We start from the raw sequence: 72,089 nt of genomic DNA on the forward strand, positions 1-72,089 counted from the left end.
GCATCATTAACTTTCTTCTTCCATTGGAATTTCGACTTCTTCCTCTCATCCTTCCGGCTATAATGATCAACCATAAAACATGGTTCATGCAAACGGGGAGCTCTCATGGTCTTGTCAAGATTGGAAGTTATGCTCTTATCTCCCACCTCTAGAGTGAGCTCTCCATGCTTCACATCTATCACCGCACCCGCGGTGTGCAAGAAAGGTCTACCTAGAATGATTGGAATATTGGAGTCTTCTTCCATGTCAACAATGACAAAGTCCACCGGGATGAAAAATTTCCCAACTCTTACGGGAACATCTTCCCATATCCCTAATGGTGTCTTCGTCGATCTATCGGCCATTTGGAGTGTGATGTTGGTACATTTAAGCTCTCCCATCCCTAACCTTTTACTCACTGAATACGGCATAACACTCACACTAGCCCCTAGATCACATAGGGCTTTGTTGATCGTTGTGTCGCCAATGGTACACGGTATTGAGAAGCTTCCCGGATCTTTAAGTTTCGGAGGTGAACTCCCTTGAAGGATTGCACTACTCACCTTAGTGAAGGCGATAGTTTCAAGCTTCCGGAATGACTTCTTTTTCGTAAGGATGTCTTTCATGTACTTTGCATAGGCCGGCACGTGATTGATTAATTCCGTAAAAGGAATCGAGACTTCCAAATTCTTCACAATTTCCATAAATTTTCCAAGTTGGTCATCAAATTTGGGCTTGGCTTGACGACTTGGAAAAGGAAGTCTAATCACAATGGGTTCCTTCTCCTTGGCCTTGTCTTCATTTTTCTTTGAAACTTCTTCTTTTGATGGTTCTCCATCCTTGGAGTTTTGCACAACTTCTTCTTTGTCACTAGCTTCCCAACTTCATCCTCAACTTGCTTCTTCGGTGCTTCATACCTCGTACCACTCCTCAAGTGAATGGCACTAACCGTTTTATGTCTCGGGGGATTACTTTGAGGTGGTAATTGCCCATTTTGTCTTTGTGAGCTTGAAGATGCTAGTTGAGTCAATTGGGTTTCCAACATTTTGGTGGGGCTAGAATGTTGTTGATGGTGATTTCCTTTGCTTGACTATCCTTTTGCATTTGAGTGAAAAACTCTTGTTGATTCTTTTGCATTTGAAGGACCGCTTTTTGAACATCAAAACCTTGGTCATTTTGGTGATTGTATGGAGTTTGATTTTGGTAACCTTGGTTTTGATTGTAAAAGGGTCTTTGATTTTGGTTTCTCATGGGAGGTGGGGTGTATGTTGGTTGAGGGTTTTGAACATTTTGGCTTTTGTATGAGAGATTTGGGTGGAATTTGGTGTTTTCATTGTAATAATTTGAATAAGGGGTACCACTCTTGTATGCTTGAAAAGCATTCACTTGTTCATTTGTTCCCCTACATTCACTTTGGTCATGTCCCAAAGTTCCACAATTCTCACATATCCCACTTGGGATTGATGAAGATGCCGTCATGGCATTGACATGATGCTTTGGTGATTTTGAGGCTTCTTCAAGTCTAGCCATAGCTTTTTCAAACTTCAAATTGATGGTATCAATGTGAGCACTAAGTTTAGCACCCAATTGAGTAATAGAGTCCACTTCATGCTTTCCTCCTCTAGTTGCCTTGCAAGGTCTACTATATTGTGAATTGTGGACCGCCATTTCCTCAATCTTGTTCCAAGTTTGATTATCGTCAACTTTGGTGAACATACCATTTGATCCCATGTTGAGAATGTTTCTTGAGTCTTCATAAAGACCATTCCAAAATTGTTGTACCAAGAACCACTCGCTAAGTCCATGATGAGGACATGAGCGACAAATTCCCTTGAATCGCTCCAAAGCTTCATACAAGGATTCTTCATCTCTTTGCTTAAAGCCCGTAATTTGAGCTCTTAGCATGTTAGTCTTTTCCGGTGGGTAGAACTTTTTGTAGAAAGCTAGAGCCAACTTCTTCCAAGAGTCAATTCCGAGAGTAGCCTTATCAAGGCCTTTCAACCATTGGTTTGTGGTGCCAATGAGAGAAAATGGAAATAAGACCCATCGAATTTGGTCTTGAGTTACACCGGTTTGTGAAATCGCATCACAATAGTCACAAAAAGTCTCCATGTGAGAGTCAGGGTCTTCACTAGGCATCCCCCCAAATTTGCTTCTTTCGACTAATTGGATAAATGCGGATTTGGCAATGAAATTTCCGGTTAAGTGTTGTGGTGTGGGAGTACCATTGGGTAGGTTCTCCTCGGTTGGTACGGAATGTGATGAAAATTTAGGCATTGTGGGTTGATTTTGTGTTGGATTTTGTGTTGGGTTCTCCTCACCTTCTCTTGCAAAAGGGGTTGATGAACTCAATAGTGTTCGGTTGAATATCTACAACCTCACCAATACCTCTCAAAGTTCTTCTAGCAAGTCTTCTATTGTTTGTCAAAGTCCTTTCAATTTCGTGATCAAAGGGTAACAAGTTACCTTGTGATCTTCTAGACATGCAAAATATCAAACAACTCGAAAATAATTAGAACAAACCTTGAGGAGTTTTACTTCCCCAAGGCAAAGAAAGACACAACTAATAACAATCTAAGAAAATCTAAATCAAGTTAACACCGTTCCCGGCAACGGCGCCATTTTTGGTCGTGACCTCTTGAGAGGTATAGTTTTCGGTACTTGTCGTTAGGAGCACCTAGACCAAAACACTATTTATAACTTCACAAACAACTCTACAATTAGTAAAGAGGCAAGTAAAGGTCGGATCCCAAGGGACGGGTATTGAAGTGAGATTTTCAAATGCAACTAGCGGTGTCTAGGGGTGTCACAATTTGGGGTTGAATAGAAGATCACTAAACTAAATAGAAATGAAAGTAAACAAGCAAGATGATTAAAAAGGGGTGTAAACAATTGATAAAAGGCACTAGGGTGTCATGGGGTCATAGGGGATTCATGGGAATTGATCATACAAACATATTCTCAAATTATAAGCAAGCAATTATTGTTGTGATGGATCGAGTTGGTTTATATCTTACAATCCTAGGAAAGTTTGGGTCCCGGAGCCGAATCGATTAGATTGTACAACACCTACAAGTCGACTTAATGTTCCCTACTCAACTATATGCATGGTCTAATGAGACTTGAGTTGGTTTATGTCTTACAAGTCTCATTGAAAAGATAGGTGATGGGTAAAAAATGCAAGGATTCATAGGCTCGCATTTCATCAAACATAACATGTGCATAAGTTGAGATCACAACAAGCAAGCAAATAAACTATGAAAGCATATTAATTTAAGCATGAATCATCCCCCATGTTGGTTTCCCCTAATTACCCATTAACCCTAGTTAAGGAAACTACTCACTCATTATCATGTTGAACATGCTAGCAAGGTTGTCAATCATACCAACAAAGTAAAACATGATGAATAAATGAAGATGATTAACAATAATTGAAAAAGGATTAAGAGAATTATACCTACTAATGATTCCAATAATAAAGCAAAGAATAATAGAAGTACTTGATGATTGATTGGAAGGTTGTCAATCTCCCAATAATAACCCAAATAATCTTCAATTACCCAAAACAAAAGATGAACAAAAGAGAGATTAAGGAAATGAGATTTGTATTAAGACTTGATTATGAGTTGATTACAAGATTAAAGAGAGATTATAATGATATAAACTACACTAGAGATTGATAAGAAGAACATGATAACCTAATTATACTAATGGGGTATTTATAGTGGGGATTAGGTACACAAATTAGGGTTTACTAAGGGCTTAAATGACGATTAAGTCCTTGAGGAATCGCTCCTCTCAGAAAAATATGCGAGTCTCCTTTTTGCTAGTCTTTCTCGAGGTATGCGCATCCTTGATAGAACAAGTAGAAAACGAAATAGCTGTCACACAATCCGAGCGTCCAAGGCACGGGACGAGCGGATTGTCTTCCTGTTGGACGAGCGGATTCGTGGGGTGGACGGGCGGATTGTGGTGGTTTTGGACGAGCGTCCTTCTGAGGAAGACGCTCGGATTGCTGGTCTTGGACGGGCGTCCAGTAGGCAATCCGCTCGGATTCTTGATCAGCTTCTTCCCTTCTTCTTTTCTTCCTTCTTCTTCATACAATCCTTGGGGATTTCATTGGAGATGCAAGGATATTTTCTCATCATTGCCCAACTACTATAATATGTACAAAGGCCTTCTAGTCTTGTCTTCTCTTTGATGCTTGGTCATTGAATTCAATCAATTTAGCTCCATTTTGCCATGAAAATGCAAGGTTTGCACTCCTTTCCTACCAAGGGATCAAAACCTCAAAGAATATGCAAAACAAAGGACTAAAGACAATAAATGACCCAAATATGCACTAAAAAGCATGGGAACAAGGCTAATTCGGGGACTAAATATGCTCAAATAATGGTCACATCAATAATGAGGCAGAATTCTCGTCTCCCGTGCATATTTGGAAGCTTGTTGACATTCTTGGATGGACTAGTATGAAAAGGAGGCAAGAATGATGACCAAGTATGTAGGAATAAATAGTATATATAGAAGGATCATAGGCTTAAAAGCAAGGATGACGAGAAGGAAGCCAGTACAAGAAGAAATTGCTCGTAACCCAAACTAAGAGTTTCTTGTTTGGCTCTGAAAGTATGCTAAATGAAATGGCATCGAAAAATAAAGTGGTCTAGGCTTTTAAATCACTCCAATAGGAATCCGGATTAGGAAATGACGTCCGTTTTACAATCCGAGCTCAAATAGACAAACTGACCGCCAATCCGCGCGTCCCGAGACTCAAGACGAGCGTACCAGACTCAAGACAAGCGTGCAGGACTCAAGACGAGCGGATTGTTAGACATTAAGAAAGCGAAGCACTCTGCCCAGTGATCCGAGCGTCTTGCTCCCAAGACGGGCGTCTCAGAACGCCATGATCCGAGCGTCTTGCTCCCAAGACGGGCGTCTCAGAATGCCATGATCCGAGCGTCTTGCTCCCAAGATGAGCGGATTAGGGAGCTATGATCTGGGCGTCCCGATGCCAATCCGACAGATTCCTTGACAGACTGGCCGTGCTCCAAGCTGATCCGAGCGGGTCGTGGTAGGACTAGCAACGTGATATGCGCATTTCCTTCGGGACTTGCATTTCCCTACTCAACACTTAGCAATGCTATTTACTAATCTACCCTTGATTAACCTAATGATGTGCCACTATATATACTCCATTTGTAATAATCAAGAGATTAAGCCCTCTTAGTAGGAAGTTCTCTTAGATTAGAAAAACCTTCCTTAGTTTAGATTAGGAGTAGATTAGAGTAGATTAATCTCAATCATTCCACAAAATTACACATTAATCTTTCCTTAATTATTGTTCAAGCTTTATTATTATTGGGTAATTGAAGATTATTGGGTTATTATTGGAGAATTGACAACTCTTCATCAATAAATCAAGTTCTCTTCTATTATTCTTTCCTTTTCATTTATTCATCTTAAGTTTGGTATAATTTTTTTCTCCCTACTCTTTATTATTTATTTCCTCATTCTCTTATCATGTTTATACTTGTTGTGATGATTGACACCATTAATGACATGTTTCCTATGATAATGAGTGAGTAGTTTCTTAACTAGGATTAGTGGAGAATTAGGGGAAACAAACATGAGGATTAATCTATGCTTAATCTAATATGTTTTCATAATTAATTTGCTTGCTTGTTGTGATTTCAACCTATGCACATGTTATGTTTGATGAAATGCGAGCCTATGAATCCTTACATTTTTTTACCCATCACCTATCTATTCAATGAGGCTTGTAAGCATATAAACCAACTCGAGCCTCATTAGACCATGCATAGAGTTGAATAGGAAGGATTAAGTCGACTTGTAGGTGTTATACAATTTAATCGATTCGGCTCCGGGACCCAAACCTTCTTAGGGATTGTAAGATATACACTAACTCGACCCCATCACAATAATAAGTGCTTGCATCTAATTGAGAACATGTTTGTATGATCTACTCCCATGAATCCTCTATGATCCCATGACATCCTAGTGTCTCTAATCAATTGCTTACATCTTTTAATTCATTGCTTGCTTTACTTTATTGCTTTCACAACTATAAACCCAAATCAATTGTGACACTAGCATAAATTGAGATAGATAGACTTAGAACCCAAAGCACACCGTCCCGTGGATCGACCTCGACTTAACCGCTAACTAGTTATTTGTTGAGAAATATAAATGTGTTGGATTGAGAGCCCCAACGACACTCTCCATCAGAAGACCATTCTTATGTACAGTTGGGGCCATTATTGATGTCAAACAAGGGCGTTTGACTCTTGCAGTGGGGGATGATGCCATCACTTTCAGTTTGTCTGGTACACTTGCTAGACCAATGATAGAGGATACTTGTTATTCAGTTGATATCGTTGATGAGTCTGTTTATGAGTTCTTGTCGGATTCCTTGATTAAGGATCCACTGGAAGCTTTGATGCTGTTAGATGAGTGTGCAGATAACCCAGGGAACAATGACGTTGTGTTGGATTTGCTTGAAGCTGCAATAGATGAGCGTGAACTCACCAACGCTGAAGGAGAGAGGGTAGAATAATTGGTAAATACTCCTAGCGCTATGGAGGTAAAGGTACCTAAGCGTAAGCCTCTTCCTTCTCATCTTAAATATGCATTCTTAGATGAAATTGTACAGTATCCAGTCATTGTTAGTGCCAAATTGGATGATAAGCAGCTGACCGCTTTGTTAGCTGTTCTTAAGAACAACAGGAAAGCAATGGGTTATTCTTTAGATGATATAAAGGGCATCAGCCCTGATATTTGTATGCATAGGATTCAGTTAGAGAAAGATCACAAACCTTACAGACAGGGTCAGCGCAGACTGAACCAGAAGATGCAGGATGTTGTGATGGCTGAGGTAATGAAGCTACTCGATGCAGGTATTATCTACTCTGTTGGTCATTCTAAATGGGTGAGTCCTGTTCAGGTGGTTCCTAAGAAAGGACGAACTACTGTGGTTAAGAATGACAAAAATGAATTGATACCTACTAGAGTTGTAACTGGTTGGCAGATGTGCATAGACTATAGACAGCTGAATGCCGCCACAATGAAAGATTATTTTCCCCTTCCTTTCATTGATCAAATGGTAGAAAGGTTAGCCTCTCATAAGTTTTTCTGTTATTTAGATGGATACTCAGGGTTCTTTCAGATCCTTATTCATCCGGATGATCAGGAAAAGACTACTTTCACTTGTCCTCGGGGTGTTTTTGCTTATCGTAGAATGCCTTTTGGTTTATGTAATGCTCCTGCCACCTTTCAAAGGTGCATGATGGGGATATTTTCTGAGTATATAGAGTCTATTATGGAGGTCTTTATGGACAATTTTAGCGTCTATGGAAGTGATTTTGATAATTGTCTGTCTAACCTTGATAAAGTGTTGCAGCGCTGCATTAAGGTTAATCTCGTGCTTAACTGGGAGAAGTGCCATTTCATGGTCAACGAGGGAGTTGTCTTAGGGCACTTAGTTTGTGATAGGGGCATCGAGGTGGATAAAGCAAAGGTGCAAGTGATTCAGCAACTGCCTCCTCCTGTTAACGTTAAAGGACTGAGGAGTTTCCTTGGTCATGCTGGTTTTTATCGCCGGTTCATCAAGGAGTTTTCAAAAATTGCTAAACCACTTACACAATTGTTACTTAAGGATGCCCCCTTTGTTTTTACTGATGAGTGTCTTTCCGCTTTCAACAGGTTGAAGTAGGCCTTGATTTCAGCACCGATTATCCAGCCTCCCAACTGGGAGTTGCCTTTTTAGATTATGTATGATGCTAGTGATTATGCACTAGGAGTGGTGTTAGGCCAGCGGAAAGACAAAGCGTTGAACACAATTTACTATGCGAGCCGAACTCTGGATGAGGCTCAAGTGAAGTATATTACTACTGAGAAGGAGCTATTAGCTGTGTTTTATACGCTGCAGAAATTCCGCTCTTACTTGATAGGGTCAGAAGTTAATGTTTTTAATGACCATGCAGTGCTGAGACACATTCTTGCTAAGAAGGAGGCTAAGTCACGTTTGTTGAGATGGATACTCCTTCTCCATGAATTCGATCTGACGATCAAAGATAAGACGGGCGCAGAGAATGTGGTAGCTGATCACTTGTCGCGGTTACCGCAGCAGGAGGGAGAGGATCCTTTACCTATTAATGATTCCTTCCATGATGATTCCTTATTTGCAGTTTTTGCTAACACTAACCATGATCCATGGTATGCTAATTTGGCTAACTACGTTGTCACTTGCTAGATGCCACCCGACTTGTCTTATCAGCAAAGGAAGCGATTTCTTCATGACGCAAAACGTTATTTTTGGGATGATCCTTATTTATTTAAGGAGTGTGCAGACGGTCTCTACAGACGGTGTGTTCCGCAATGGGAGACCAAAGCAACCCTAAAAGGCTGTCATTCTTCCTCTTATGGTGGTCACCACGGTCCGTCGCGAATCGTGGCTAAGGTAATTCAATTTGGTTTTTTCTGGCCTACTTTGTTTGTAGATGCTAAAGTGTTCGTTGCAGCTTGTGATGCTCACCAGCGCTCGGGAAATATTTCTAAGATACATGAGATGCCACAAAATGGTATTCTAGAGGTCGAGGTATTTGATGTCTGGGGCATTGATTTCAAAGGACCATTCCCGTCTAGTAAAGGTAACAGGTATATTTTGGTAGCTGTAGACTATGTGTCTAAATGGGTGGAAGCTATTGCTTCCCCTAACTCTGATGCCAAGACCGTGATTAAAATGTTTAAAAAGATTATTTTTCCCCGATTTGGTGTCCCCAGGGTCATCATTAGTGATGGGGGGATGCATTTTAAAGAAAAGAAACTTACAGCTATTCTGTCTAAAGTCGGTGTCCAACATCGTCGCGGTTTGGGGTATCATCCCCAAACTAGCGGGCAGGTTAAGGTCTCTAATAGGGAAATAAAAGAGATTTTAGCTAAAGTTGTCTCTAAATCACGGAAAGATTGGAATCTTAATTTAGATGACACATTATGGGTATATCGGACTGCCTCTAAAACACCGATTGGTGCATCACCATATCGGTTGGTTTATGGGAAGTCCTGTTATTTACCTGTTGAACTAGAGTATAAGGCTTGGTGGGCCATTCGTGAATTAAATTATAATCCTAAATTGTGTGGTGAGAATCGTTTGTTGCAGCTAGATGAGCTGGAGGAGTTTAGGCTAAATGCCTACGATAGCTCGCGCATTTACAAAGAGAAAACGAAGAGATGGCACGACAAAAGGATCATACCTCGAGAATTCCAAGTCGGGCAGAAGGTTTTGTTGTTTAATGCCCGACTACGCTTGTTCCCTGGTCAGCTGAAGTCCAGGTGGAGTAGCCCTTATACAGTGACTGTTGTCACCAAATTTGGGTCCGTTGAATTAGAGAATTCTGAGGGCGAAAGATTTAAATTGAATGGCTAATTTGTGAAGCATTACTATGATGCAAATGACGTGGTTGGCAAGGTCGAAGTTCTCTACTTCGATAATCCAGATGAGTCAGATAATTGAATTCAAAAGGTCGTGCGAGACCTCTTAAACCTGCGCTAACCGGGAGGCAACCCGGCTTGTAATTTGTTGTACTTTTGTGCAAACTTTTAGTCACTTTGGTGTGCTTTAGTTGTAAGTTTTCTGAACTATAGACTGAACTTTGAGCTTATTTTGTTAGTTCTGTAGGTTATCTGTTACGTTTTTGCAGGAACCTCACGTGGACTCCTCGATTGAGCATTGCTGGCTTTTGATCGAGTGGTTTAGCTACTCATTTCACTCGATCGAGTAATTCTTCCTCTCGATCGATTACCCTGCATTTTCCACCTCTCGATCGAGTACATACTGCTCTCGATCGAGCACTTCTGATGCCCTAGTTTACTCGATCAGACACTTCACCCTTCCGATCGAGCTCTTTTGCTTTGACTCGCGTGCTGCGATGTTACGGGGCTATTTGCGACCTCCAATGTTGCTGGTCGGTTTGGGGAGGTCCCCACTTCACGATTATCTTGTAAGTTTTCCGAGCTTACCCTCTTCTTTTCTCTTGAATTTGCATTTCCTTTCCCTATTTTTGGTACAATGAGGGCATTGTACGGTTTGGTTTGGGGAGGGTATGCGTCCATATCTGGGTCTGCATTTTGTTTTATTGCATTTCAGTTTGCACGTTTATTTTCGTATGCATCGTTTATTTTAATTACAAAAAATCCTATAAAAAAATTCAAAAAATTAATAAAACTCAAAATTTCACGTTTACTTTTGCTTCTAGGTCGAGTCGGAACATTGGAACTTTTATGCTACTTTGAGTCTTTTACCCTTGCCTTGCATATTCTTAACATTTTTTTGGCATGGTAATGTGCATAATCTACGAGTTTTTTATTTAAACTTACCTGAACGAATAAACTTGACTCTCTTATTGGCAAGCTACATATACATTCTGAGATTTAGAGCTTGATAAACTGGTGACATTCATGACCGGTTTCATATAGGATGTGAGTAGTACTCTCTATAAGACATGTAACATCAATTTGCACGGGCATGACATTCTTTTCTCGGTACCTATATGCATTCGGTTTCCGGTGGTGACACACGTGCAGAGGCAACTTACAACCCTTCTTTCATTACTACCCATTAACTTCACGTTAGCCAAATTTGCCTTTTGACTCCCTAACTACATCCAAATTTAGCCTGCCTTGTCAAGCTAGTTGAGTGGTTTTCGTGGGTATGTTGTTATCCATGTCAGATTTGGTTCGCTTCGAAAGATCTGAAGTTGGTAGTGAATAAAAAAGAAGAAAAGTGAAAAGAAAAAGAAATGAAAAAAAAAAGAAATTCGAAAGAATGAAAAAGGAAAGAAAAAGAAAAGAATCGTATGGAAAAAGGATCGTTGGATAATACTCTCATGTTTATCATTATTTCTTATGGGGAGTCTTTTGTTGATGTGAGTGATGTTTTGCCATAATGGCAAGGTTTTGCGTTTGGTATTGAGTAGTGAAGCGGAATGTGATGATTGTTTGGTTTTGGTTGTACTAGTTTTACTTTACCTCCACTTATCCAAATTCTTTTTGCCCCTTCTTACCCAATTGCCTCACCTCACATTATATGTAAGTCCTCGGCGTATGTATTGGTCCTGATTGGTTGGAATACATATGTACGGTCGGTAGAAATCGGTTTCATGTCAGCTGTATGCATGTTCTTATAGGTCGAGTTAGGTGAGTGTCTTTACTTCTTTCTATCTCGTACTTTTATACTCACCTTGTGCTTAATTTGTGTGATGAGCGACCCATGAGGGTCCGATATATATGAGTCTTGCAAGGTCGGCGGTTCAGTACTTTAAAACATTGATTTAACTCATTTGCATATAACCTTCTGCTACTCTGCTATTTGTTGCATTAAAGTGGCTTGGGTGGACAATTTGTAGTTGATAAGTTGGTCATGTTCCATTAGTTGCCTTTAGTTGCTTTTATTTGTTTGCTTGGGGACAAGCAAAGGTTTGGTTTCGGGAGGTTTGATGCGTGTGTTTTATATAAGGGTTTTACCCTATATTTATATGCATTTATATATTATTTATGTGGTATCTAGTTACAAATTTCCCCCGAATTGTCTACTTTGGTCTATCTTGTATTATTTGCAGGTATGAGCCGGAGAGGAGCATAACCGAGCCTGAACCTGTCCCATTTGCATGCATTTTGGAGAAAGAAGAATCAGAGCTTAGAATCTGTCACTTAAAGATGCGTGAAGGTGATTACGGAAGATGCTTTGAGTGCACCTACGCTGATATGGTGTTGTTGCTCTCGATCGACCAGATTGGTTGCCTAAACCATTCGATCGAACTCCTATGGTTGAAGAAAGAACTTGATCGAGTACTTAGCTTACTCGATCGAGATGGGTATATTTCGAGTTCCTCGATCGAGCACCTAGTTGTCTCGATCGAGATGTTTGCCATCTATTGTCTTCGATCGAGTAGTTTCATTCTACTCGATCGAGAGGCTTAGTTAATTACGCAATCTTTGAGTATCTTTTGGATATTTTTAATTTGTAACTTAGAATAAATAGAAGAGGATAGAAAACGACATCATCTCTTCTTCTCCTCTCCCTTATTCTCTCTTAAAACACTACTCTTGAAACCTAATTACTCGATTGCTACACTCTTGTATTCGATATTTCTAATCTTTATTTCGATTAATTATTATTGCAATTTTATTCTTGTTTTCATCCCTTCTATTGATTTCTCTTTCTCTTGTCTCTTTGTTAATTAATACGTTCAATTTATTTGTTGTGCTATTTATTATTTCTTCAATATCTATCATGCATAGCTAATTCTTTTTTGCTAGGACATAGGGGAGCCATGGTAATTAGGGATTTATGAATAGGTGATTAAGGTTTGGTGAAAATTAGTTTTGTGTTGTTAATCATTGTATTTAATAGCGATTAGTCGCTTGAATCGACGCATTTAGTTAATTGAATTGGTACACCTTGACCTAGATCGAGAGATTGGAAGGGGTAAGACCTGCAATGAACATTAGGGCATGCTAGTGAGGGTGAAACCTAAGCTAGTAATGTTTTAGGGTGAATAGCGGACTGAGAGGACCTTTTCATTACCCTGTAGACCGAATTTTTGCTAACCTGTGACCCTAGATTGGACTCCTAGAAAACCATGGTGAACCGACTATCCTAGTTATTTCTCTTTATTTGCCAATTTCTCTAAAGTTTAATCCTTGTCTCTTCTCTGCTCTCTTTCTTTATAACTTCGTAGTTTAGAACTAAAACGATCAAAATCCCAAGAAACGGTAACTTAGACAGACTTAGTTTAGCATACATTTTCCCATTTCCCTATGGATTCGATACCCCACTGCCTCTACTACATTTTATAGGGACCAGTTGGTTTTATTTTTGATAGGGTTGCGACAGCCGTGTCATTACTTGGTCGTTAGATGCGATCCATTTAGCTCCAAATTGCTCCATATATGCAAGGTTAGAGTTCCTCTCCTACCAAGGACACAAATCCTCAAAGAATATGCAAAGTGGGAAGCTAAAGATAAGAAACGACCCTAATATATGCAAGTAAGTATAGGAACGAGGCTAGTTCGGGGACTAAAAGTGTGCAAATATGAGTCACATCAAATATCCCCAAACCGAACCTTTGCTCGTCCCGAGTAAAGAGGTGACTAAAACTATGACCTTTATTAATACTACTAGCCGATGTGAGACAATTTGCGGGTCTCACTCCGCCCTTTCAACTCACAACAAGACATCTATGAGGTAAGATGCCTTCTTGCAAGGGAAGGCGGGGCTTGCCATAATGGCGATGCATCCAAGCATTAAGTACGCAAAAACAAGTAAAGGATACATAAACAAAAAGAATAGCCACTTTCCTAATCTAAGTGGCGGAAATCATCTAAAAGGGAAGCAATCTAAGGGTACACATTCTATAGTAGATATTATTTCTACAAGTTACTAAGTCTAAAAGGATACCAACAAATCACCTCCAAGTTGTGTTAAACTTGGGTACTTTTGTCCACAATCACTAAATGCTTTCGTCAAGAGTAGACTCCCTATGGTATTAGAAACACTGTAGGCGGAATTCCCCCTCTTGCCTAGACAAGAAGAACGGTCGTCCCCTTCCCACCATGCAACAAAAATGAGATCAATGGGTAAAAGGGATCAATATGTTTTGAGTTTCACAATTGTAGTTTGCTTTTGATTTGTTTTTCCCCCCAATTTCTTGTGGCATTTGTCATTTAAGAATATTTCTTGCCATCTTTGATGTTTGGCATTTTGATACTTGACAATTCTTTTCAATTTTGCATTCTTTTGAACATTTTTAAAGTAACTCCATTTTGTAGCAAGGGTGCTTTTATTGAAGCATAGGAGTCTATTTTTGCTCCTCTTTTCATTGATGCAATTTTTGCACACTTTTTTTTTACTTTCATTTTGGTACTTGAACTCAAATTGGAGATTTTTATGCCCATTCCCTTTTTGCTGGCAAAACATGATGATAGAAAAGAAAGAACGGTTGCATGGCTTCAAAGGTCACCTTGGAAAAAACGTTAGCCAAGGAGTTATCCCACCACAAGGTACTCTTGACTAGGCCTTAGTCCATGGGTCAAAAGATACTAGTATGATACATCCTAGGGTGTCTTGAGGGTATTCTAGCAAACAAAGTCTCAAGGAGAAAAATTATATACAAGGGCTCTATATACACTTGCCAAGCTTCCCAACTAGACATTTTCACAAAATTTTTCCTAATATGCAACTACATGCCATGATGCAACTATCATATATACAACCTAATGCATATGCTTCTATCACTAGTATGCCACATAATCTAAATTAAACTCCTATAATCACATAGGTTTGTACCGCATCAAACAAAAAGAAGCCACGTTGTCATTAACATATAAGAGAAAAAAGGAGATTTGGAAATATCATACCATGCGGTCTTCATATTCCTCATGCCTCAACTGTGGCGTAGTCGGTCCCATGTGATAGGATTGAACAACAAACAAACAAACATATATATATATATATATATATATATATATAGTGAGCATCCCATGAGTCTAGCATCTTAGATGAGTCTAGCATATCAATAAGGACCATTGGATCAACAAGATCTAACAGTCCTCATTAATCCACGTCACTCCCAAAAGTCTGTCAAGTTTATAAAAACTACACGCTGCCTATTGCATGTTTCATTGTTGTGTTAAATTTTCTCTCTCTAAAAACTTTATCTTTCTCTCTCTCTCTATAATAAATCCAATCATTAATTATTCAACAAGAAAAACAGAAGCATCAAATCCGTCGCAGTGAATATTCAAACTTTTCTCAACTTTCAAAATCAACAAAAAATTTCACTAAATTCAAACGAATATCTTCAAAAAAATGTAATCAAGATTTTATTACATCTGATTCTCGAATAATGAAGAGGTATGAATCGATCTCCCTTTTTCGCTATTTTTTTTAAAAAAATTTTTTTGTTGTGATAGATGTTATCGCATGTTGTTGTTGTTATTCTTATTGTAGTTGTTCTTGTTTTATCATGATTGATATGAAGAAATTGTTAATTGATTTCTAATTAATTTAGGTTTTCGTTCTCAATAAAAAATTAGGGTTAATGTTTTGATTAAACTGAATAATTGAATTTTCGTCAAAAAATTATGTCCGATTTGTATGTGTTCAGTCTAGTGTTTTTATTGATTGTTCATACTATTAATGTCGATTTGATGTGTCTTACTATTTGTGCGAAAAAGTTAGGGTTAGACCTAGTGAAATTTAGTAATAATGTTCGCCTTATTTTATGCTTTCTGAAATTGCGATCGATTTCTGTATTAATGTGCGATTTTACGTCGATTCTATGTGTTCATAGTGTTCGTAACAAGGCCAGGGTTATTATGACATTGTGAAATGTATAACTGGACTTGATTTCAAGAAAATTGGGATAAATTTGGGGATTAAATTTTCATACGATATTTGACGCATGTTACAGTATCATTGTTACAGTAACATTGTTACAGTAACATTGACACTGTAACATTGTTACTGTAACATTGATACTGTAACATTATTACTATACAAGATAATGCAGTTATTATTGAGCAAAGGTCAATATTTTTTTAATCGAACTTGCAATATTATTATAACATTATATATTGGATGTTGTAACATCATAAAATAATATTGTGTGCTTTTGTCCAATTAAATTTAATGGTATAGCATTGTTATAAACTCAAAAGAGTGATGTTAAACACTAATAATGGTCAAATGTTGTTTTAAATTTCAGGAAATTCGAAGAAGAAAGTTTGATTAAGCAACACAAAAAGTCGAGTTGCGCAAAAAGATGGTACATACAAACAAAGAGTAAGACACCGACATGAAGATATACGTGAAGATGACAACGTTATTGAAGTTGAAATGCTAGTACAGACTTTTAACGTTGTTGTGAGATTTTGGCGTGGGATTATGATGTAAACTTTAACATTGGTGTTTTGTGGTATTATGTAACAGGTTAACCTTACCTTTTGCCATTGAAATGAATTCAAGTTGAAACTTAAATATTGTTCTGAAGATTACTTTCATGAATCAATTATGTTACAATAACAGAAATATTGTAGTAGCGTCACTGTAATGATGTTACAGTAATACTAATACAATAATAATTAAAGACTAATCTCTACCTTCACATTTTTAAATTAATTTATACACTCTGTTATATACTAAATGAACAAGATAATTATTACTCTATCGTTGTTCTCGTGTTACTGTAACATTGATCTCCCTTTGATGAAGTAAATTAAAAGATGTTACAGTAACATTATCACTTTAAAGTAGCAGGATGAGGATTAGTTGTATAAGTGTTAATGTACCGAACTAAATAATATTTCTCTTAATATTGTCCAATGTTACCTTGATAAATAAGTTATGCAACAACAGAAATGTTACTATAATAATAATCTGCCTTGCTTATGAAAAATAAATACATGAATGAAAGTCGTTATTGTATTACAAACAAAACATTAAAAGCTCGTAAACTCCATTATGTTGAACCTCTTTGTAGCGTCGATGTAAACTTTTGAATGGTCTGCAAAAATCTGCTTATGAAAAGAAGAAAAGATCACTCGAAAGTGTTCGGAGGTCTTGATCATTAACAGAGGATGACCGATGATTATGAGCCTCATCGAATTCACTAATTTTACAGCCCCTTCTTCAGTATAAATATGATATAGCAGTCAATCCTTGGTAAATTGATTCACCTCTGAGCATGAAAAACATTGACAACGATTAATATAAAACTATATTGCTATTATTATGAAAGACTCGTATTAGAGTAACAATGTTATTGTTACTGTAAATATTGAAAAACAAGTTATGTTTTCTTGTTATGGAGACCTAGTATTCTTTGTAACAATGTGACAATAAAATATCAACATCGTATGACATTGATGAAATAAAAAGAAAATCGCCAAACAAAAAAAAAACTCAGATGCAAAGGAGTAACAAAATTATCTGTACACATATTCTTACGATCCATACAACTAATGAACATAAAATCTGATGAAAAAAAAACGTATCGTAAAAATTATTACTGTAACATTGTTACTGTAACACTGTTAAATTATTAGTGTAACATTGTTAGTGTTACATTATTACCGCATGCTATACTGGAGTTATTATTGAGGAATCGCAGTTACGTTGAACTGAACTTGAAATATTATTACAATAACATTATTCTTTGTAACATTGTTACTTTGCACATTGCTCTCTCATTTGAGCTAATAGCCTTTAAACTAACAATTGGGTTATAAGGGAACTGAAACAAGAATATAATACATACAAAACAAGAATACTTGGAGAAAACATGATAAACATTGACACAATGCCAACTACATTATGTCATGTAGTAACAATAATACAGTAACAATAATACAGTAACAATGTTACAGTAACATTGTTACTGTAACAATACATTGTTACAGTAACATGTGCCGAGAATTTTACAAAAGCTAATTTAATCGTCTCAGTTTATCCCCAATTTTCATGAAAGCAAATCAAGTTATGAATTTCACAATATCATAACCCTAAATTTTTGACAAATAATATAAATACATAAGATCGACAACAAACAGTATAAAAATGATATTATAACACGATTCAACAACTCATAAAATTGCACTATGAACACAAGCGACATGCAAATTAAACATAATTTTTTGACGAAAAATCAATTACTCAGTTTGAGCAAAATATTAACCTTATTTTTTTTTTGTTGAAAACGAAAACCTAAATTAAACAGAAATTAATTAACAAGAACAACAACAAGAACATGCGATAACATCAATCACAACTAAAATTTAAAGATTAACATGAATACAAAAACTAATTAGGCGCATCAAATCTGAGAATCTCGCATAACAACAGTAGACAAAAGAAATACCTCAAAAGTATGCGTTAGAAATTGTAAATTAATATCATTTGAGTAAGAAATTCGATTGAAGGTATGTCATCGAAATATGCGATTTTCATTGAAAGATCTAAGATTGGAGATTGATTAAGTTGTTTAAATTATTGAAGTGATTCAATCTTGTATTGATAGAATCATGAATTGCTTAAATTGATTATATCGACATTCAAAGTTGAACATCAATTTAAAAAACAAAATTCAATAATAAAATCGATTTGTTGCAATTAAATAAGAATTTGGAAAGTAAAAACAACTAACCTTGAGATCGATTGAAGATGACCGATCGAAATATGCGAAAGCAGAGTCTAATTAAAGTGTTTTGATTGATTGAATCTTAAATTGCAAAAAATTGTGGATGAATTGCAAAACGCATTTGATTTATTTGGAAATCGCTTAATTGGGGATAAATTTAGGGTTTAGAGAAGTTTGTGGTTATAGTGAGAGGCAAGAGAGAGAAAGTGATATTCAGTTATGACGGCTGAACATTGAAAATATGAGGTTTTTATATGTCAATCAATGATTAATCCCAACCCTTGATTTGTGTTAGATCTAATGGTTGAGATTAAAATGCTAGACTCACCTAAGGTTCCTAGACTCACTTGATGCAATTTCTATATATATATATATATATATATATATATATATATATATATATATATATATATATATATATATATATATATATATATATATATATATATATATATATACAATTCTACACTACAAATAAAGAACATGTTTTTGGGATTTTTTGAAATTTTTGAAATTTTTATCATTTTTTGAAATAAGTGTTAGAATTACCGATCCCCACACTTAGAATAGACATTGTCCACAATGGACAAAACAATAGGGAATTATGAAAATGAATGATATGATATGATGCATAATCCTATACTAAATGCAAACTATATGAGACATATTTACATGTGATGAGTATATACAAGTGATGCAAACTAAGCTAAGCTATATGACGCATGCTTTCTATTGTTCGGAGAGCTAATTTAGTTTAACTCGGATTCCTTTTTAGTGAACTTCCCCAAACCGGATAAAACACTAATACTAGTGCAAAAAGACGGAAGTTCATTCACACGGCATGAAATGCAATGCATGAATGAAATTTGTCATTTTGGATTCTTTGTAGTGGGAGCAAAAAAGATAGACACCTCAATGTTGCCGAGGTGATAGTCCTTTCAATGATGCTAGGACTCAAAAACTCATAACTACCAAGAGTCCAAAAAAACTCTCTAGATGCTCTAAAATAAATGTTATATAAGCTATACAATTCATGACAATTATGTAAACAAGAGATAAAAACAACAAAGCAAAAGGAGGGGTAGGCGACTCACAATGGAATAGGTTGAAATGCTAGCATAAGCCATCAACTCTGCACTTGTGTCGTCCTCCTTCATGCTTTGTTCAACCATCAATCCTCAATCATATCATCATCACTTACCTGTGTGGAGCCGGAGGATTCACCGTCATCTTCTTCTTCATTTGAACTAGAACCTTGCTCTTCATCATGATCATGGGTAGACCCACTACCTTCTCCATCATCAATGACCTCCTCAAATTCCCCAGTTTCCCGGGCATCCCCTTCTTTACACTACTACAGAAATCATGAAGGACATCGGACTTCTAGACACATGGACATCGGATTATAGGCCGATGTAGAGTTCAGTCCCGTCCATATGGGGTGTAATGGACATGGGACTTTAAACCGATGTCCATTAATATATGCACATCGGATTTTTAAATATATCCGATGTCCATATGAGTAATGAACATCAGATTTTAACATTAATCCGATGTCCATATGTGTAATGTACATCAGATTTTTATAGAAAGCCCATGTCCTTTGAAGCTAGAATTACATCGAACTTTTATAAATCCATTTGTCCTTTATATTGTTTTTTTTTTAAAAAAAAAAAAAATTTGAAAAGAGCAGCCAATTCATATTGCATTACACCAATTTGAATGCCAAAACATTAATACAAAACATGCCAACTGCCATTCAACCAAAATGATCGATTTCAATTAATAAAAACCGATCCCAATCAACATACAACGCAACCGTCTCCGTCATCCGAATTCAACAACTAATGAACAACAACAAAGGGCATAACAAATCCCAGCCAACATAACATATGGTCTTGCAGATCATGTAATCAGTTTTTCAAAATGCAACTACCTAATACATTACTACGCTAGCTAGCTATCTACGGCTAGATATTGAGAAAATAGTTCGCCCACAAGTCCCGAACCTCATCTAATTCTTCTTGTGAATATGGCGTGGTGTCTTGAAAAACCTGTAATGCATATTAATGACAATGGGGCGATCGGACATGGCCTCACAAGGGCGACTTCATATAAGCTAATAATTAAGGGAAGAGGTGCGGCGGCTAGCTCATTGAATTGGCGGGTTCGCCCACAATGCGTATAGGCAGCAGGTCAAAGTAGGATAATTACTTGAAAAAATACCGAGTTTTGCTATAATGTCGAAACTGACCTCATTGATAGCTTTTGTTGGATTAGAACGCGTGACGATTTCCAGCATGTACCTCATGACGTAGTACCCGCATTCTACAACACCTTGTTGACGAGCACACTAAAACAACAACTCGACAAGAATTAAACCAATAACATGACTTTGTCAATTAAAAGTGATTGATGATCAGACATTGAATTTGTCGTCATAATAAGCAACAACTTACATTATGTTGCAGCCATTGCGGTGCTTGAGAACGCATTCTTTCCCCCACCATTGTAGCCGTATACTCTTACCGATCTAAATATAAACATGGTTTCAAATAAATGATTGTCAGCCAATAATAGTTGCCATTTTTAATGTTCTAATCAGTTGAACATTTATTTATGTGCATATCAATAAATGAACTATTAAGATGAACTTACGCATTAATTAAAGATCTCAACTTTGACGCAGACCGACTTTCCTAGTGAGTCGAACCAATGCACTTGATTATGATCAGCAACGTCAGTCACAACGAGCATCCAATGATCACTGTAAATAATTTGTAACTTATTTACATGATAATCAATAATAAATGGTGACAGTTTTGTTTATTTAAAGAGGGTTAAAATCTGCTTACTATTTTCAGAGTTCATCACTTCACCTAATTACTTAACTCTCTACTCCTTAATCAATCGACAACATTCCAAAAAGATTTCAATCCGCCTACATAAATCTTCACACGTGTTACAAAATGTCGTATTACAACACAATTATAACTAATAAACTAACCTCATCATCTCTTGTCATTCTCTTAAATTCAAGAGCGACTTTAGCCAAGATATCCATCACCTCATCTATTTGCTCCTCTGAATATGTTTTTGGTGCATTAACCATGAAATAAGTGACAACAAAAAAGAGTATTAAAATTCCGTCTGTGAGAAAAAAAATTCAAATGATAATAAAGGGTTAAAACAAAAAAACATTTGGGATGATAATCTTACTATATTGGATCGCGAGCCCCGGCATGCGGCAATTGCAAATACAATAACCACATCAACCGCCTGTACAAGACCATGTACAAGACCAAGATTAACAATCACATTTAGTTCGACCAAATCTATATTCAAAGATAAACATTATGCAAACCATAATACACTAAGTGCCAATATCCATATATACTGTTTTAGTAAATGACGCACCACCGTCAAGCATAAAATGAAGTACTAAAATTATATAATTGCTAACTTACATATTGGCATATCCAGCATTGTTCGCCTTATCGATCCTTACAACATAGAGTGCACATGCCTCGTCACCAACCTTGACCGGTGCGGAGATTTGAATACAAAGATGCTTTGAATCGCATTAACGCAAACGTCATCGTATCATTGTATTCTATGAAGTATAAAATCTAGAACATTTTGTTAGGTACGATGTACGGTGGCACTAGAAAATAAAGTTAGATTTGACAAAAACATCTAAGTGTGTTTCTTACCGACAACTTTGATCTATTTCTAACCCATATACATATTGAAGATGCCATTCACTTGCAGCTCCACTTGAAAGTCACCAATGCAACGAAGTAACCAATAAATTATTCAACAGCAATTCATGATACTAAACTAGTATAAAACAATTTGATATAAATAATACTCCTAGTAGACATGAGTGTGAAGTAAACTTACCTAGTTCGTTGAATACTTGTATCATGTATGTCACGTTGTCAGTTACAAAAATGAAAGTTTTCCCTTTGCAAGTATGAATCTATATATATTCACTTGATTATTGAATCAAGTCTGGTTTATATGTCCCAAGTAGCACAATCAGTGGACCCTAAACTAATAGATATAATCCATAAACCATTTGATCATTTAAAAAGAGTACCTTGAAAATCGTGGAATTAGCCATCGTTTGTCAAATGATTGTATAGATACTACCTAATATTGGTAGTCTGAACATTTATATAGTTTTAGAGGTAAGAGAGCTCAAAAGCAATCAATTAAGGGATAGAATTCGTGAGTTTAGCCAAGACAAACAATCTGGCCGTCTCATATATACCTAAACAATGACTTTCACGCGTCTACCGATCTTGCTAGCCTAGCCAACAACAGAAGTTCACAGGCAACAATGGTCAAGCCCCTCCCGATATAACTAAGATCTCCACTACATACTCATTAAAACCAGGTGAAACAAGGGAAATTTATACCTTCCTCATCCAAACAATCACTTATGTAACTAATTCAACCCCCCACCAAACGGTTTAACAATGATATCTAATTGATATATACTTCCTATATAGAGGAATTAAAAGGCAAATGAATGCAAAGCCATCAACTTTCAGGCTTCCATCTACAGTTTGAACATAAAAAATGCATACATAACTATTTACCAAAACGCAAAGAATAAATCACAAAATTTGGAAACCATTCAAGCAGACATAGGAGTCGTGTTGCTATTGCTCAAACTATAATGTTATATTATGTTATTGCCCAAAGTATAGAGTAAGACCGTCTTAGATGTTCACGAAATTCACACACTACCTCAGACATTTACAGATTCAAAGTAGAACAAAAGACACAAATCAATTTCAGACTGCTAAAGAAATCAAAATTTTATAGCGTTTTCCTTATTTCTGGGTTAATTTTAATTTAAATTTAATTTAATCCTGGTATAATTACTCACTTTCAATTCAAATACACAAATCAATTTTAGATGGCTAAATAAATCAAATTCAATACTCAAGTAAAGGAAGTGGTTACCACAAGAATAGCGCCTTGAAGTCGTCGAGTGGTAGTTATGCAATCAGAAGATCGTGCACCGAGTGGTGACGATATGTTGGTGCTGCGGTGTGCCTGGCGTTAGAGCGTAGGCGACGTTAGGGTTTTGGTAATCAGGTTGGTGAATTTTGTTAGTTTGAATGAGGGGTTGAGGTGAGGGGTTGCTGGGTTTTTACTTTAGTAGAGAGAAAGAGGACGATTCATTATGAGGTGAGGGGTTGTTTGGGTTTGGGTTTGGGTTTGTCTAAAAAAAAGAATGATATGGAGTAAGTATAATAGATTGACTCAGTATGCTACTGAAAATAATTTGGGGCGGGGGAATTGTTTTCATTTTGCGCCCAAATTGAGGATTATATGGACATGGGTTGTAATTTAATCCGATGTCCATTATAATGGACATGGGTTGAAAATAACAACCGATGTCCATATAATATAATTACATCAGACTTTTATAAAAATCCGATGTGCAAACTTATTACATCTGTTTTTTCAAAAATCCGATGTCCATCCACTGATGTCCTTGATGAATTCTGTAGTAGTGTTATCTCTAAAAGCTTGAGGAAAGAACACTTTCCTATCCGCCCAATCCGGCAAAGAACTCGTGGGATCAAGGAATTTTGCTTAGCAAGCTGGTAAAGGGGCGGATATTGGACATAATAAGCATTCGCCCGATCATTGTAGGCTTCTTTATGGATATGTTTCATGAATTGCACCATGTAATCATTGCCCGTCACAACACTAGGATCACTTGTTGTGAACTCTTTGTAGGCAAAGGGGTAAGGAGGTACCATGAGGGAGAAGGTTTCTTCATTTGGACATTGTTGTTGTTGTTTGATGGTACTCTTGGCATTTGTTGAGACAGGGAGAAGGTAGTTGCTCCGGTGAGCGGAAATGCGGCAAATATTACTTGGCAAGAAAATTGTGTCGGCATCCTTGATAATCCATTCATAACCTTGGCGGAGTTCGCATGTTTTACCCAATGTAATTTGTGAATCAATGAGTGCATATCAAGGAGATTGCTTCCTTTAACCGGCTTATATGCATTGTCTTTGTTAAATTGTGAGTTAAAGTGCTTTGCCAACCTTGTTATCAAGCCTACATCAACAATAAAGGCCGCGCCATCCTTCCCATTTTCAATGTCCAACCATCTTTTGATCAATAAATGAAGAATATTGTAGTCTTTGTCGGACTTCACATTGACATTCATGAAGGATTCAAGGTAGACAAGATCTAGCTCGGTCAACTGATTAGCTTCTTTTTGGGCTATCAAGGTATTAGCCACAAACTTATGCCAATACCTAATACCCGTATGATGAATGTATAAGGCATGGCATTCCCGGAAGGTGGTCAACTCATGACCGGCAATGGCTTGCCAAAGGGGTTAGGCATTAAACCCCGGGGCTTTTTGAAGAAGCTTCGATAATCTTTAAGCCCGAATACCTCACCTAGATCACTTTTGCACATTGTCCTACTCTTGTTTTCAAGGCAAAATTCGGCATATTCCCTAGTCTCAATGTTATACTCCCTCAAAGAACTAATGAATTCCAAGTTTAAGGAGGGGTAAGTTAACTCATTCATTTCAAATAGGGTAGATAACCCCATGGACTTGAAAAATGCCTTAGTTTGTTCAAGCACACCCAATTTCTCCAAGGTATCTTGGCACACAAATTTAGTAGCAATAATCTTTTTCTTGGTTAGGGATTAAAATGCACTTCTATGCTTATCGGAAAAAAAAAGTTACCACCGGAAAATCATTCAATTGCTCAACTTCCGGGATAATGGTAGTAACTTCTCCAATAGCATCAATGGTATTCCTAGCTTGCTCCCTTTGATGTTGAACCACTACTAATGCTTTTGATGCAAGAGTTTGTTGTCTCTTGGATAAAGTTGGGGTTTTGGGTGCTTTAGTATTGCCTTTGGTCCTTGGCATGATGATTCTCCTTTCAAGTTGATATCAACAAACCTAGAATAAGCTTGAATGCTCCTTTCTGCTTCCAATTTCAATCAAATGTTCAATCAATTTGGGGTTTTCGGATTTCACCCTAACCCTAGAAATTTTGATTGATTTTGTGGAGATTTTGATGTTTGAAGGTCTTATTGTTAACAAAGGAGTTATTTGTTTTGATTATTAGCAAGTTTGCAATTGATTTTGGTGAATTTGGTTAAGAAATTTGTGTTTTTGGATGAGTGGATTGATATTTGTAGTGAGGGAAAATGTTGTGTTTGTGTTTGAAGGAGAAAATAAATGAAGAATGAAGGGTAGTAATCCCATGTTTTTGATCTAATAGCAGGTCGGGACGGGCGGCTCCAAATGGGGACGGATCTAGGGACGGGCAGATTTTTGGGACGAGCGGGTTGATTTCAGGGACGCTCATCTCGTGCTAGGGACGGGCAGATTTCTTTACAGCACATGATTTCAATTCTTGCCTTGCTCTAATCCTCAAGAGCCCAGGTCTGCTCGTGGGGATCCCTTTCCCATGCCATTTTCTTCTTCAATTCTTATTCTTTCATGGGTTGCACTACAACAGCTTGGCTAGCCTAGGAAATTGCTTCCCCACACTTGATCATCAAACACTACACATTTTAAGCACATTAAAATCCCTCCCTCACTTGCTCTCTTGTTACAAAAGTTAAATAACAAGGCATATAAAATGCATTGCAAAAATTGAATAATGTACAAGTTAAATACAAGTTAAGAGGTTAGAATATTTACAAATGGTGGTTTAGGGAGGAATCCACCAAACTCTCCTTTTCTTGAGAGGTGTCAAGGGGGTAAAGCAAGGACGTTGTTGATGTTGCTCAACGCTTTGAAGAAGTAATCAAATACTTGTTCATTGTCATCGTAGAGGTCTTGCATAGACCTTGGCACATTGTTGTCTTCATTCATGTAGTAGTCTGAGTCAAAGAGGTGACAAGGGTCTACATAGCCTTGGTCTAGAGTCATAGCATTCCCAATGTAAGGGTTAACAAGTCCTTCAAACTTGTCATCCCATATACCACATACTTCCCTTGCTTCTTTCCCTATGTTGGGCAGATCATGAGTTGGCAAGAGAAACTCTTCTTCCTTGTTGTCATGGCTAAAGAGGCCTCCATTGATACTTGTCATGGGTGAGCTTTACAAGCTCTCATTCTTGTTGTGAAAAATTCCATACTCTCCGAATAGAGCCATTTCAACATCATCAATATCTTTCTTCCAATTGGGCGGTGTGTCTTTGCCCTTCTCTTTGAGATTTCCATCTTTCACTTCACTACTACAAATCCAGGCAACTACAACGCCCCTTTAACAACGAATATTCACGAAAATCACAATAGACGTTGTAGAATGTATGGCGCGAATTTTACTAAAATCAATTACAACGGGTATGGTTATAAAAACCGTTGTTATTTGTTTTAACAACGGGTCACACATGAACAACCGTTGTTAATAATTTGGCGCAAAGTTAGTGAAAAGTAATCACAACGGTTATTTTTGAAACCCGTTGTTAAACCTTATTTAACAACGGGTGTTTTTTACAACCGTTGTTAAAACTTATTTCACAACGGTTGTTGTTTAATAACCGTTGTCAATACCTTCCATACTATAAACCACACAAACACAAGTCTCTGCAGACCACAAAACACAAACCCTAATACACAAACACAAACCCAAAGACGACCAAACACAAACACAAAACACACACTTTCTCATCGTCTCTTTCTCTCTTTCTCATCGTCGCTTTATCTTCTCTCGCCGTCATCCTTTGTTGATTTCATCGTCTCTTTACGTACGTTCGTAATTATCAGGTTTGTTTCATCGTCATTATTTTATTGTTCTAATTATTTCATTTCAATGTATGTGTTTTTATCGACCATTAGGTTCCGTTCAAAGATCTGCTAATTATTTCATTTCCATGTATGTGTTTCTAATTATTTCATTTCCATCTTCTTTGGCGTCCTTGAGACGGATCGAGCATGTTTTAGCAGTTAGGGTTTGGAGAATATATTGAGATAATGGAAATGCATGTTAGTTGAGATAATGCAATGTATTTATACTAATGTGTGGGTTGAGTTGTTTTTTAATTAATATATATGTTAGAAAGTTGTGCCATATATGTTAGGAAGTTGTGCCATAATCAGATCTTGATGATGAGTGATAGATCTATGGAGTTGAAAAAATGGAAGCAAATCAAACAAGCATAACTCAACACTTTCAAAATGATCATTTCATTTAATTTTAAACCAAATACATTACAGCAATTATCAGAAATCAAAAGATGTATAATAAGCCGGAACAACCCCGGTTAAGCCTAAAAAGCGCTTCTCAACCTGCCACCAATCACGCCACTCTGGTATACCGCTAACTTCCGGGTCATTGGCTTCATATTTTGCAATAACAGATTGAATATATGCAAGGACACGACTTGCATGTGGAGATAAGGTTGGAAGAGTACAACTCAACATATCTCTGGCTGCAGCCAAGTTGCGAGTAACAGGCCGACGAGGGTATGAAGATGATGATGATGATGATGATGATGATGATGAGGCTTTGTTGACAAGCCGGACTGCTTCACGCCTCTTAATCCAATAATTCCGTTGATGTTCAAGGGATGCTTTGATTAATGGGTGTTGATCGGCGGGAAGCCCGGCGAGAACCTTCCCATCATCTTCAATCGTTTGTGTAAGCCATTCTTCGTTGTTGATAAAATTAGGGTTCATTGCCATGTTGTTTCAATTAATGAATGTTAGTAAAGGATGCTTTAATATGTTAGTAAAGGATGCTTTAATATTTATAGCTAGTAATATTTAATTTAATTTTTTTTTATTTTTTAAGAACAAAAAACAACGGTTATTTACAAACAACCCGTTGTTATAACTTTCCCCCCAAAATTGAGTCACACTTTCCACAACGGGTTTTTATACTTAAAACCGTTGTTAATATTTTTCACAACGGTTTCCTTAAGAAAACCAACCGTTGTTAAAACCTTTTACAACGGACGCTTTAACAACGTCCGCTTTTTTATATAACAACGGTTTTTGACCGTTGTTATAGGTTGTATCTGTAGTAGTGCTTGTCCATTGAACGGAGATTCAATTTTCTTCTTGTCACCTTCCCGGGTATAGTGATCAACCATAAAGCATGGCTCAAGCAAGTTGGGAGCTCTCATAGTCTTATCAAGATTAAAGGTGATTGTTTCATTACCAACTTCAAGTGTGAGCATCCCGTGCTTTACATCAATCACCGCTACGGCGGTGTGTAGAAATTGAAGGAAAAGTAGATCTATATACTTAACATATTCATATATATTTTATTTTAATTTGTCATAAAATTAATAAGTGATCTTATGCATGCAAACTTATAAACAATATAAAGAAGAAATCTTTATCTTACATTGGATTTTCGGTTTACTAGGGCACAAGAGAGATCTCCTTCTCTCTTGTTCTTGTGCTTTCCTCAATGGATGAACAAAGACCCAAGTATAGGATCTCTCCCAAGGATTTATACCCAAGACACACTCTTAATAAAATTAATATTATGTATACTAGACAATATTAATTTTGTAGGAAAAATTGACCCAAAATAATTTGGTTTTATCTCCCAAAACCGGTTAGGAGGAAGAGAGGAAGGAAGGAGAAATATTTTATCTCTCTAAAATATTTTTGGTGAATAAAAATGAATGAATGATACAACAAAATGCATTTTGTGTATATTAGGTAAAATAGGAGGAAAAACCAAAGTGGTTTTTCCTCTCCAAAAACCGGGTGGAAGAGGGAGGCAAAGGGAGCCAATGCATGCTTGAGTTGTTCTTCACAATGAACACTAGGTGTGCATGGCTAGACAATTAGGGCAATCATCATGTTTACCACTCAAACAATAAACACAATATTATCCTAATTTTCCCTTAATTTCGGTCCACTTAGATAATATGGACTCCATATTATCTTTGTCAAAATGTCAATTTGTCTTATGTCACATGTCATATGTTACATAAATTTGTTATGTATTTTTAACATATTAAAAATCAACGTATTAATAAAAATACGTCATATACAAAAATCGACTTAGTAATTCATAATTACTTGTACCAAAATATTTTACCAATTATAAATCACAACAAATTGTATTTATAATAATTCATTCAAATTCAATTGTTTCCTTAAACAATAATTTCATCTGAGTAATGATACAATTCGATTACTCAGACCGTATCTCATTTAATCAAATTTCAATGAGATACGTAAATATTATTTCCAAAATCGTCCGTCAATTTTAAATAATTTAATTGACTCGTAACGTTATACGATCAATTAAATGATCAATTAAGAGTGTTGCCCTATAGGTATGATCTAGGGGATCAACTGATCACCACCGTCGCACGACAGTAATGTCAAACTCTAGTCAGCCAATCATTACCGATATGTGTGGACCAGTTGACAGTAAAATATTACTTCCCAATTGTATTCTTTATAATGAGACTTAAACATGTGATCATCATGATCAACAGTCGTGATCGCATTATTGTCGGAGGACACATATTCCAACAATCTCCCACTTGTCCTCGACAAGTGTGCGTCACCAATTCTCTTGTCCTATTACTATCTCCCACTCAATGCAAGGTGTCTTTCAGGTCGTACTTGCAAGTGATCATATCGAGAGTGGTTTCCTCGATCTGGAGAATAACTGATTGACCGGATTTATCCACCATGGATACATTCCGAGCGTGGCCACGCATTTCCAGTTCATTACTCCTCGAGTGGCCCTGAGATATTGTTATAACCCTGACTAGGGGTGGACAATTCCTATCGCACTCATTCCCTTCAACTAGCCACAGCCATCATAACCCAAAATATGCCCATTTGACCCCATTTACGAAGGTCGTAGTAACACAAATCAAAGTTAATCTGAAACTGTGCCATCTTAGGCGAATAGTCTTTAGTCAAAAGAATCGACTCATTTGAATACTATAGCAGCTCTCGCCACAACCAGGCTATATAAATTTGCCAGAACTCTATAAGCAGTTATAAGGCCCGACAAAATGTTCCTAACAGTCTGCCTATGTGATCGACTAGTCATCTCACATGACTCTATAACACTTGAACTTGCCATCAATCGCATCACACTCTAGTCACTTCGAGACGTCACCTCATGTAAGTAACTATGGGCAAATACAATTCTAATCCGTGTTCACTTAAACGGGGTTCAATTGTCTCTACAACCCGTTGGATGTAACAAAGTATAAGGTGAGTTACTAATAACTCAAACGACAAATGTCGACATCACACTCGGGTAGTCAATACCATATTACAACCTTGTGATGCACATCGCAAGTGTGTAAACTCTTGTTGATTGCAATAGAAGTTTAACATGTCATGTGTCCATGTGTTCAAACTTCTCAATCGTATTGTCCTTTACATTCATGTTATCACTCATAGCATGAACCTTACCAAGTACACATCAAGGTTCCCGACCTTGGTTTCAGTTCTTTATCTTGAAAGAACTTCCTTATCGATTATCTCATAACAAACGAATTTGTGGTGAATGATATAACTTGTACTGATCAAGTGCTCCATCCACACACAATGCACTAGGTATATGTTTTGTAGAGTCTTGCAACAATTTGTCAAGATGATTAGTCTAGCACTTCTCACAAGTCTTAGCATATTAGGAAAGATTAGTTTTGAGCAACTTCTTATCTAACTAAGTATCTTTCCAAACTTCTTATTTCTCTTTTTAGCTTGAAAGGCTTAGAATTCTCATAAATCCTTACATGTGCTCGAATTTTCATTAATATGTGCAACCTCTTGTCACATAATAGAGCATTCTGTCAAACACGGAAATCGCTCATCGGATTCTTCTCGAGAATTCATGACGTTTCTATTATGGCTTACCAATGATTCATCATGCTCTTATGCATATGATTCATAATTGGACATGCGCATGATTATTCTAATGGCGGAAACATTAGTAACTTTTAATCATGTCATCAACTATATTTAGGTTCAAGGAACGACCATGACTGCTAATGGCAATTCCATTTTCATTTAAATGAATAACCTATGTTTCTTGTTGATTCGATGTGTATCTTTCAATACTTATCCAACATCTCATGATGTAGTTGGATTCATCATGGTCCATTTTCATCCAGAATTGAAAACTCAAATCTTCCTTTGTGAAGGAAGGTATTAGCTCGTCATTCTTCAATGAGTGATGAGTTATAAACTTTTACCAGATGATTGCTCCCACTAAATTCCATGTCTTCACATGATAATTTCAAAACTCCCACTTAATTCCACATGTTTCGAAATTGATTACTCAATCGAAAACATTTCAAAATTGGAATGTATGTTGCTATGCAAAGTTATTAAGATGAAGCCATATATGTTCCCATCATATCCTTTCAAAATTCCTATTTCGAAGAGGTCTCATCTTAACCTTATGGAAAGAGATATTAATCTCTAATTCGATCATGTCATAATGATTCGTAGCAATGTCATTGTTAAAATATAAATAATATCTAATACACGTCCTTCAAAATACCTTTTCGGAAGGAGGTTTAACCATTTCATTTTCATAATGAGGTTAAGTAATGACATCTGCGTGGTTAAAACTTGGCTATTGAAGATATCGGTATATCAATCCTTGCAACCTCTAGTCATAAATCTTGTTTATTTTCTAGGATGTTACTTGGATTCATTTAGGCTCTTAAGTAAATCTCAAGGTTGAAACTATTGGTCAAAATTTATCATAAACTAGTCTAAACTTAGTCAAAACTCTTGTTTAAGACTTTACATTAGTCATTTTTCTTCCAAAAACTTTCTTTTGGTGTCCTCACGTAGTTATCTTAAGAATATGTTCTTTCGATTACTTCACTTGGTCTCATTAGTCATGTAGAACTATTTGAGACCATAGATCTCATCTATTGGGTATACTATATAAATAGATATACCTCCATTCAATTCATTCTTCCTTGCGTAGATCTCATTTACACAAGTACACAAACTTATCTTGGTGTGAGTTGTGTCTTCATTTTTCTCCCACTCTATCTTTAGAATAAATACACTAGAGATTCAAAGATAGCATATGAGACACAAATAATGATTTTGAAGTATAAGGAGAACTACTTCATAGGTTGACTAATGGTTTTAGATTTTGAAGTGTACTTGGGTGATTGACATTCCTTTAAGAGAGTTCATAGACTCAAAATCACTTTATGAATGATCATACACAAGCCTTAAGCATGTGGACATATAATGAATCCCGTCATTATAGTTGTCTATTAGATCATTTTAAGTGAATAATCATATGTTTCTAAGCGCAAGCATTTAAATATGAATATTTAGAACAAAGGATAAAATGATAAAATGGGTGACTTGGGTTGCAAACCAAGCCACCATTATCCAAAATACAACCAATTATCCAAAATACCTTTCCATGTCGAACACGGAAACTTAAAGGTTCTAAATTCAAAACATGATTAAAACAAGACAATAAAAAGCAAAGCTCCTTGAAAGCTATTCCTAGCTTCTTGATGGTTTCTCATGCTTGCTTTTCTTTTCCCTTGACTTTGCTTGGTGGAGGCCCTATTTACAATAAAAAGGGAGATACATTATCACAACTTTGTATCACAATACCATAGTTGAATTAGAAACATAAAAGAAAGGATAGTCATTTACCTACTGGAGTAATCTTTCCAGCCTTAATATCACCAAGGTATTTGGAACAATTTCTTTTCCAATGTCCAACACCATTACAATAATGGCATTTATCAAGAGGACCCTTCTTGATTTTTGAAGTGCTAGCTTCGTAAGTCCTAGCTTTGGTGAAAGTGGGAGCTTGCTTCTTACCCTTCCTCCCATTCTTCTTGAACTTCCCCTTACTCTTAGTGCTTATGTTAAGCACATCTTTGGGTGGGTTCACATTTAACCCCATGTCCCTTTCGGCTTGCACAAGTAACTTGTGCAATTCTTCAAGAGACACATCCTTGTCTTGCATGTTAAAATTCACCCGGAATTGAACATACGCTTTGTCTTTGGACAAGGAGTGTAGAATCCTATCTACAATGAGTTCTTTGGGGATTTCAACCTTTTGAATCTTCAAGGTCTCGACAAGCTTCATAAGTTTGAGCACATGAGGGCTAACCTTTTGGCCCTCTTTGAAGTCGAGATCAAAGAATGTCGCGGCCGCCTCATATTGGACGATCTGCGGAGTTTGTGAAAACATTGTCACAAGCTTGGAGTAAATCTCATTAGCGGTGCCCATTTTAAAGGCTCTCCTTTGGAGATCCGCCTCCATCGCAAAGATCAACACATTTTTCATTGCGGCAGACTCCTTATGGTAAGCCTCATATACTTCCCTAGTGGCGGCGGTCGACCTAGTAGTAGGTTCGGGTGGAGAGGCCTCGGTAAGGTAACGAAGCTTGTCGTCACCTTGGACGGCTAATTTGAGTTGGGCATCCCAATCGGAGAAATTTGACCCATTCTTTTCAAGTTTACATCGATTCATGAAGGATCAGAGCCAAGATGAATTAGCGAGAGGCGTGGCGTTAGGGGTTGGTGTTGCCATTTGTTATGAGAAAAGAAGTGGTCTACAAAACAAAATAGAAGGAGTAAAACAAATGTCGTTTTAAAAATAATACTCGTAAAAAAATATATAATTTAAACAAGTTTTATGCATTTTTCTAGTGACCTCTTCCCAACTAGATAAATGATTCCAAGACCCAAATTCATATCGATTTAGGCACGGTAGGGCCGATACATCCTTTATCAATATAACTCGGTGGATTAACGTTTAATCGATTCTACTTTTAGAACTCTTGGTCGATAAAATTACTCTAATAATTATCTATAGCCCGGAACACATGCGACTACGGTCACGAATACTTCCGTTGAGCTCAATCCAAATTTCGAATAAATGTGTCCATGATCCAAATCCACATTAACTTGGGCACGGTAGGGCCGATTCATCCCTTATCAACATGAATTCGGTGGATAGACATTTATCACCCACTTCTCCTACGTAACAAGTTTTGTACCCCGGTAGGGCCGAGTGCACTCCCTCGTGAAATAGGTTTTCATGGTTTCTACTCTTTGGTAAGGCTATGTCTCAATTTATTATTTTAGCGAGAGGTCATGTCAATTTATTATCTATCACGTTTTAAGTGAACTAAAGCGGTGAACTACGATAATTCTAATTGACACGGTCGATAAACTCGATGAAAGATGATGAATGCATGTTTTAGTTATGGCGATTTAGGGATGCATGCAACATATAAATAAAATGCAAAGCATAAAGTAAATCCTAGTATGGCCTTCCTAAAATAGAAAATCTAATTAACTATTACATATTCGGAAACCAACTCCATTGGTCCCTTGAACTTCGGTTGTGGCACGCATCTCGAGGTAACACCGTCTTTATGTATCGCCTTCTTGAAGAAATCCGTCTTTGGGAACTCCGAAATAAATAAAATTACACAACAAATTACATAATTTCCTATTATACATTTGTAACTAAAATAAAATAAATCTATTAAATTACAAAACGGTGATACGAGATCACAATAAATTACAACCGAATCGATATTCCCATACATTTCGGGTAATACCAATTAAAAACTAAGGCCATACTAAGTAAAATTTCATAATTCAAAATTACATAAAATAAAATTATGACAATCATAAAGAAAATGCAGCATTATAATATGTATGAACATGCCCAATTTTATGCTAACTCGCCTTTAAATAGCCAATATCGTATATTACTCGGTTTTTACGGATTTGCGTGATTTCAACATTTTATAATCACAAAAATTACATAAATTCATATTTATGCATAAGTTAATTACCCTAACCTCTTAGGACTCAAAATGTAGTCTTCACTAATTATTTGACCATAATTAACTCATATTTCTAAAATTTGTTCATTAATGGACTTAAAATTATAAAAATAAGCTATAATCTTCAAATAAATCACAAAATTTCAAATAAATTTAAAATTTGAAATTTAAACTCATGAACATTCTGAGAAATACAATGACACTCATAATGTTCAAAAACTTAGGTTAAAAATTTCGAAATTTATCCGGAAAAACAATGTTGCGGTTTATCGGTTTTAACTAAATAATCATAAAAACATGAGAAAAATTATATTCACCAACTTTTCAATTTTAGATCTGAAAAAGATAATAAAATGCAACATGTGACGTTTTTCCTTAGTCATAGAGTATGTTTTATTAATATTTCACTAATAATGTCACTATTTATGCTATTTTTCTTCAAAAAATCATAAATCATGCACAAAGACTTCAATATAGCCTATTATTTTACACACATCTTTTAAAATTGCATGTGACAATATACTAAATTTCTATGACCAGATTCGAAATTTATCTCATATTAACCTATTTTTCATCTAAATCCGATTTTAATAATGAAAAATCCATTTTTTGAGCATAAGAAGTCTACAAATTATGAAAATTTACAGGTCATCTCAAAATAATATATGTGACAACATATCCAAAAGTCACTGAAAAAATCTAAGTTTAGCTAATTTTAGTCCGAAAATGACATTTTATTCATAAAATCATATTTTAATGCCATTATTATATAATATGAACAATAAAAATCCATAAATTAACCAAAATATCCTAAAAACATTTTAGGACCAGAAACTTAACATGCATAAATTTATTTCGTGATATTTCATAATAACACAAATTAAACAAGTTTTGTATGTTAATCATATAACTCGGAAAAACTTCTAACCGATTTGCATGCAAACAACCATGGCTCTTGATACCGATTGAAGGAAAAGTAGATCTATATACTTAACATATTCATATATATTTTATTTTAATTTGTCATAAAATTAATAAGTGATCTTATGCATGCAAACTTATAAACAATATAAAGAAGAAATCTTTATCTTACATTGGATTTTCGGTTTACTAGGGCACAAGAGAGATCTCCTTCTCTCTTGTTCTTGTGCTTTCCTCAATGGATGAATAAAGACCCAAGTATAGGATCTCTCCCAATGATTTATACCCAAGACACACTCTTAATAAAATTAATATTATGTATACTAGACAATATTAATTTTGTAGGAAAAATTGACCCAAAATAATTTGGTTTTATCTCCCAAAACCGGTTAGGAGGAAGAGAGGAAGGAAGGAGAAATATTTTATCTCTCTAAAATATTTTTGGTGAATAAAAATGAATGAATAATACAACAAAATGCATTTTGTGTATATTAGGTAAAATAGGAGGAAAAACCAAAGTGGTTTTTCCTCTCCAAAAACCGGGTGGAAGAGGGAGGCAAAGGGAGCCAATGCATGCTTGAGTTGTTCTTCACAATGAACACTAGGTGTGCATGGCTAGACAATTAGGGCAATCATCATGTTTACCACTCAAACAATAAACACAATATTATCCTAATTTTCCCTTAATTTCGGTCCACTTAGATAATATGGACTCCATATTATCTTTGTCAAAATGTCAATTTGTCTTATGTCACATGTCATATGTTACATAAATTTGTTATGTATTTTTAACATATTAAAAATCAACGTATTAATAAAAATACGTCATATACAAAAATCGACTTAGTAATTCATAATTACTTGTACCAAAATATTTTACCAATTATAAATCACAACAAATTGTATTTATAATAATTCATTCAAATTCAATTGTTTCCTTAAACAATAATTTCATCTGAGTAATGATACAATTCGATTATTTCGGACCGTATCTCATTTAATCAAATTTCAATGAGATACGTAAATATTACTTCCAAAATCGTCCGTCAATTTTAAATAATTTAATTGACTCGTAACGTTATACGATCAATTAAATGATCAATTAAGAGTGTTGCCCTATAGGTATGACCTAGGGGATCAACTTATCACCACCGTCGCACGACAGTAATGTCAAACTCTAGTCAGGCAATCATTACCGATATGTGTGGACCAGTTGACAGTAAAATATTACTTCCCAATTGTATTCTTTATAATGAGACTTAAACATGTGATCATCATGATCAACAATCGTGATCGCATTATTGTCGGAGGACACATATTCCAACAGAAATGGTCTTTCTAGAATGATTAGAATGTTGGAATCTTCTTCCATATCAACAATAACAAAGTCCACCGGTATGAAAAACTTTCCAACTCTCACGAGTACATCTTCCCATACTCCTACTGGTTTCTTTGTTGCTCGGTCCGCCATTTGTAAGGTCATGTTAGTGCATTTGAGCTCTCCCACTCCTAGCCTTTCACATACCAAATATGGCACGGCACTCATACTTGCACCTAGATCATATAGTGCCTTGTTGATTGTGGTGTCACCAATAGTACATGGAATGGAGAAACTTCCCGGATCCTTGAGCTTAGGTGGGGAATTCCCTTGAAGAATTGCACTACTAATCTTTGTGAAGGCAATGGTTTCCAACTTCCTTATGGACTTCTTATTGTTAAGGATGTCTTTCATGTATTTTGCATAGGCCGGAACATGGTTGATTAGATCTGCGAATGGTATAGAAATCTATAGGTTCTTCACAATCTCCATAAACTTTCCAAGTTGCACATCAAGCTTGGGCTTGGCTTGGTGACTTGGGAATGGAAGTCTAATCACAATAGGCTCTTTCTCAACTTATTTGGCCTTCTCTTCATTTCTCTTCTTTGATGAGTCATTGGTAGTTGGCTCTACCACCTTAGGATTTCTCCTCAATTGTTCTATCATATCACTTTGCTTGAAATTTTCCTCAATAATATTCTCTTCAATTGGCACCTTACGTCCCTCATATCTTGTACCATTACTTAAGTGGATGGCATTGATGGTCTCATGTATTGTAGGAGGACTACTTTGAGGAGGTAATTGTCCTTTTTGTCTTTGGGAATTTGAAGAGGCCAATTGGTACAATTGTGTTTCCAACATCTTCGTATGAGCAAGGATATTGTTGATGGTAGTGTCTTTGGCTTGGCTATATTTTTTCATTTGAGCAAAGAAATCTTGTTGGCTCTTTTGCATTTGGAGGATCGCTTTTTGAACATCAAAAGCTTGGTCATTGGATTTATTGTAAGAGGGTTGGTTTTGATTGAAGTATGGTCTTTGAGTAGGATTTCTCATTGGAGGTGGGGTGTATGTGGGTTGAGGATTTTGAACATTTTGGCTTTTGTATGAGATGTTTGGGTGAAATTTGGTGTTTTCATTGTAATAGTTGGAATAAGGGGTGCCATTCTTGTATGCTTGGAAAGCATTCACTTGGTCACTTGTGCCCCTACACTCTTGTTGATCATGTCCCAAAGTTCCAGAATTCTCACACACTCCATTTGGAATAGAAGATGTTGCCCCCACGACATTGACATATTGCTTGGGTGATTGAGAAGCTTCATTCATCTTGGCTATGGCTTTCTCAAATTTCAAGTTCATTGTGTCAATATGGGCACTTAGTTGGGCACCCAAATCGGCACTCAATTGTATGACGGAGTCGACTTCATGTTTCCCTCCCCTAGTAGCTTTTCTTGGCCTGTTATATTGAGAGTTGTGAACTGCCATCTCTTCTATCTTTGCCCAAGTTTGGTTCTCATATACCTTGGTGAATCTTTCATTAGAACCCATGTTGAGCACATTCCTTGAATTTTCGTACAACCCATTCCAAAATTGTTGAACTAGAGACCGTTCGCTTAGTCCATGATGAGGATAAGAGCGACATGTATCTTTGAATCTCTCCCAAGCCTCATATAGAGACACTTCATCTCTTTGCTTGAACCCGGTGATTTGGGCTCTTAGCATGTTAGTCTTCTCCGGAGGATAGAACTTCTTGTAAAAGGCAAGTGCTAAATTCTTCCATGAATGAACTCCAAGAGTGGTCTTGTCTATGCTCTTTAACCATTGCTTTGCGGCTCCGATAAAGGAAAAAGGAAATAATACCCAACGAATTTGGTCTTGAGTTACCCCCGTTTGGGAAATTGCATCACAATAGTCACAAAAAGTCTCCATGTGTAGATGAGGATCTTCACTAGGCATCCCAACAAATTGACTTCTCTGAATTAATTGTATGAATGCGGATTTGGCAATGAAGTTACCGGTCAAGTGGGGTGGTGTTGGAGTACCATTTGGTAGGTTCTCCTCGGTTGGTACGGAATGAGATGAAAATTTAGGCATTGTAGGTTGATTTTGTAGTTGGTTTTGAATTGGGTTCTCCTCTCCTTATCTTGCAAAAGGGTTGGTAAACTCAACGCTATCCGATTGGACGATACCAATGTCCACAAGTCCAATACCCAAAATTGTTGAAGTCCCTCTAACGGTTCTTCTAATATTGGTCAAGGTTCTTTCAATCTCTAGATCAATAGGCAAAAGACCGCCTTGTGATCTCCTAGACATGCAAAAATCAAACGACTCGAAAATAATTAAAACTACCTTGAGGAGCTTGACTTCCCCAAGGCTAAGAAAGACACAACTAAAAACAACAAATGATAACAATTCAATTGAACATCGTCCCCGGCAACGGCGCCATTTTTTATTCGGTCTAAACTTTGTCATCTAAGCGTACCAATCAAAACAATATTTATAATCTCAACTAACTACTCTTAGTAGAGTTCCAAGTAAAGGTCGGATCCCAAGGGACGGGTATTGTATTGATTTATCGGTTGTAGAAAGTTATGTCTTAGGGTGTCACGATTTGGGTTGAGTTTGAAGTTTGCAATCTAAACTACTTAACAATTAAATGTAAAGAAATGAAAGCAAAACAAAGCAAGTAAACAAATAGGGTTTGTAAATAATTGATTAAGGCACTAGGGTGTCATGGGTTTATAGGGGAATCATGGTGAAGATCATACAAACAAATTTACATAGATGCAAGCAAATTATTGTTGTAGTGGAATCGAGTTAGTTTATGTCTTCCAATTCCTAGGAAGATTTGGGTCTCGGAGCCGAGTCGGTCGAGAATTTATAACACTTACAAGTCGACTTAGTTTCTTCCTATTCAACTATATGCATGGTCTAACAAGCCTTGAGTTAGTTTATATCTTACAAGTCTTGTTGAATGGATAAGAGATTCATGCTAGGTTGTCGATCAAGCATTTTATCAAGCATAACATGTGCATAAGTTGAAACTACAACAAGCAAGCAATCTTATGAAAACATATTATATTAAGTATGGATCTACCCCCATGATTAATTCCCCATTAACCCTAGCTAGAAGACTACTCACTCATGATCATGGTAAACATGCTAGTAAGGGTGTCAATCATACTAACAAGGTTAAACATGGTGAATGAGTAAAGCAATAAACAATAATTAAGCAAAGGCTAAAAGGAATTGTACCAACCTAAGATGATCCAAAGAACAATAGAATAAAATTTAATGAATGATGAAGAGTTGTCAATCCTTCAATAAACCCCAAATAGTCTTCAAATTACCAAACTGAATCTAGGAATACTTGAATGATTAAGGAAAGATTAAGATTTAATTAAGATTAAATTGGGTAATTATAACTTGATTAATACTAATAAAGCTCTACTAAAACTAGATTAAGAATTGGTGATTAATCCCCTAACACAATGGGGTATTTATACTAAGTACAAGTATTAGGGTAACTAAGGGCTTAAATGACGATTAAGTCCCTAAGAAGAAGATTAACGTCTTGCAAGTCCCTAAGGAGCCTCACGACCTGTCCATGTTGAACGCTCATACTGCATAAGGAACAGCCCATCCTGCTTGTGGGACGCTCGGTCTGAGCCTCGGGACGCCCGGGTTGCTCTTCAGGACGCTCGGGCTGCTCTTCAGGACGCTCGGGTTGCTCTCGGGACGCCTGGATCATGGGTCAGCTTGGCTTCCTCTTCTCTTGACTGCCTCAAGATCCGTGGGGGTCTTCATCATTGCCCATTCTACTTGTTCTCTCTACTTACGCCTTTAGTATTGGTCTCCTTCTTGTTGCTTGGTCGTTAGATCCGATCCATTTAGCTCCAAATTGCTCCATATATGCAAGGTTAGCGTTCCTCTCCTACCAAGGACACAAAACCTCAAATAATATGCAATGTGGAAAGCTAAAGATAAGAAACGAACCTAATACATGCAAGAAACCATAGGAACGAGACTAGTTCAGGGACTAAAAGTGTGCAAATATGAGTCACATCACTAAGATGTTAAAAAATACTGCATCTCAGTCACAAATATCACTGATTCAAGTAACCAAAGATAGCAGTTTTAATGAAAATATACCAGTCAACTACTCGAGACATTTTAAACAAATCAATGGAGAATACATTTTGCGAAGATCTCTAACTCTCCCCTAACAAATTTGAATCATCAAAGTGTAAATATACAAGATAGAAGAATGGATATATCTGTGTTCAATGACAATGGTTGTTCCTTAAAACAAAACTTAATGATAACTGTCTTTATAAAAAGTAATGAGGCGACGAAAACAAATACAGAAAGCTGTATTTAATGCAAAATCAAAAATGTGGAAAATATTCAAAACAACAAAAAGAAACACACAAAACCGTCACACAACCAATAGTAAAATCTCCATTTGTAATGGTTAGTGAGTACATCATCCTTTAAGTTCCAATCTTGAGTCTAACACTATGCATTGAGCTTATACACCGTAATGCAAAACAACTTCGGCAAGAAATTTACCGAGCAATGAAAAGTATATTAGTAACAGTGAAGGCTGGAAACTAAAACTGTTATAATCACTAAAGGCAAAAATATCTTATCAACTTGCGCACTAATTGCAAAAAGTCATTTCAACCATATACCTTTATAAGCTCACCAAAGCTTATATAAATTCAACATAAGACTCCATTCACAAAGAGATAGAAGACATCGAAAATTGATCAGCTCGTGAGCATAAGAAACTTACTTTTCAAGTATTTTAGTGTTTTGCAGGATTTTAAGAAGCTGAATGTATCAGATGAAAGAGAGATAAGAACTTTGTCAGACAAGTAGTCACATGAAATGTTTGATAAAAGAAAGAATAATAAACTAACTTTGAGCCGACCAACAATTGTTCGTACTATTTGGGTAAACCAATTGTTAGTAGTACTTGGTTACACTAACTCATAACCAAGCCGTACAAATTGGTATAAGAGTGAAAGGGCGAAACATTAAACAATTGAGCAAGAAAATAAAACAAAAAATTGAAAAGGAGGAACAATTCAAGGGGATTTTGTGTGTTTAAAAGACTGACAGTGTCTTCCACCCAAACTAAAAGAAAAATAATCAAGGAATCACCTACCGAGCTTGAGCAGTAGTGCAATACTAACAGTAAGAAATAACCAAAACCTAGGCCTGCTGCCAAACCAATCTATTTTACAAGAAAATCTAACTAATGAGTAGTAGTAACAATGTGAAAGTTAAACTCACAATTAAACTTGGGAAGATAAGCGTGTTGACTAGTAATGGTCTCGGAATCAGAGAGCGCCTAAGAGAGCAACGATGGGTCTGTGTGTAAGGCCTTGAGATTAAATGAATTCAGCAATTCCTAAATTAAACCACATTCGACAAAATTAAATCAAACCAACGAAGAGTCTGTGTGTAACACCCCGTATTTTATAATAATATTTATTATAAAAGTTCCTTATTTAATTAATTATTCTGAAGCTTAATAATATATTTTGGAAATATATATTTATAGCTTCTATTCTCTATTTTATTATTTCTCGTTTTGATATACTTTTAATTGGGTTAAAATGTCCGTGCACGATTTTACTATTTTAATTTAATAAATACTTTTCTTATATAAGTTCTCCAAGCGTTTTAATATGGTGCAACCTGATTTGTAATTAGATAATACATTGTATGAGGTAATGGATCCAAAGCCCATTAGTTAATCCGCTTATAAATAGATTTAACCTAGCAAGCAACTAGGTCATTCACTCTTTTCTTTTGCGTGAGACATGCCTGTAGATACCTCATTTCTGCACCTCCCACAAGCCACCCGGTGATGATTGGGCCGCATGTTTGGTACGCGGAACGATTTATGACAGTTCGTAAGTTTATCATCAAGTGATAGCTCAAACACTTGTGTCTACCTCATAGTTGTCATCTACGCGCCGATACGGTCGTTTTGGCAGTAATTAGAGTACATTTGGAGTCCAGGTCAAAAACCATCTTCATTTTCTAATAACCGTTTTAAAATGCCGAGTCAGAATATTCTGGAATGTTCCGGATACTTCTATTCCATATTTTCAGTCTTTTAAACTCTCTGGCAAATTATATCCTGGAAATATTATATAAAATATTAAGGAAATTGAGATCAACCCGCAATTCCACAATAGAAACGCGGAAATCTTTCTTCCGCAGAAGGAAACCACTTGGGAAAGGGCAACTTAGCAGTCTGCGCCTCTTCCAAGAGACGCTTGAGGCCGCGCGCCTCTTCCCCAGTTCCTTTCTGCGTATTTTCAAATCTTTTCGAGATTCACTTCCAAATTTTCTCCGAAACCCTAATGCCTCCGTGTGATTAGTATAAATAGGGACCTTCGTTCCTCATATTTCTCACGCGAGTGTCCGCCCTTCTCTTTTCCCTTTGCATTCTAAGGCCACGCTCTTACTTTTTGGCGTCTACGTGCTTGAACTTTCGACCACGTAAGCTCGGATCTTTCTGAGTACCAGCCTCGTTTTGCATGACCGACCAATTTTACCAACTCCACAATCAATCAACTTAATCAACTTTGTTCGTTTTCCTCTTAGAGGGCACTTTCGTCGTACATTCGAGTCGAGCATCACTAAACGTTAACTTAGTTAATCTCGTTTCGTCAAACATGTAAGTCTGAGGGTGTAAATCCCTATTTTATTATTGTTCTTTATTTTTGGTAATCATCATTGTAAGATTTACGTCGAAAATATACTCAAAACCGATTTATAAAACCTTATTTCAAATCCTTTTTACGGATTAACAGGAGACCAACGTCGAGAAAAGACGCAACAACTGCTGCGCCTCTTCCTGAGGCTGCCGCAGTTCCTGCTTCCTTTCTTCTTCCTTCGTCTTTTGTTTGTCTGTTCGTTTTCGTCTTTGTTTTCAATTGTTCATGTTTCATTAACACGGTATTTTTAGCATAATAATTTAACATGTAAATCATTAATCATTAGTAATTAATTCATCTTTTTAATTCTCGACTTAAATCCCTTATAATCCATATTTGCGGGTTTTCGTCAATAAAATAAATTCGGGTTTTTAGAGATTCGATTCATTAATATTGAGTCTATGGAATTCATCGTTGATATACTTTCATATGTTATTTATTGTTACCATCAGTAGTTCGTCATTAATAACCTGATTATCCTAATTAATTTATTTTAGTTCATTAATCCCATAATTAATCTTGTAAATAATTCGTTCTAATTAGTTTTATCCATGTATTATTGTTTTTATGACTCAATCACATGTAAATAATATGTTAAATAACTTCTATCCGAGTCAATTATCAATAATCAAGCATTAAAATCACCCAGGAAGATTAACAATTTGCAATTCCGGCTTCACGCCTTAATCGAACTTCGAGAAGCAGGACGCAGCGTCTGCTGCGCCACTTCCAAAGGACGCAGCTCTGCTGCGCCTGTTCCGGGTTGAGTTCTGTCTCTGAACTCCTGTTTCTGCCTTGACCTAGTTTATTAATTACGTTTTAATTAACCATTAATCGTATTATCACCTAATAACCTATTCGTTTATTTATTTATTCTTTCTTTTCCCAAATCATCCGTTTTAAATGTATTTTCGACGTAAATCGATTAATTCATTGTAATTATTGTAATTTTCTTTATTGTATTTTTATTGTATTTCTTTATTATCATATTGTTTGTGTGTCTTCACATGTAATTAATCTAAATTTCTACCTCGACATTAATACATGTTAAACTACTTGATCACCGACTTTCTTATATGTTAGGATTAATCTAATGTTTGTTGCATTGAATGCATATAATCGACAACATATCGAGTATAGATAACTTCCCTAATCAATAGTAGAGGCCGCTATTGAGGCGGGTGGGATTAGGTGTTCGATCAAAAGAGCTTCCTAATACATACCCTCACCCCTTACTCCAGATCTCTGTGAACATCCGTGTTCATTGGCATCCACGAGAGTCATGCTAGACATAGAATGCTAAGGGTAACGAGTTCTTGGTGTTCATGTCACTACTTTGTGTCTTGACATGACACGGGGTATTCGAACGGTTTCCAATTTTCCACAATAAATTGGTGGCGAATCCACAAATTGCAAATCTTGCTCGTTTTCTACCCAAGCGACCCCCGTGGGCCCGCGTCCACAGTTTGGCGACTCCGCTGGGGATTAATACACTTACGTGTTGCCAAGGGTGATACTTGAACAAGGTTTGGGAATATTTTGTACAAGACTGTTGCGGTTTTCATAACTCGGTCTTCCTAGATCGTTTATTCGGCCTTCCTAGGCCCAACCCAACCCATTCGACCAATCGTCCCGTCTAGACGGTCCAAATTCTTATTTGGACCTAAGGATGGATAGCGATTGACGTCAACCATACCATGGTACTTACTCTTGTTTGTATCAAGGACTTTCACTACTTGGGGAAATGGACTAGGAATCGGCCTTACTCCTGTTTGGTACGAGCCTCTCCATAGACCCCAGGTTTGATTGTTCGGTATGGCAACCCACCCTTTAAACCAAAACCCTTTTAAATATACTCAGCATCCCGTTATAATGCCTGTTGTAATGCTTGTACTATACGTGATCACCATTTTCTAGACGAAACCATGACGAATTTTGTAAAAGCAAAATCTCTTTTAAAATGCAAATTTTCGAAAATAGGCCAATGTTAGCACAAAACTAGTCGAAACTCTGTCCAATTGTCGAGTCAAAATTCGGGCCCCAAAGCCCATTTCAAAACCCCACTTCGAGTCCACTCCTACAACTACACTATAGTTGACTAGGACCAACATTTCCAAACCTTATCATTTCTTCAAACCTCACTTGACACAAGTGGCACACTCCCACTTCACAAGTCAAACCTTTTCTTTGAGTAAGTGTGCTAGAATGGTCGATCGTGTTTTAATTCGTCGTCGATCTCTTATCCAGTTTTCAAGATGCCTGAAACTAGTCACGCAAGTGTCAATGGACAACCACCGAATGGTAATGATCTAATCCTAGGCGCGCTCGCTCGTCTCCAAACTAGCCAAGACCAAGTGAATAATCGAGGGCCAAATTGTTGCTGTAGAAACTAGGTTACCTCCTGCAGAAAATGAAATATTTCATGATTTTGTGAATGACTTCGCGCATGAAAATCCACCACCTTTTGTGGGAGCACAAGAGGTCAACCCTCCCATAGATCTGACTGCAGCTGAGAAGCGACTGTTGGGGTTGGTGTCCTTAACAGTTAGTGCAAGGACTTATAAATCTCTAAAAGGATCAAAGGGCATACTTTTGGTATTATTATCAGTTGATCCACGTTTATCAATAACGGTTGGCTTGCTAGATAAGTTTGACGTTATTGTCATACAGATGGCGGTGATCAACTGGTCCCTAAAAGTCACACCTATAGGATACGTTTGAGAGATGTGACAGTATGAAAATACAGTCATGTAGATGCCAATTTTGACTAACCAGTTAGTCCGAGTTATTTGACTAGTAATTAGTCAAAATGTGATGTTGAGATATTATATTTAATACGGATTAAATAAAATGGGCTAAGGCGAATTAAACGGTTAATTCGCAAATTAAATATAAACGGTTATATTTAATTAATGTATATTGAATAAATTATACAATATCGTCTTTGTCGGACATGTATTAATACTTCAACTAACCCGTGTTATTAGTTGATATTTCAATAGCCGATAACCGATGACGATTTATAATAAACCGCGTCATATACATTTAGCGTTTTTCGAGCCGGTCCACGAGGTAAAATTAAGAGGAAGTGGAAGCCCACTTCCCCATGCAAACCCTAGGTTGGCCGAACCAAACAAAAGGAGAGACTCCCTCTCCTTTTGACCAAGACAATTTCATTTTACAGAAAACTAGGGTTTTGGAGATCATTTCTCTCTGAAACCTAGATCTCACATCGGAAAAACCTCACAACAGCTTTCTCAATATTGCAAGTCAATTAGAAAGCATTTCAAGCACAAGGGCATAGTCTCAGACGGTCTTGGGTGCAACAATTAGGAGGAAATCTCTGTTGATTTCTGTTCTTTACGCCGCACTACAAAGGACCCGAGGTTGATTCTTAATCCTTATTGTTTCTTTGTTGTTTTTCGTTTATGACAATATTTCACATGTTAAATTTACGTTATAATCCTAAATTTAGAGGGTCTTATACGGATATTACCCCACAAGTGGTATCAGAGCGAGGCCACGTAAATTTTCATTGTGATTTTTCATAAAACGATTTGAAACGGGTTTTTTTGTCTCGAAAACCGTGCCTTGTTTACACGGCTAATTTTTTTTGAAACCGTGACATGTTTTACACGGTTAATTCATCTTGTTTTTCAATTTGTTTTTATGCATATTGTTGTTTTATACGGAGATTATAACAATATGTCAAGTTTTGTCAAATTGTAAAATTGTTTTGATGCGGTTTTGATCAAAATTGCAGTAGGTTTTGCTTTGTCAAACTGTTTCACGAGGGTTTTGCATTTCCAGAAATTTTTGTACTCGATCGAGCAAGTTTTTAAATCGATCGAGTGGTTTTTCTGTCTTGTTTTACTCGATCGAGTCCTTGCTGCACTCGATCGACCACTTTTAAAACCCTGACTGCTCGATCGAGACCTCCTCGTACTCGATCGAACAGTGTTGCTAATAAAAGTACTCGATCGACCTCCAGTTTAGTCGATCGAGCACTTTCTGTTTGGCAATCCTCTCGATCGACTAGAAGTTCAGTCGATCGAGCTCTTTTATTCCTCGGTCGAACACTTATGTCCCTGGATCGAGTGTTTTTTGGTTTGGCAGCTTTGAAAATTTATTCTTTTGTTTTAAATTTTCTTTTGGCCTTAATATGTACTTTATACGGATATTGTACACTCGCTATGATTGTGAAACGGTTCACACACGTACCATTAAGTTATTTTAAAGCGTATTTAAAGTAACGGATTGTATTAGATTAAAATTAAATTGATAGAAGCGGTTTTATCACATGAATTTTAATCATTAAAAGGTGGTTTGGATAAATTTAACATAATTACGGAATTATGTCACGAATAAATTTGTTTTAGTTGATGCATTTTCTTTTATCGTTGATTTGAATGTTGTGAATGCTTTATATTACGTATTTATTTATTTTACAAACGGTTGTAACTTAGTGTGGCCTTAGTAGAACGTGTTACCGTAATGATGGAACACGGTCTTGGTTGTATTTTGAGATCTCGTATCTTCGTTTTGGATTTTTCACTTGTAATTACAGTTTTTAATTAGAATGTAAATAGGTTTATATTTTGTAATTTTAATTGTAATTTTTGAGAAGACCTAAGATGGAGACCGGATGCTCACTCCCGCTACATGGATCAAGATGGAAATTCAAGACAAGCTTCTCGGGTCCAACGGTGGATTCCAAAGTTGTTTTATGTTCTTTTTATTAGGATAGGCCACACTAGGAATTTTATTTACGTATTGCATTCTTTTATTTATTTTTCGCAACGATAATATGCATCATATTCCGCCTAAAAACCAAACCACCTATTTATTGCATGAAAACTGACACATATAGAGGTCACGAGTTAGTTTTCTTTGACATTCTTATGTCACATGATTTTAAGCCATCACCCAAATTAATTCATTCACGCAGACGCTAGTTATTCGTTCACTTAAAATGAATTATAATTTTGTTGATGGGATCTTCCTCGTATAAACAAAAATTGAGAACGGTCTTTATAGGTCAAACTCCAATGAGTCCCTTCTTCGTCGGTAGGCATAATATGACCCCTTCTACGTCGGGTAAGTTGGAACCGATTGGCCTATTTTATCTCAACACTATGGTCACTCGTACGATCCTGTGACTATGGTGGACTATAGATAGGATTTACGGAAATCTATCGACCAAGAGTTCTTACGGAAGAATTAGCTAAACAGTTGGCTTATCAATTTACAAAAATTGAGTCTTGGGATCACTTGTATCATTCTTGAGGGAGATCAATTATGCAAGTGCGAGAGTCTACACGTTAAAATGAATTTTAAAATAGACTTAAATCACCTCGATGAGTTGCTTATTTCGTTTTTGTTTTTCTTTCTTTTCAGTGTAGATCACGAACTTTTAAACTGCTAAAAACAAATGGCTGGTTCTACAGACAACCCAATGCCAAGTGCCGCATTGGACCGTGAGTCCTGGCTTTGGATCTTCATGAATCGATGAATCGTCTACTCGGATCAAGAATGATGGATCAAACTTCGCGGACTGGGAGGCGGCATTACGGAATGCTGCCGCTGGCGACTGGGAAGCTCAAATATCTATTAGAGCCCATCCGGCAAACCCAGGTCCCACGGCTAGATTTCTTTGAAATCACCAAGTTTAATGATTTACGTATGGAAGCGGGTGCGATTAAAAACGTACTCATCTTTGCAATGGAACCCAATTTGCAGAAACGCTTCATAGCCCATGGTGCGAACAAGATTTTCACCACGCTCACCAAGGAATTCTCGAAAGCACCGAGAATCGTGACCTATGAGCATACCACTCGCTTCTTTGATGCGAGACTCCAGAAGGGCCAACCAGTTAGCCCACACATTCTCAGCATGATTGAGAATGTCGAGAAGCTGGAGACCTTTGATTGTAAGATCAGCGAGAACATTGTGATCGACCGCATGCTTCACTCACTCCACGATGGTTTTTCGCAATTTAGAGCGAATTACTATATGAATGATTTGAAGAAAAGTCCCCATGAATTGCACTCCCTTCTCGTACGGGCCACCGAGAAGGACATGAAGTTCAGTGGGAGCTTGAAACAGGATGTTCTCGTTGTGACAAACAAGGGGAAAGGTAAGGGCAAAGCTCGAGGCAAACCTAGCGAGTAGGTAAACCGAAGTTCAAGAAGTCGGGTTCAGGTAAGAGTGGGCCTGGTGAGTCGAGCACCTCATCAGGCGCGACAAAGAGCAAGAATGAAAACATGGAATGCCATCATTGCCACAAGACTGGGCATTGGAGGCGTACATGTCCTGTTTATCATGAGGACTTAAAGGCAGGTCGTGTTAAACCTGTTGGTATGTCTTCTTCTTCTACTTTTATTCATATGATTGAGATTAACCACGCAAGTTACGGAACTTGGGTACTTGATACTGGTTGTGGTTCTCATCTGTGTAATCATGTGCAGGGGCTCCGAAACATCGAACCCCTCGTAAAGGGTGAGGTGGACCTGCATGTTGGGAATGGAGCAAGAGTAGCTGCTATCTCAAAGGGGACATATGTGATCCAGCTTCCTAGCGGATTTGAGTTGTCATTATATGACTGCTATTATGTACCCAGTCTTTCGAAAAACATTATTTCAGTTTCTGCACTTGACAAACTTGGATTTTCATTTGTAATAGAGAATAATTCTTGCATTTTCTCATTACACAATATGATTTATGGCAAGGCAGTCTCCATGAATGGAATTTATGTTTTAGATCAGACCACCGAAATATTACACGTAATGAATAAAAAGTTAAAGGTTGGTGACAAAGATCAAACGTATCTATGGCACTGCCGTATGGGACACATAAATGAGAACGCGTAAAAAAAATGACTCATCAAACATGGAGCTATCTCGGCTTTTGATTTTCAATCATTTGGCACGTGTGAATCATGTCTCATCGGTAAGATGACTCGTATTTCCTTCAAAGGTGTTGGAATGCGCGCTGCTGACCTATTAGGACTCATACACACGGATGTATGTGGACCTATGTCAATCACCGCACGAGAAGGCTATAGGTATTTCATCACTTTCACGGACGATTTAAGTAGATATGGCTATGTCTACTTAATGAAGCACAAAAGTGAATCCTTTGAGAAATTCAAAGAATACCAGAATAGGGTACAAAACCTATTGGGTAGAAAGATTAAAACACTACGTTCGGATCGTGGTGGCGAGTATCTTTCTCACGAGTTTGATCAACACCTCAAGGATTTGTGGGATTGCCTTACGATTAACTCCACCTGGAACACCTCGGTTGAATGGTGTGTCCGAACGGAGAAATCGAACACTACTTGATATGGTTCGATCCATGATGAGTCACACGATATTACCTGATTCATTATGGGGTTATGCTCTTCGTCATTTGCTCTAATACTTAACCGAAGTCCGTCTAAAGTCATTGACAAGACTCCATATGAACTATGGAAGGGAACGGTCCCTAACTTGTCCTTTATACGGGTTTGGGGCTGCGAGGCTTATGTCAAGTGGAGACACGAGGATAAGCTCGGCCCGCGATCGGTCAAGACATACTTTATAGGTTATCCTAAAGGAACACTTGGTCATTACTTCTATTCGCCAACCGAACAACGTGTTTTTGTTGCGGCTAGTGCGACATTCTTGGAAAAGGAATTTCTCGAGAATGCAAAGAGTGATAGAACCTTCGACCTGTCGGAGATTCCAGAACCAAATACCGAGCAACCATTGGAGGAACCAATTCCTTCAATCCCGGCTGCGGTGAATATTCCTGAGGAACCTAGGAGGTCGGAAAGAGTCTCTATTCCTCCGGACAGATACATTGGTATGGTCGAGGAACATGACATAGATGACATTCTACTCTTAACGAGTAGTGAACCCGCAACCTATAAAGGTGCCATGACTAGTTCTGACTCAAAGCTATGGCTTGAGGCCATGCAATCCGAGATGGACTCCATGTATGAGAACAACGTGTGGGATCTTGTTGACTTACCTGCTAAGGTTCGTCCCCTTCAATGCAAATGGCTTTACAAGATAAAGCATTCTGTGGAAGGTCAACAAGATATCTACAAAGCACGACTAGTTGCTAAAGGTTTCACCCAAGTGCCAGGTTTGCACTACGATGAGATTTTTGCACCCGTAGTCATGCTGCGTTCCATTCGGATTATCTTAGCGATCGCCGCTTTTCATGACTATGAAATTTGGCAAATGGACGTTAAAACCGCCTTCTTAAACGGCTTTTTGGAGGAAGAGTTGTACATGGTACAACCTGAAGGTTTCATCGATCCAGAACATCCTAAGAAAGTATGCAAACTTAAGCGTTCCATTTATGGACTTAAGCAAGCATCTCGGAGTTGGAATCATCGCTTCGACCAAGTGATAAAAGAAAATGGATTCATTCGATCGGTCGAGGAACCATGTCTGTATATCAAGTCGAGTGGGAGCAAGATTGTCTTTCTAATATTGTATGTTGACGACATACTCCTGATTGGGAATGACATACCTCTCTTAACTTCGGTGAAAGTATGGTTGAAAAACCATTTCCAGATGAAAGATCTGGGTGAGGCACAAAGAATTCTGGGCATCCGTATCTATCGAGATAGATCACGACGGATGTTATCTCTCGATCAGAGTCTTACATAGACAAAGTCCTAGAGAGATTCAAAGCATGACTAACTCCAAAAAGGGGTTTCTTCCTATGGCTCCAGGGGTGCATTTGAGCAAGTCTCGGCACCGAGAGACACGGAAGAGAAAGAGCGCATGACACGGATTCCTTATGCCTCGGCTATAGGATCAATCATGTATGCCATGATATGCACACGTCCGGACGTGGCATATGCATTGAGTATGACAAGTCGATTCCAACAACATCCAGGTGAATCACATTGGGTTTGTCAAGAACATTCTTAAGTACCTACGGAGGACTAAAGATTGGGCATTGACTTATGAAGGCCCTCAAAAGCTATGCGCAAGAGGATTCTGCAGATGCTAGCTTCCAAACGGATCGAGATGACTCGAAATCTCGTCTGGATTCCTTTTTACTCTTAATGGCGCTGCAGATCGGTGGAAGAGTTCCAAACAAACTGTTAAAGCAGATTCTACGACTGAGTCCGAGTACTATGCCGCGTCTGAAGCTACAAAGGAAGCGATATGGATGCGTCAATTCTTACATGGGCTATCTGTAGTGCCTAGTTCGAATGACCCGATCACCATCTATTGCGACAATAGTGGTGCCATCTTCCAAGCTAAGGAGCCTAAGTCTAGCAACAAGTCTAGACATGTACAACGGAAAGCTCATCTAATCCGAGATTACGTGGAGCAAAAGGAAGTAGTGATAGAAAAGATTGCTACGAGATGATAATATAGCAGATCCTCTCACTAAACCATTACGACAAGATAAGCATGAAGGGCATGTTAATTCCATGGGAATTAAACGTGTTCCTGAGTTGTAGTACTCTTTTATGGATTAGATTCATTTTCTTGTGTACTCTATACGACATCATCGTTTTGATATTTATATATTTTGTTTTTCATGTGGAATTGTACGACAATTTTTGAACACCACAAAGTAAACTGAAAGAACATTATATTTTTCAGTCCCTAATTGCCCACATGAGCTGATAACTCTGGCAATTATTTTGTGACGTTGGTTGATGGTGGGTTCAACGAGCCATAAGTCAACCAGTTCACTGACTAATCACAGAGGCGATTTATACGGATATTTCGTAGGACACAATTGTGACATCGACGTGGAGTCCTAAATGTTTTATAACATTCGGTGCCCGGTCGTGGATAGGACTTCCATGGTGATCCTAAGAGTCGATTCTTTTGACTATCGACTGTCTCTTGAGACTAAGGCAGATTTTGGGTGACTTTGGTTTCTTTCTCACGGTCATCCGTAACAGGGGGCCAAGTAGATTTTTTCGGGTCATTTCATCTTTGTGCTTAGATCGGAAGGACTTCGAGTTGAAGGAAATATTCAGCCTTTATCAGGTACTCGATATTTCTCAGGGCCACTCGAGGAGCTGTAACTGAAATGCATGGCCATGCTCGGATACGGATTCGTTTTATCAGTTAAGTTACTCTCTAGTCGGGGAAACCACTCTTGATCCAGATCGATTGTAAAATACGACCTTTGCGGATCCGGATCTGCAAATTGTTTTACATTGAGTGGGAGAAATTTTAAATGAATATGAGAATCGGTTATCGCACATACACTTGTACGGACAAGTGGGAGTTTGTTGGAGCTGTGTCCTCCAGTTAGTGCAGATAACGTCATTGCACATACACTTGTACGGACAAGTGGGAGCTTGTTGGGGTTGGTGTCCTTAACAGTTAGTGCAAGGACTTATAAATCTCTAAAAGGATCAAAGGGCATACTTTTGGTATTATTATCAGTTGATCCACGTTTATCAATAACGGTTGGCTTGCTAGATAAGTTTGACGTTATTGTCATACAGATGGCGGTGATCAACTGGTCCCTAAAAGTCACACCTATAGGATACGTTTGAGAGATGTGACAGTATGAAAATACAGTCATGTAGATGCCAATTTTGACTAACCAGTTAGTCCGAGTTATTTGACTAGTAATTAGTCAAAATGTGATGTTGAGATATTATATTTAATACGGATTAAATAAAATGGGCTAAGGCGAATTAATCGGTTAATTCGCAAATTAAATATAAACGGTTATATTTAATTAATGTATATTGAATAAATTATACAATATCGTCTTTGTCGGACATGTATTAATACTTCAACTAACCCGTGTTATTAGTTGATATTTCAATAGCCGATAACCGATGACGATTTATAATAAACCGCGTCATATACATTTAGCGTTTTTCGAGCCGGTCCACGAGGTAAAATTAAGAGGAAGTGGAAGCCCACTTCCCCATGCAAACCCTAGGTTGGCCGAACCAAACAAAAGGAGAGACTCCCTCTCCTTTTGACCAAGACAATTTCATTTTACAGAAAACTAGGGTTTTGGAGATCATTTCTCTCTGAAACCTAGATCTCACATCGGAAAAACCTCACAACAGCTTTCTCAATATTGCAAGTCAATTAGAAAGCATTTCTAGCACAAGGGCATAGTCTCAGACGGTCTTGGGTGCAACAATTAGGAGGAAATCTCTGTTGATTTCTGTTCTTTACGCCGCACTACAAAGGACCCGAGGTTGATTCTTAATCCTTATTGTTTCTTTGTTGTTTTTCGTTTATGACAATATTTCACATGCTAAATTTACGTTATAATCCTAAATTTAGAGGGTCTTATACGGATATTACCCCACAGCGACTCCAATACTTGGAGGAACAACGGATGTTTCTCAAAGGGGATGATATCAATAGGGAAAACAATCGCAAGTATGAGGCCGTGAGCTCCAAATTGCCAACCAACTTCAACATGACGGATATCCCGAAATTTAAGGGACATGAAAACCCTTTGAACCACATCCGTGCTTTCAAGGATTACATGTCTATCAAAGGCATTAAACCCGAGATGTTCTTAAGAATCTTTCCTTCATCTCTCGACACCATTCCTAAACAATGGTTTTATTCTTTAGAGCACAAGAAGATTGCCACTTGGGATGATGCCGCGATCGATTTTGCTAAGCAATATGCGGATAATGCCCAGATCCAAGTCTATATGCGCACCTTAGAGGTTCTTACCCAAAACGATAAAGAAGGCTTCACCGACTTCCTAAGTAGGTGGAGGAAGACTAGTACCCAACTTGTCGAGCGTCCAGATGAAGCTACCCTCGTTGAAAAATTCGTGGACAATTTAAAGCCCATTTATGCAAATCATTTGAGATACCAAAACATTAAGACCTTCAAGGACTTAACCGTACTAGGAACAAGGATCGAAGATGATATCCGTAAAGGGCTCTTGTCCAAAACGGTAGGTCTTGGATATCAAGGTTCAACAAGTCGTTCTTACGGCTCTACTAGCAAGACTGATGAGGTTAACCTTCTCGAACCATCAAAGAAGAGTATCCCACAAAGAAAGTTCACAAATATTGGGGATACCTACTCCAATGCTCTGAAGATATTGATGAAACAGGGTAAGCTTCAACCCATAGGCCCTACACCTGAACCAGAAAACAAATCCAAATCCTGGGACGAGAATTCGTACTGCGAATATCATAGAGGTAAGGGACACGATACAGAAAAATGTTACAAGCTAAAACATGTGCTTCAAGACATGATTGAAGACGGTCGCCTACCAATACCGCTTGGAGGTAAACCTAACAATACTCAGAATCCTCTAGGAGTTCTGATGATTACAAGTGAAGAATCTACCTTAGACTGTTCACACCTCATTTCTCCAGTCGAAGATGAGGTCTATGCAATAGAAGAAGAAGGGAACTACTCTACCATTTCCCCTACCATCACCGACTTTATAGCATGGGCAAAAAGTGTGAATAGGCAAGTGTCAGAATTAGAAAGCGTAGTGGCAACCTTACGTGATCCAAGTGCAACACACGAAGAACGTGCGCCACTAAATCTCTCTCGACATGCTACAATACAAGAAGTAATAGCCGTGGTTGATGAACTAATCGACCAAATCATCCAATTGGAGGCCGAAATCATGAGATTAAGAGAACTTGCTACTGTCAATGGAGTATGGGCCGACGACGATGAGGATGAATACCTCACTGAACACTACCTAGTTAAAGTCAGTGAGGAAATAGTCCAATACAGTGAGGATCAAGATGTATACCATCTTACTCGTTCTGGGCATCCATACCAAAATGTTTCTCAAAATTGGCCCATAGCCAATGGTCCAATCACCAATAACAACGTTGTCACGCCAAATGATAACGAAGATACCTCTACTGACCATTTGCTAAAGTAACTATAGAAGACAAAGGCTGATCTTTCAGTCTGGCAACTAGTTGCAAGCTCGTTCCCACATCGCCAAGCTTTACTGCAAGCCTTGGCCAAACTAAATGTGGCACATAACTCCACACCCGATGACGTGGTCAACTTGGTCTTCCAAGAATCACCTAAGCTATGTAACCCTGTTACTTTCTCGGATGAAGATTTACCACCTTTTGGCGCTAATCACAACTTGGCTCTTTACATCACTGTCATTTGCTTGAAGAAGAATGTGCCAATGACTTTGGTAGATGATGGCTCGGCAGTCAACGTCATACCATTAAAAATGGCAAACAAATTAGGCATGAAAGAGTCGGATTGGACCCTTACCAACCAAGGTGTTCGCGCATATGATGGTACACGACGAAAAGTGGTAGGACTAGTTAACCTTACCATAGCCACAGGGCCGATTGAACGAAAGGTTAACTTCCAAATAGTGGACATTGAAGCATCCTTTAATATACTTCTGGGAAGACCTTGGATTCACGCTTCCAAAGCAGTAACATCCACCCTCCACCAGAAAATCAAGATCCCACTAGATGGTAAAGTGGTGACGATCACTTCGTCACCCATCAAAGCGGTAATAGAAAGAGATCAAGTAACCAAGTACTCGCGGATCCAGTACATGAACTTGGGGGCTTTCATAGCATAAGCATCATAGAAAGCGAGTTGTCACCCTTGTACTTCAATCCTTACTCCAATTTAGTGGTCAACCACATATCCAAATCTCAGGGATACTTCCCGGGAATGCCTTTGAATCCTATCCGAAGAAACACCTTTGCACCCTACAAAGAAGGCAATTCACAAAGGATACCACTGTTGGGGCTGGTGTCCTCTACAGTTAGTGCAATAACATTTAAATCTCTAAAAGGATCAAAGGGTATACTTTTGTATTATTATAAGTTGGTCCACGTTTATCAATAACGGTTGGCTTGCTAGATAAGTTTGACGTTATTGTCATACTGATGGCGGTGATCAACTGGTCCCTAAAAGTCAGACCTATAGGATACGTTAGAGAGATGTGACGGTATGAAAATACAGTCATGTTGATGCCAAAGTTGACTAAGCAGTTAGTCGGAGTCATTGACTAATAATTAGTCAAACGCGATGTTGAGATGATTATTTAATACGGATTAAATAATAATGGCTAAGACGAATTAAGCGGTTAATTCGTAGATTAAATATAAACGATTATATTTAATTGATGTATATTGAATTAATTATACAATATTGTCTTTGTCGGACATGTATTAATATTTCAACTAATCCGTGTTATTAGTTGATGTTTTAATAACCGATAACCGATGACGATTTATAATAAAATCGCGTCATATACATTTAGCATTTTCGAGCCGGACCACGAGTTAAAATTAAGAGGAAATGAAAGCCCATTTCCCCCTCATGGCTCACGGTTGGCCGAATGAACAAACAAAAGAGAGGCTCTCTCTCTTTTGTAACCTAATCATTTTTTCATTTGAAAAGATATTAGGGTTTTGGAGGCATTTTTCCTCTGAAATTTCTAGATCTCACATCGTAAAATTCACAACAATTCTCTCAATATTGCAAGGCAATTAGAGAATACATTCTAGCACAAGGGCATAGTCTCAGACGGTCTTGGGTGCAACGATTAGGAGGAAATCTCTGTTGATTTCTGTTCTTAGGCCGCATCTCAAAGGACCCGAGGTTAATTCTTATGCTTTATCGTTTTCTCTTGTAATTTTGTTTTATGACGATAATCACATGTTAAATTTTGCGTTATAGTCCTAAAATTTAAGGGTTTTATACGGATATTACCCCACAAGTGGTATCAGAGCGAGGCCACGTAATTTTATCATGTTGATTTTCAATAAAACGATTTTGAAACGATAATTTTTTGCTTTAAAACCGTGCGGCAGCCTCTCGGCAGAAATTTTTTTTTTTTTTGCACTCGGTTGTTTGCGTTTTTTTGTCTTGGAAACCGTGCCTTATTTACACGGTTGTGGTTGTTGTTGTTTTGTTTTCAATTGTTCTTTGCATATTGTTCTTGTAATCGATATTCATAGCAATATGTTAAAGATTCATCAATTGTAGTTTCAATTCTATATGGATTAGGTTAAATTGCAATTGGTTTTAACAAATCGATCTTGTTTTTGTTTGTTGAGGCTCTCGTTTTTTTTTTGTACCGCTGGAAGTTTTTTTTTTGCTTTTTGAGCTCTCGGCAATCAGCTTCAAATAAAAAAAAAAAATTTTGGTACTGTTCACGGTCAGACGTGAAGAAAAAAAAAAAAATTGATTTTTTTTTTTTTTGGCCTTAACATGTGCATAATACGGATTTTATGCATTCGCTTGATAGTGAAACGGTTCACTCACGTACCATTTAGTTATTTTAAAGCGATTTAAAGTAACGGATTGTAATGAATTAAAATTAAGTTGATTAAAGCGGTTTTGTCACATAATTTTAATTATTAAAGGTGGTTTGGATAAATTTAACATAATTACGGAATTATGTCACGAATAAATTTTATTTTAGTTGATGCATTTTATTTATCGTTATTTTGAATGCCTTGAATGTTTAAATTACGTATTTAATTTTTACAAACGGTTGTAACTTAGTGTGGCCTTAGTAGAACGTGTTACCGTAATGATGGAACACGGTCTTGGTTGTATTTTGAGATCTCGCATCTCCATTTTGTTTTTTTTTATTTATTACAGTTTTTATTTAGAATGTAAATAGGTTTATATTTTGTAAATTTTAATTGTAATTTTGAGAAGACCAAAGATGGAGGCCGGATGCTCACTCCCGCTGCATGAAAAAGATGGAACATCACGACAAGCTTCTCGGGTCCAACGGTGGATTCCAAAGTTGTATTATGTTCTTTTTACTAGGATAGGCCACACTAGGAATTTTTACTTACGTTTTGCATTCTTTTAATTATTTTATCGTAACGATAGATTGCATCATATTCCGCCTAAAAACCAAACCACCTAATAATTGCATGAAAACTGACTCATATAGAGGTCACGCGTTAGTTTTCTTTGATATACAGATATCACATGTTTTCATTAAGCCATCACCTAAGTTAATTCATTCACGTAATGCTAGTTATTCGTTCACTTAAAATGAATTAAAACTAAGTTGATGGGATCTTCCTCGTATAAATAAAAATTGAGAATAGTCTTTATAGGTCAAACTCCAATGAATCCCTTCTTCGTCGGTAGGCATAATATGACCCCTTCTACGTCGGGTAAGTTAGAACTGATTGACTTATTTTATCTCAACACTATGGTCACTCGTACGATCCTGTGATTATGGTGGACTATAGATAGGATTTACGGAAATCTATCGACCAAGAGTTCTAACGTTAGAACTAGCTAAACAGTGGGCTTATCAATTTACAGAAATTGAGTCTTGGGATCACTTGTATTATTCTTGAGGGAGATCAATTATGCAAGTGCAACGAGTCTACACGATTAAAATGAATTTTAAAATAGACTTAAATCACCTCGATGAGTTGCTTATTTCGTTTTGTTTTTCCTTTCTTTTTCAGTGTAGATCACGATCACTTAAACTGCAAATAACATAATGGCTGGCCGTTTGAACGACCCAATGCCAAGTGCCACATTGGACCGTGAGTCCTGGCTTCGGATCTTCATGAATCAGATGAATCAGTCAACTCGACTGAAGAATGATGGATCAAACTTCGCGGACTGGGAGGCGGCATTACGGAATGCTGCCGAAGCTGACGGGAAGCTCAAATATCTGACAGAGCCCATCCCGTCTAACCCGAGCCCCACGGCTGGAGCTAACGAGATCGCCATGTATAACGATTTCGTCATGGAAGCGGGTGCGATTAAAAACGTACTCATTTTTGCAATGGAATCCAATTTGCAGAAACGCTTCATAGCCCAAGGTGCGAACAAGATTTTCACCACGCTCACCAAGGAATTCTCGAAAGCACCGAGAATCGTGACCTATGAGCATACCACTCGCTTCTTTGATGCGAGACTCCAGAAGGGCCAACCAGTTAGCCCACACATTCTCAGCATGATTGAGAATGTCGTGAAGCTGGAGACGCTTGATTGTAAAATCAGCGAGAACATTGTGATTGACCGCATGCTTCATTCACTCCACGATGGTTTTGCGCTCTTTAGAGCGAATTACTATATGAATGATTTGAAGAAAAGTCCCCATGAACCGCACTCCCTTCTCGCATGCACCGAGAAGGACATGAAGTTCAAAGTGGGAGCTGAAACAGGATGTTCTCGTTGTGTCAAACAAGGGCAAGGGTAAGGGCAAAGCTCGGCAGACCTAGCAAAGAGGTAAACCGAAGTTCAAGAAGTCGGGTCGAGGTAAGAGTGGGCCTGGTGAGTCGAGCAACTCATCGGGCGCGACAAAGAGCAAGACCGATAACATGGAATGCCATCACCGCCACAAGATCGGGCGATGGAGGCGTACATGTCCTGTTTATCATGAGGACATAAAAGCGGTCGCGTTAAACCCTGTTGGTATGTCTTTTTCCTCTTCTACTTTTATTCATATGATTGAGATTAACCACGCAAGTTACGGAACTTGGGTACTAGATCTTTGGTTGTGGTTCTCATCTATGTAATCATGTGCGGGGGCTCAAACATCGAACCCCTCGTAAAGGGTGAGGTGGACTGCGTGTCGGGAATGGAGCACGAGTGGCTGCCGTCTCGAGGGGAACATACGTGATCCGCTTCCTAGCGGATTTGAGTTATTTTTATATAATCGCTATTATGTACCAGTCTTTCTAAAAACATTATTTCGGTTTCGCACTTGACAAACTTGGTTTTTCATTTGTAATAGAGAATAATACTTGCATTTTCTCATTACACGATATGATTTATGGCAAGGCAGTCTCCATGAACGGAATTTATGTTTTAGATCGGACCACCGAAATATTACACGTAATGAATAAAAAGTTAAAGGTTGGTGACAAAGATCAAACATACCTATGGTAATCGCCGTATGGGACACATTAATGAGAAACGCGTAAAACAGCTCATAAAGAATGGAGCTATCTCGGCCTTTGATTTTCAATCATTTGGCACGTGTGAATCATGTCTCATCGGTAAGATGACTCGAATTTCCTTCAAAGGTGTTGGAATGCACGCTGCTGACCTATTAGGACTCATACATACGGATGTGTGTGGACCTATGTCAATCACCGCACGAGAAGGCTATAGGTATTTCATCACTTTCACGGACGATTTAAGTAGATATGGCTATGTCTACTTAATGAAGCACAAAAGTGAATCCTTTGAGAAATTCAAAGAATACCGAATCGGGTACGTAAACCTCTTGGGTAGAAAGATTAAAACACTGCGCTCAGACCGTGGTGGCAAGTATCTTTCTCACGAGTTTGATCAACACCTCAAAGACTGTGGGATTGCCTTACAGTTAACTCCACCTGGAACACCTCAATTGAATGGTGTGTTCGAAAGGAGAAATCGAACACTACTTGATATGGTTCGATCCATGATGAGTCACACCGTGTTGCCTGACTCATTGTGGGGTTATGCTCTTTCCGTCATTTGCTCTAATACTTAACCGAAGTCCGTCTAAAGTCGTTGACAAGACTCCATATGAACTATGGAAGGAACGATCCCTAACTTGTCCTTTATACGGGTTTGGGGCTGCGAGGCTTATGTCAAGTGGAGACACGAGGATAAGCTCGGCCCGCGATCGGTCAAGACATACTTTATAGGTTATCCTAAAGGAACGCTTGGTCATTACTTTTATTCGCCAACCGAAAAACGTGTTTTTGTTGCGGCTAGTGCGACATTCTTAGAGAAGGAATTTCTCGAGAATGCAAAGAGTGATAGAACCTTCGAACTGTCGGAGATTCCAGAACCAAATACCGAGCAACCATTGGAGGAACCAGTTCCTTCAATCCCGGCCATGTTAATATTCCCGAGGAACCTAGGAGGTCGGGAAGAGTCTCTAGTCCTCCGGACAGATACATTGGTATGGTCGAGGAACATGACATAGATGACATTCTACTCTTAACGAGTAGTGAACCCGCAACCTATAAAGGTGCCATGACTAGTTCTGACTCAAAGCTATGGCTTGAGGCCATGCAATCCGAGATGGACTCCATGTATGAGAACAACGTATGGGATCTTGTTGACTTACCTGCTAAGGTTCGTCCCCTTCAATGCAAATGGCTTTATAAGATAAAGCATTCTGTGGAAGGTCAACAAGATATCTATAAAGCACGACTAGTTGCTAAAGGTTTCACCCAAGTGCCAGGTTTGCACTACGATGAAATTTTTGCACCCGTAGTCATGCTGCGTTCCATTCGGATTATCTTAGCGATTGCCGCTTTTCATGACTATGAAATTTGGCAGATGGATGTGAAAACCGCCTTCTTAAACGGTTTTTTGGAGGAAGAGTTGTACATGGTACAACCCGAAGGTTTCATCGATCCAGAACATCCTAAGAAAGTGTGCAAGCTTAAGCGTTCTATTTATGGACTTAAGCAAGCTTCTAGGAGTTGGAATCATCGTTTCGACCAAGTGATAAAAGAAAATGGATTTACTCGATCGGTCGAGGAACCATGTCTATATATCAAGTCGAGTGGGAGCAAGATTGTCTTCCTAATATTGTATGTTGATGACATACTCCTGATTGGGAATGACATACCTCTCTTAACTTCGGTAAAAGTATGGTTGAAGAACCATTTCCAGATGAAAGATCTGGGTGAGGCACAAAGAATTTTGGGCATCCGTATCTATCGAGATAGATCACGTCGGATGTTATCTCTCGATCAGAGTCTTACATAGACAAAATCCTAGAGAGATTCAAAGCATGACTAACTCCAAAAAGGGGTTTCTTCCTATGGCTCCGGGGGTGCATTTGAGCAAGTCTCGGGCACCGAGACACCGGAAGAGAAAGAGCGCATGACACGGATTCCTTATGCCTCGGCTATAGGATCAATCATGTATGCCATGATATGCACACGTCCGGACGTGGCATATGCATTGAGTATGACAAGTCGATTCCAACAAAGATCCGGGTGAATCACATTGGATGGTGTCAAGAACATTCTTAAGTACCTACGGAGGACTAAAGCTTGGGCATTGACTTATGGAGGCGAACAAAAGCTATGCGCAACCGGTTCTGTGAGATGCTAGCTTCCAAACGGATCGAGATGACTCGAAATCTCGGTCTGGATTCGTTTTTACTCTTAATGGCGCTGCAGTCAGCTGCAAGAGTTCCAAACAAAGTGTTACAGCAGATTCTACGACTGAGTCCGAGTACTATGCCGCGTCTGAAGCTGCAAAGGAAGCGATATGGATGCGTCAATTCTTACAAGGACTATCTGTAGTGCCTAGTTCGAATGACCCGATCACCATCTATTGCGACAATAGAGGTGCCATCTTCCAAGCTAAGGAGCCTAAGTCTAGCAACAAGTCTAGACATGTACAACGGAAAGCTCATCTAATCCGAGATTACGTGGAGCAAAAGGAATTAGTGATAGAAAGGATTGCTACAGATGATAATATAGCAGATCCTCTCACTAAACCATTACGACAAGATAAGCATGAAGGGCATGTTAATTCCATGGGAATTAAACGTGTTCCTGAGTTGTAGTACTCTTTTATGGATTAGATTCATTCTCTTTTGTACTCTATACGACATCATCGTTTTGATATTTATATATTTTGTTTTTCATGTGGATTTGTACGACATTTTTGAACACCACAAAGTGAACTGAACAAACATTATATTTTGGTCCTTAATTGCCCACGTGAGCTGATAACTCAGGCAATTATTTTGTGACGTTGGTTGATGGTGGGTTCAACGAGCCATAAGTCAAACGTTTGACTGAACAATCACAGAGGCGAGTTATACGGATATCTCGTAGGACACAATTGTGACATCGACGTGGAGTCCTAAATGTTTTATACATTCGGTGCCCGGTCGTGGATAGGACCTCCATGGTGATCGTAAGGGTCGATTCTTTTGACTATCGACTGTCTCTTGAGACTAAGGCAGATTTTAGGTGACTTTGGTTTCTTTCTCACGGTCATCCGTAACACGGGGCCAAGTAGATTTTTTCTGGGTCATTTCATGTTGTGCTTAGGTCGGAAGGAGTCGAGTTGAAGGAAATATTCAGCCTTTATCAGGTACTCGATATTTCTCAGGGCCACTCGAGGAGTCAGAATGGCGGGAAATGCATGGCCATGCTCGGATCTGATTCGTTTTATCGGTTAAGTTACTCTCTAGTCGGGAAACCACTCTTGATACGAGATCGATTGTAAAATACGACCTTTGCGGATCCGGATCTGCAAATTGTTTTACATTGAGTGGGAGAAATTTTTAAATGAATATGAGAATCGGTTATCGCACATACACTTGTACGGACAAGTGGGAGTTTGTTGGAGCTGTGTCCTCCAGTTAGTGCGGATAACGGTATTACACATACACTTGTACGGACAAGTGGGAGCTTGTTGGGGCTGGTGTCCTCTACAGTTAGTGCAATAACATTTAAATCTCTAAAAGGATCAAAGGGTATACTTTTGTATTATTATCAGTTGGTCCACGTTTATCAATAACGGTTGGCTTGCTAGATAAGTTTGACGTTATTGTCATACTGATGGCGGTGATCAACTGGTCCCTAAAAGTCAGACCTATAGGATACGTTTGAGAGATGTGACGGTATGAAAATACAGTCATGTTGATGCCAAAGTTGACTAAGCAGTTAGTCGGAGTCATTGACTAATAATTAGTCAAACGCGATGTTGAGATGATTATTTAATACGGATTAAATAATAATGGCTAAGACGAATTAAGCGGTTAATTCGTAGATTAAATATAAACGATTATATTTAATTGATGTATATTGAATTAATTATACAATATTGTCTTTGTCGGACATGTATTAATATTTCAACTAATCCGTGTTATTAGTTGATGTTTTAATAACCGATAACCGATGACGATTTATAATAAAATCGCGTCATATACATTTAGCATTTTCGAGCCGGACCACGAGTTAAAATTAAGAGGAAATGAAAGCCCATTTCCCCCTCATGGCTCACGGTTGGCCGAATGAACAAACAAAAGAGAGGCTCTCTCTCTTTTGTAACCTAATCATTTTTTCATTTGAAAAGATATTAGGGTTTTGGAGGCATTTTTCCTCTGAAATTTCTAGATCTCACATCGTAAAATTCACAACAATTCTCTCAATATTGCAAGGCAATTAGAGAATACATTCTAGCACAAGGGCATAGTCTCAGACGGTCTTGGGTGCAACGATTAGGAGGAAATCTCTGTTGATTTCTGTTCTTAGGCCGCATCTCAAAGGACCCGAGGTTAATTCTTATGCTTTATCGTTTTCTCTTGTAATTTTGTTTTATGACGATAATCACATGTTAAATTTTGCGTTATAGTCCTAAAATTTAAGGGTTTTATACGGATATTACCCCACAACCACTAGGACTAGGATATAAACCCACCAAGGAGGAAGCCCTAGAAATGCTCACTCAATTCCAAAACCGCAAGAACGTGGGAATCCAAATGCGACCCTACCTCCCTACCCTAAATGGATACTTCGTTAGGGAGGGGAGCCAAGAACTCTTCCATGGGTTTCCCGAGCCTTGGCACTACATAGGAAAGCAACTGGCTGGAATCAAGATCTTTCACGATTGCTACTTTATTCCCACAGAAATGGTTCCTACCGTCAAAACTTGTCAAGCACCTTGTTTAGACGAACAAGCTGTTAGCTTACTGTTTGGGGAAGATCGATTTGTTAGAGCCGCGCAGGATGAGATCATTACCATGATACTTCAAGACGATCACTTCAACCCTACCGCATTGATCACAGAAACTAGCTCGAATCAACAGAAAGGATGGAGAAAGTCGATCAAGTGGACAAACAACCAAGGAAGACTCTTCAAGCTCACTACTGGAGAAGGAGAGATGTTCAAAGGAGAACCAGAAGACAATGAATTCGAGTCAGAGTCAGAGTCGGAGTCAGAGTCAGAGTCTAGAGAAGTCCTTAGAGAGTCTCCTCCTGTCGTCACTCCCACTCCCCTTGTTTCTCCTAGCTTAGCATCAAATAGTAACAGTAGTTCGGGAAATGTCCCAACAGCTGTGCCTTTACCGCCACTGACTACCGAATAGATGGTTTCTTTGTTTCAACTTTTCTCAAATTTTAATATGAATAAATTAGGTTCTGCTTATTCTTTGTGCTATTCTGAATGCAATTCTGTTTACGATGATAATGAGGATGACCCAGACCCAGACTCAATCGAAATACCTCCCTACATAGCCAAAGAAATACTACAAGATGGGGAAGGGGGACCAGTTATAGAAAATACTGAACCCATCAACGTAGGAACTGAACTAGAACCCCAAGAACTTAGGATAGGGACGACCTTGAGCCCCGCCGAGAGGGCCAGTTTCATAGACCTCCTACACGAGTTCAAGGACATTTCTGCTTGGTCCTAAAAAGACATGCCAGGGATCGACAGGGATATCGCAGAGCACAGAATCCCAATCAAACCAGGTTTCAAGCCCGTATAACAGAAGCTTCGTCGAATGAGGACAGAATGGGCTCTTAAGATCAAAGAAGAAGTCGATAAGCAATTCAAAGCCGGGTTCATCAAAGTTTCCGAGTATTCAGACTGGGTAGCCAACATAGTACCCGTACCCAAAAAGGATGGGAGAATCCGTGTTTGTGTTGATTTCAGAGACTTAAACAAAGCAAGTCCCAAGGATGACTTTCCTCTACCACATATTGACATATTGGTGGATAATACAGCGGATCACGCATTGCTATCCTTCATTGACAGATATGCAGGGTATAACCAAATCAAGATGGCCATAAAAGATATGCACAAGACCGCCTTCGTAACCCAATGGGGTACCTATTGCTACACGGTTATGCCGTTTGGGTTAATCAATGCCGGGGCTACATATCAACGCACCGCAACTACACTCTTACATGACATGATGCATAAAGAAGTTGAGGTATACGTAGATGACATGATTGTCAAGTACAAGGACAGAGAGGGGCACATTGCGAACCTTCGCAAGTTCTTCTCTAGATTACGAAAGTACAACATGAGGCTCAATACTCAGAAATGTGCATTTGGGGTAACATCCGGCGAGCTCCTGGGATACGTCGTTAGCCAACGAGGTATAGAAATAGACCCTTCCAAGATCAAAGCTCTAATCGAAATGCCGCAACCTCAAATAGAGAAGGAAGTTAGAGGATTCTTGAGTAAGGTGCAGTACATAAGTCGATTCATATCGAAACTCACCATGATCTGTGAACCTATCTTTAAAAAGCTAAAGAAAACGGATCACACCATGTGGGATGATGACTGTCAAAAGGCATTCGACCGAATCAAGGAGATACTAGCCAAGCCACCAGCGCTCATGCCACCCCAACGAAATCAACCTCTTGGTTTATATCTCACAGAATCGAAATGACCATGGGTGCCATGCTGGCCCAAACAGTAGGAAAAGAAGAAAGGGTTATCTACTACCTCAGTAAGAAGTTCTTGGAGTACGAGTGCAAATACACACCACTGGAGAAGACATGCCTTGCTCTTGTGTGGGCAACAAAGAAGCTACGCCATTATATGCTTAGCTACTCCGTCAAAATATACTCCAAAATGGATCCCGTCAAATACCTCTTCGAGAAACCCATCCTCAACGGACGCCTAGCAAGATGGACTTTGATGCTTTCAGAGTTAGATCTCAAGTATGTGCCTCTGAAAGTTATAAAAGGGCGCGCCGTCGCCGAGTTCTTCGCAAAAAATCCCATCAATGATGCACAAACAATAGACACCTGGTCGTTTCCAGACGAGGATATACTTCAAACAGATGTAGACTCCTGGGACCTCTATTTTGATGGAGCGTCGAACTTAAGAGGATTCGGAATAGGAGTGTTGCTCATTTCTCCTGAAGGCGAGCATACACCACTCTCTGTCAAACTCGACTTCAAGGTGGCAAATAATGCGGCAGAATATGAGGCCTGCCTCATTGGACTACAAGCAGCAGTAGGTTTAGGCATCAAGAATCTTCGGGTACATGGAGATTCATCTTTGATCATCAACCAAATTACGGGATCTTGGAAAATTCGGAGTGAAAGCCTAGCACCCTATCAAGCCAGGATAGACCAAGTTCCCCAATTCTTCGATCAAGTAACCTACCTCGAGAAGAGAATCAATTTGCAAATGCTCTTGCAAAACTTGCATCTTTGATTAATATGCCGGATAATATGGTAGAAATGCCTTTATGCATCTAACGACGGTCAGAACCGGCTTATGTGCCCCAAATTACAGATGAAGAAGAAAACCCAGAGGAACCTTGCTTCCAAGCAATCCTGAACTTCAAACTCAACGGCACCTATGCACCGGATATGGACAAGAGGGGACAACGTGCTATACGCCTACTAGCTTCCCAATACGTCCTCATGCAAGGAGAATTATATAAAAGAACGCCTCTTGGCGTAATCCTGCGTTGCCTTGATCATTCACAGGCACGGAAAGTAATGGAAGAAGTCCACAATGGAGAATGTGGCCCTCACATGAGTGGACTAATGATGGCAAAGAAAATCACGCGTTTAGGATACTATTGGACCACAATGGAATCCGATTGTATCAAGTATGTCAGACATTGTCATAACTGCCAAATTTTCGGGAATGTGCAACATGTCCCTCCTTCATTACTCTACACCATGACATCTCCTTGGCCTTTTTTTGCTTGGGGAATTGATATCATCGGAAAGATCACCCCCAGCCGGAACAGGAGGTCACTGTTTCATTTTGGTGGCTATCGACTATTTCACCAAATGGGTAGAAGCGGCTTCTTATACTAGTCTCACAGCAAAGAACGTGGCAAAATTAATACAAACCAATATCATCTGTCGATACGGTTGCCCACATGAGATCTTCAGTGACAATGGATCCCATTTCCAGGCTGAGACTGAGCAGTTGCTAGCCAAGTAATAGATCAAACATCACCATTCCTCGATATATAGACCACAAACTAATGGTGCAGTAGAGGCGGCAAACAAAAACGTTGTCACAATCCTCAAGAAAATGATTGACAACTATCGAGATTGGCCAAGCAAGATACCATTTGCCTTATGGGGATATCGCACATCTGTTAGGACGCCCACTGGGGCCACCCCTTTCTATTTGACTTACGGCATGGAAGCCGTGCAACCAGTCGAGCTCGAAATACCATCCTTGCGTATTTTACTCGAAAGTCAAATCCCAGAAGCCGATTGGAAGAGGGATAGGTATGAAGAACTCATCCTCCTGGATGAACGTAGATTGCGCGCGTTGCATAATGTACAAACGTATCAGGCACGTATCAAACGAGTCTTCAACAAAAGGGTTAAGCCAAGGAACATCAAAGAAGGAGACTTGGTTCTCAAATCAGTTAGAGCTCTTTTACCTGTCGATCCGCGAGGAAAGTTTAAACCCAACTGGGCCGAACCGTTTCTGGTCAAATCCATACTCCCGTGGGTGTAGTTAGGATCACAGACTTAGATGGGAATGAATTTGCCAACCCAACAAACCTCGACCCTCGCGTAACCTCACGTGTCGCTCCTAAGGCACGAAATATAAACGGCCCCTGGCCAGCTGAAATAAGCTAATGTCACCTTGCTCTTTCATTTTGACAAATCGTCATCCTCATATCATCAAATAAACTGTATTGTGCCTTAAGAGTAAGTAAAGCTCATGCTTATTTTCTAGTTCATTACAAGCTCTTGCTCAGAACAATTATTCTTTTACATTTACTTGAACTACGCGCAAGGGTTTGATTTCATTTTTTAAAATGAATACGTAGGCAATCCTTCACAGGATACAACCCATTTATCTTTTGAATGTAAATAGAAGGACATTTACATATGCATTTGGAATTCGACAAGAATAATAAAAGAAAATTACAACGGTTTCATAACCATTTAACCTTTTATTTCATTTCTTTCCATAATAATAATAATATGCCATATAATAAATAAATGCTAAAATAGATACGCTAGGATTCTAAAAACCCCACCATATTGCAAATGATAATAATAATAATAATAATAAATAATATCAAAGACTTAGGCTATTCTTCCATTTTCCCTTTGCCTTTGTCATTCTTATCATATTTCTTGTCTCGATCACGAGCCGGACACTCATGCGCTATCTCAGACCTAATCACCAACGGTCTCTCTCGTGGTCTAGCCTTGCCATTCTTATCCACCACCTTTTCCACGGCAGGAGAAGTCTTCGGTTTCTTCGATGGATGAACAACTCGAAATCCGGCTTCTTCCTCTCCCTCGGTCAAGTGCTTCTCTCTCTCCTTCTCTACATCACGAACCTTGTAGTCAATAGGCTCGCGTTTCCTTAGTCTCTCGCGCTCCTCAGGAGTAGTAGCTTTCCTCCACTGCAAGTAGGAATCTGATACCCATAGTGCACTAACAGAAGAGTTTAGGAACAGTCTGCGCCATGGCAGTCTGAGAAACAGTATCAAGCTTCGGAAAGTCTCTCGCGCCATGGCAGTCTGAGAAACAGTATCAAGCTTCGGAATCGTCTGCTTCAATCCAGCCTGCCTCATCAGCCTCTCTGGGAAGATGCATACCATGAATTCCAAGCCAGGAATGCGCACAGATCGGGTAGGGTCCAAGGACGATACTCCAGTAACAGACTTAAGATGCCACCATGGTACGATCCATCTAATCAAGGGACCATCCTCGCTCTTCAACTTGTTCTCCCAGTAGTGGCAGACTCGAGTAAAGTCCACCATGTAAAGTCTAGTCCTCATTGCAATTGAGCGAGCATGATAAGCAGGAACATTAACTGGGGGCTCGATCAATCGTAAGCGCTCCATAAGCCAAACCTACCAAAAGCAGGTATTAGTATTCGAAAAAAACGAAAAAACAAAAACGAAAAAACAAAAAAAAAAGAAAGAAAGAAAAGTGTGTTCTTTTACCTACAAAATGATGGGACTTCCCAAATAAGGAAGGTCGCGGTTGGCTTTCCTGTTATCTAACCCCAACAGGATCTCTCCTAAGCACAGGCAAGCTGGGCTCCTACACAGCTCCATCTGCTCAACTAGTCTCAAACAGCAAGGGTCACCTCTCATATCATCATCAACATGCCCTTGAAGGACGTAAACATGCAGTAGGCAAAACCCGAATGCCCTCCGCCTCGCAACATAGGAGATAGTAGGATCTGCCCTATTTATGAATCGATCA

The 72,089-nt window shown here is 38.2% G+C and overlaps 1 long non-coding RNA gene and 2 other non-coding genes across 3 annotated transcripts; 2 read left to right on the plus strand and 1 right to left on the minus strand.

Annotated features, from left to right (window-relative positions):
• Positions 1–1,777: 1,777 nt before the first annotated feature.
• Positions 1,778–1,884, plus strand: LOC141654183 (small nucleolar RNA R71). Its single transcript, XR_012547747.1, has one exon. It is a non-coding gene; the product is annotated as a small nucleolar RNA R71 (small nucleolar RNA).
• An 18,149-nt stretch (positions 1,885–20,033) lies between these two features.
• Positions 20,034–21,734, minus strand: LOC141652334 (uncharacterized). Its single transcript, XR_012547151.1, has 4 exons — positions 21,659–21,734; positions 20,651–20,958; positions 20,446–20,544; positions 20,034–20,245 (listed from the first exon to the last, which is right to left on the minus strand). It is a non-coding gene; the product is annotated as an uncharacterized LOC141652334 (long non-coding RNA).
• A 17,113-nt stretch (positions 21,735–38,847) lies between these two features.
• Positions 38,848–38,954, plus strand: LOC141654587 (small nucleolar RNA R71). The gene has a single exon (XR_012548143.1). It is a non-coding gene; the product is annotated as a small nucleolar RNA R71 (small nucleolar RNA).
• Positions 38,955–72,089: the final 33,135 nt, after the last annotated feature.

Source organism: Silene latifolia, chromosome 4, assembly GCF_048544455.1.
Source record: "Silene latifolia isolate original U9 population chromosome 4, ASM4854445v1, whole genome shotgun sequence".
Taxonomy (NCBI): domain Eukaryota; kingdom Viridiplantae; phylum Streptophyta; class Magnoliopsida; order Caryophyllales; family Caryophyllaceae; genus Silene; species Silene latifolia.